This window comes from Spea bombifrons, chromosome 3 (genome assembly GCF_027358695.1).
Source record: "Spea bombifrons isolate aSpeBom1 chromosome 3, aSpeBom1.2.pri, whole genome shotgun sequence".
In the NCBI taxonomy this organism is placed as follows: Eukaryota; Metazoa; Chordata; class Amphibia; order Anura; family Pelobatidae; genus Spea; species Spea bombifrons.
In genome coordinates this window covers 11261586-11333674 of record NC_071089.1, presented here as the reverse complement: position 1 = coordinate 11333674, position 72089 = coordinate 11261586, and the positions used below count along the sequence as shown (strand labels likewise).

The following is a 72089-nucleotide window of genomic DNA, read 5'->3' as shown; positions in this document are numbered from 1 at the left end:
GGTGTTGGCATTCATGTGCGTGTGTGTATGTGTTACTGTAAGGTGTTAGTGTTTGTGAGCATATGATGTTAGCACATGTGTACCTGGTACTGTATGATGTTTTGATGAATGTGTGTCGCCATATGGTATTGGACTGTCAAGAGTGAATCTAGGTTTGGTTGCACATGAGAGATGAAGAGGAGGAGCACGAGAAAGAATCTGTGTGTGTAAGTGTGTGGTTTTAGAGTAAGTCTGTGTTTATTTTTTCTTTAAAATATGGAGGATGCGCTGAAGAAATGTTGCACCCATGCCGCACTCACCTTAAGCTCATCATTGCTCTCATAAGGTGTGCTTATGGGAAGTTCATAAGGTTGTCGATGGGTGGAACAGGATGAAGAAATGGACATGTGGTGGGCTGATGTCATATCGAAGATTTCTGATGGCTGAACTGATCTGGGGTTGTGGGTCCCCTAATGCATAGGAAGCTTGTTTCACATTTTGGCTCTCGAATTCCCTTGTGGAAGGGATTACTCTGATTTAGCTCGGTGAGATAACATTTCAGACTTTTCAAACTTTTTAGTATTGTCCTTTCTCAGGGGAGCTTTCTCAGATATACTCATTAAGGGGGCTAACCATTTTCATCAATTTCCTCCCTGGAACCAATTCCTAAAAAATCAAATGTTACAAATTAGACTAGCATGAATATGTGATCAGAGGAAATGTATAGGAAAACAAATTATTATAGATCTTTGCTGCAAAGGTCATGCAGCGTTTCACAAGGTTCTGACACAAGTTGTGTGAATAAATATACAATTCTCCATTGAAGAGATAGGTACTTTATGCTGATGTAGAATCCCATTTTGAATATTATCTAAATCTAATTTTCTAATAAAATGCAGATTTGTAAAATATGATCCAAACCAGGAACAGCTGTTTTAACACATATGCCTTAAAATTAGGGTTTCGTACCTGTGTTAGTATATGGTGTTAGCAAGTGTGTGAGAGTATAGTGTTAGTGTTTGTAAGCGTATGGTGGTTACATGTGTGTGAGGATATTATATTAGCATCATAATGTATGCTGTTATGCATGAGTGCATGTGCACATGTTACTCTATAGTGTTAAAGTGTGCTTTAGAGTATAGTGTTAGTGTGAGTGTGTGTCAGCAATGGTGTCAGGGTATGTGTGTGTATATTAGTGTATGAAGTGAGTGTGTGGTGGGTGTTAGTATTTTAGTTACCTGAAGGGGCACCTAAGAAATATTGCTCCCAGGCACCACTAACCCTAGTCTCAACACAATCACTAACTAAAACAGAACCAGCTGTCCAGGAGGAATAAAACTGGGTGAAAAACAGCCAAAGGTGAGGTTGCTGAAGACAGTTTGCTTGTCAAAAGTCATACACCATGGCAAGACTGAGCACAGCATCAAGACAAAAGGTAGTTGTACTGCACCAGCAATGTCTCTCCCAGGCTGAAATTCCAAGGCAGGCAGGGGTTTCCAGATGTTCTGGCCAAGCTCTTTTGTGTTTGTCTTTTGTTGAGGACTGTAGAAGCAGTGGTCGGCCAAGGAAACTTAGTGCAGAAGATGAAAGGCATATTTTGCTTACTTTCCTACGCAATCATAATTTGTCGAGCAGTGCCATCCTCATAGGCAGGAAACAGTGGGACCTGGTACACCAATTTACTATCCGGTGAAGTCTGGAAGTCATGAAAGGCTTGTGGCCAAAAAGACCTACCTCCACCGTGGAAACAAGACCAAGCAACTCAACAATTCATGAAAAACACAGGAACCGAAGTGCAGAAAAATGGCAGCGGGTGCTCTAAACTGATGAGTCAAAAATTTAAATATTTAGCTGTAGCAGAAGGCAGTTGGTTCACTGAAGTGCTGGAGAGCGGTACAAGAATGAGTGTTTGGAGACAATAGTGAAGCATGGAGAAGGTGCCTTGCAAGTTTGGAGCTGGATTTCTGCAAAGCTGCCTAAACATTGAGATTCCCATGGCTGCTGTTAGAATAATAATGACCAATAAGTGTTTTATTTTGCATACTTATTGGTGATTATTATTCTAGCAGCAACATGGGAATCTTAACATTTATGTCTCTTGTGCTTTTAAGGTTGCGCGCTCCCCAATTTTTGTATATTTTTGTGCTGTGCCTATTTGCAAGTTCTGACCAAACCTAAGGCACACGGGTGCCTTATTAATGGTGTCCAGATAAGTCTTTATATAGCTTTAGAGTCTCTCTTGGGTTATAATGCAAAGCAGTCCCACTAATTCCGCTTCTTGGTTCAGCTCCAATATAGCCATGAAAAAATAGATATGACTTATCAGACTTGTGGGTACTTTGACATAGTGGCGGGCTAAGTATGGCCATATAGTGTGACGGAATCCCCAATATTTATGCTTTAGGCGTTTTGTGAATTGTATTTGCTGGCTATGCGCTGAATTCTTGCTTTGATTTCTGCAAATATAGTTGGGGATTTGGTCAGAATGAATGATCTCCTCAGTGCTGAGAAGTACAGGCAGATACCTATCCATCATGCAATATTATTAGGGAGGCACCTGATTGGCCCCAAATTTATTCTATAACAAATAGCCAAAGTCATTAACTTTAATGTAAAGAAGAACAATGAGTCCTGGGAGTGTTGGTATGCCCCCTACAGAGTACATGAAGAGAAGCAACTGAGGCTGCCTAAGTCCAGAAAAACTTTGCTTAGTTCTCCAAGATGTTCGAAACAACTGTTAGATAGCGTACCTAGAAGAATTAAGAATTTTGAAAACAAAGGGTGGTCATAACAAATATGGATTTGATTTAGAGTTTTCTTCTGTTCACTTGCTACATGATAAAAATAAACCATTAACTTGTCGAGCTATGGGTGGGACGCACATGGAATGGGCTGATGGGAGGGATATGGGGACACATTGATTAAGCCTGTACTGGCCCCAAGATTTCTGATGGTGGCTCTGATAATCTGCAGATCTAAATTCCTAATTTCTATTCAATGTTGTATTTGTATAACTTGTAATTAGACCCTCACCCCAAAAACATATTTTTCATCAACAATAAGTAATGTAACTATAAGCAATTTAGAGGTTGACGAGTTAGTCGATGTTCATTTTCACGAAATTATGATCTGGCTTACTCACTAACATACAAGTATTTACACAAAACGAGGTACTCAGGAATACAATAATGTGCAGTTTTTCTTTTACACCAAATATCAATATTACATTAAATTTACGTTTTGGGCCTAGAAAGTTATACTTAATTCTAAATGGACATATAGAACTTAATACAGACTTTTTTCTAAACTTGATCTGCTGGCAAATGGTCCAAGGACAGTCAGAAAAAGAAAAACGAAATTAGAAAAACTCAACTTTCTTTTAATAGGTTTCCTTTCCTTTGATAAATAACATGCTGTTTGTTTGCACTGTATATGCCCCTGTTCTGTTGCTTTAGTAAATAGATCCCTCAGTGGGAAAGCCAGCTGAATGGGTTTAGACATGACAGAACTTTATGTTTATTTGACTTACAAGTAAAATTGGTAGAACACTTTAATTTCAAAGGAGAACTACTTTCTAACCAATATTTATTTTCTTTTTCGGTGTCCGTTTTTGCTAAAGTAAAACTGATCCGGAAACGGGAACTCAATGTAATTCACAGATGCTCTTAACCCCCCCTATCTAAAACATTTCTACCTTACCAGTGTCATTTTTGGAAGTTAGAATATAGTATCGATTTCCTGATTCCAGACGTCGTGATTTGCATGGAATAGAGTAGAACCTGAAATGCTGAGCCTGTAAAAGAATCTAATTACATTTACATTCTAATGCAATCCTTCAACGCAACTTTTATAGGTAACTAAGTAATATTGTAGTTTTTTTTTTAAAGTTTCGCTATGTATCAGTATTCTTATAACACATTGATACTTTTAGCAATATCATTTTGAAACCACAAATTTTGACACTACTATTTGTTTATCATTTTATTTCTACAACTATATGTGATCCAATCACAGCGGGTTTTTTGGTTGCTTGTACTCTTATGGTGGGTTGCACGCTTAAAAAAATTCTATTGAAGGACGTTATATTTCTGACCAGTGGATCCTTGGTCAGGACTTTGTTGGCCTTTCATTTCTGTCACATTCATATACATTGTTTCTAGCAAATTGTAAATTCATCTTTCAGTTTATTTTAACACTTCATACAAATATCATACGTCACCAATCATAGCGCTCAAGGAAGATTTATATGAGTGATTTTTAGCATTTGGAAAATCCCATTTATTGAAATCGCCCTTCTACCTGCTAGGAAAACATGACATTTAATGCATATATTAATCTTTTTCTGTTACTATTCCAACTGCGTGATCTGATAAAATGATTTAAGCTAATACTCTACTAGATTACTAGACAAAATAATAAGTGTATTTGCAGTTAGAGTTACTGTAGGTTTAATGTTAATTACATTTTTACAATGTACCTTGACAAAACGTTTGTTGCTTTATTTAACTTTAGATTCCAGCTTTAATATGTTTTATCAGGAATCAAGCATTACCTACCTCTAACATACTAACGTAAGGCTGCAAGAAACTGAAGAAAAAAGAGGAAACCACTTCCCAAGCGACATTTTGGTACCCAAAGGTACAAAATCTCTGATGAGAACAAATGGTCACTGTGAGACACAAACTGTGTGAGACACTTTAAATAGGGGAAAATGGCTATTGAGAAAGGACATATGATTTGTGGGTTTTTTTAAACACACTTTTCCAAGCACAAAACACTGAAACACAAAAGTTTCTGACCATGCATGATATATCTTGCCCTTCTAAGAAAACAAAGTTATCTATTTTAATACACAAAGATGTAGCATTACAATTGCCTTCCAAATACAGCGATTCTCAAGGCTGATACCTCATTCTGTGCGGCACAATTACACAAAAACAATTGTTTGGCCATTAGATTGCAAAATAAATCAAAGCTTCATCACTCTTATTCACTGCGAGATTAGATGTTGTTTGTTCAAATCCGGTATAAGCTGTATGCTCAAGCATTAAATGTATTCTTTTGGATAAAAACTCTTGAGTTATGGCGTGCTATTTGCTGTGCCTACATGTCCATGGACTGACCAATATTATACTCGGGTTCATATTAATGTGCAAAACTATGGTTCTGTAGTAAAGAGGTCCGGACAGGCCATTGTGCAACCCAGCCATACGTTTATTGCTCCATTTGTGTACTGCCCTGGCTGGATACACACATTTGCACACCATAAAAGTATAATCATGTCTATCCAGCAGGTGGTCGCACACACTGGCCTTGATGTCTCTGCGGTGATGTTAATCCCCAGTCTGGCCTTGGTAGTAAAACAATATTCCCCAACGGGGAATATGTACATATTTATTTCAGAAGTTCTATAGTGTCACAACCATATATGAAATGGTCACCAGACTGGCCAAGTTGCTTGACCTCTTAACATATGATCTGTGTCTTGGGGCCAGCTTAGTTGATATAATGTCCAGGATTGTTGATGAATAAAGAAAGGTAGAGTCACCTTATCTTAAAATAAAACTTTAAAAACTACAAGTTTTTACCCAGTATTCCTTATTAGAACCCCAGCAGTTATGAGAGACTCTATGATGGAATAGCTACAATAAACAATAGATTTGTCAGAGCATTTCTAAAGTACGTACCCCAAAATATATAGTGATCTATACCCAATCTGTATTATACAATACTTCCAATGTACTGTTTTTAAAGTTTTCACTAAAAAAAATTATAATAGTAATAATAACAATAAATTAAGTAGACATAGTTTAAAAAACTAAACAGCAGCTACAGTGCCTTAAAATAATTTGAGTAACTCTTTGATGAATAAAAGTTTAATTTAGTACTAAGTAGACACTTAAAAAGTTATAATAACTTCGTATAACAGGCATTATTCACAGGTTGTGACTACGATGTAGGCTTTCCACCGTAATAATGACATACTGATCAGTGTTTCTGGTAGAATGGCTTTTTGACAGGTTCTTACCAAAGAAGAATAATCTAAATAATAAAGCACAAGAACTTGCTAATGTGACATTTGATTTAGCAGACTACTTAGTGACCTACTTTGATCATCCATGGAAACGATGTGCAGCAAGCCAAGTCAATCAATAATAATTAAACTGATGCAAATGGTAAGATTTGCCTTGACTAGCAATGGGCGGCAAGCAGAAGACAGTATTTAGCCATTAAAAAAAAGGCTTCATATATGTAGCTTAAATTATGTACATTTTAGAAATAGAATTTATCCCTTGAACAGTACTACCAACCAGGGCAGGCCCAAGACAAAATGCCGCCGGGGGCGACTTTTAAAATGCCGCCCCCCCCTTATCTACCCTTCCTCTCCCTCCGTCCCTGCCGCCCCCCCCATTATCTACCCTTCCTCCCTGCCTATTATCTACCCTTGCCCCCCCCTCCTTGTACTTACCTTTCAGCAGTCCTGCGGCAAGTCTCCCTGTTCGGTCTCGGTGCCGGCTTGTAATGCTGAGCGCCGGAAATGAGGTAATCTTCCGGCGCTCAGCATTACAAGCCGGCACCGAGACCGAACAGGGAGACTCACCGCAGAGGAGAGAGAGGGGCGCCGAAAACCACTCGGCGTCCCTTTCTCTCTCTCTCGCTTTAAAAAAAAAAAAAAAGGGCTTGAGCGGTTGCCCCACTCGGCTCCATTGTCGGGCCGTCCCTGCTACCAACATCAGGCAATAAAAAAAGCTTCTACCAATAGCAACTCATTCCATTGTGATCAATGTTTATTGTTGTAATTATCCCAATATTACTCCAAATTTGCCTTGATAAATTAACATTTTGAGTTTTATTCACTATGCCAAACGAGTTGTTGTGAAACGAAACAGCTCCTCAATGTAACTGTCCGTTGTGATTGAAGGTGCCTGCAGTGCCCGGAACAGAATTGTGACACGAAAGGTAGTTACTGTATTAGAATCACTAAGAAGGCCTTGAATGTTGCATATTTGTAATTTTGTAAATTTGGGTCATTGATTTTGGGCCACTAACAGAACTTGTTTTAGGGTGAATAGGAGAAGCAAGGGTGGGCTCCTCAGCGCTGCGAAAGGTTGATTGTACTTTGTAGGATATGTGAGACAGTGAATTGGGTTGTATGTGGGCATACGGAATGGCATGGTGTTGGCTCTTAAATTACTCCCACCCAGTCTTACTTGGCATCCTCATTCTTTAACAGGGGGTCCAGTCCTTTATATTATGATTTTTTTTTTCTTTATTTTCATTTTAATTTATGAAGTTTTTTGTTAGGTTAAGACATTTTTCAAGTTGCAGGCAAGGACATACGAGTTGAATTTCAGTTTATATGACCTCATCTGTAAAGTGCAACATTTCAACAGTGCAACATTATTAATAAATATATGTGTTGTTCTGCAGGTGTTAAGATGCTAGGGCATTAGTTGAGTCTGGATAGTTGTGTTATTCAAACTAACTTGACTTTTTAGTGTATGGACCCATTTTTAGTCAGATGCATTTGCACACAAAACAACTTGTATATCCAATACCGCAGTAGTCGTGGCTACCTACAAATTAGCGGGTGAGGACTTCAAATCGAAGTGAGCAGGAAGAGGGTGCAGGTAAAGGCTTCCCGAGGTCCCAACAATCAACGATGTATCTGAATTCTCCCAGCCATGCTTTATATATGACAATATACAGTAAAAAAAAAGCTTAATTATTAGCCTTGATTGTGTGTATTCATGAGCAATAAAAATACGTTTTTAAAAAATAAATATTAACTTAAATTAAGAGAAAAGGAAAGAAAATCATGAATTGGATTTCTATACTAATGTTAATTTTTAAATGCCTAGTTAAACAATAACATCCAGTCAATGTTATTACTTTGTGTGAGAGTGTGTTCTCCTCGCACATTGAGACGGCTTGATTTAAATATAGTGTACAGATAAGTAATTGGAAAATATATCATTAGCTCAGGGGAAATGATTTGTGTAATGTTAGAAGTGCAGTAGATCAAGCCAATTTTCCAGACAGTAGGATCTTACTGTTACACACCTGCCTCCGTATATCATGGAAATATACAGAATTTGTTTTGGTTCACCGCATGGATTAATTTAAATATGCAAGACTATAATTAGAGCTGACCTTTGCACTGAAATATAGAATATTTAACTTTACACAGTGGATAGAAATGGTACCAGACAAAATATATATATCTACAATAATCTCTGAGTCATTAATAATAATAATATTATTATTATTATTATTATTATTATTATTATTATTTAACTATAATAATACTAGAAATGATGTTTATTGTACTCAACTCACTATGGTCATTGTCATTTCAAGTCCCTGCTATGGAAAGTCCTGGCAGTAATAGATAATAGTACATTATAGATCTCGGGCTCTACACAAAGGTTCCTTTGACAACTGATGTCAAGAATAGTGCAGAACTTATTGACCAATTAGGCAAAGCACTTCTTAAGAAATACAAAATACAAGCACATTCTTAAATGTTTCAAAAAGTAAATCCATGAAAACAATAGAAAATGATTAACAGACAAACGTTTAGCCATATATTTACCCACAAATCAGTTTAAAGCTCCTTTCTTTGTTCCTGGTAAAATATAATAATCCTCTTTTATTTGCACATTTTCATTTTGGCATTTCTTGCTGTAAATACTAAATATGGCTTTGATGTCAAGAAATGTGATAAGACTAGTTTGGAAGGAGATACATTCATATGATAAATTATTATTTGAGATACAGGTAAAGATATGTGAATTTCATGCATTTTTTCCAAAAACACAAACGAAATATTCCGCAAGTATCGGATTATGTTATAAATGGGATACCATTACATAAGTTATGGTGGGTAAAAGGTGATAGAAACCCTTCTACTTAAATTTAATGGGTAGTAGAAGTATTATTAAAAACTCATCTACAGACACCAGACAAGCCAGAAGGCTTGTTTTTCCCTCAGAAATCTCATGGTGCTTCCACAACCACAAAGGATTCTGGATAGGCACATGCAAATAAGGTTAACAATTATCACATTTGCCTCTATATCCACTTTATACATGGATCCCTTGAAAGTAATTGCCCGCTGTACAAATATAAATATAAATGGGGAAATGGTGCTTTTATTTTGATGCTATTGTGATTGTTTGACGTACCAAGAAGCTTGATCAGACTGAGGCCAACCCAAGCTAACAGACTATGCTGACAGCATTCACTTACAGAAAAATGCTTATTTAATTGCGAGATATTAAGTATCATATACTTAGGGTAAATTCCAGCTCTAAAATCACTGTATAAAGTTTACTAAGCCCTGCTTGTCTATTTCCTTGCAAAAACAAGGGATTTATGGAGAATCCTTCATTGTTCGTAGCTTCACTTTATGGTCTTAGGTTATTATAGTGAAACTAAAAATGTAATATTATATGTTTATACTGGTGTCTTAGGCGTCTTTGATTTTTTTTTCCTTCTGCTTTAGAAAGTATTTGCTGGATAAAACCACATCCTGGGAAGGTTGGCTTGGTTTCTAAAACATCAATGGCCTATAATAATCACCCGTGGAGAGGGGTTTGGGACAAAGAGAAGTGTCCCAGAGATGGATTATAATTATACACAAAAAGCATACTAAGCAAAGAAATCGCATGCATGAGGAATTAATGGAGATACATGCCTGTAATACTGTTTGTATTTGCAGGTGGGAAAGAACAAATCTACCAATGTACCCAGGTTATTCTTGGCCCTGTCCATCTGTTTGCTGTCCCCATTTGCTAAAGCACATTCAAACAATTAAACATTAAGAGTTAATATACTCTTTGTGTTTACGTTGGATATATATATATATATATATATATATATATATATTTATACTAACAAATTAATATATATAAATATATATTACCAAATTAATTAAAAACCCTCCCTAACTCCAACTATCCTTTTGTATTACGTGAGTGCGTAATGATGACATCGCCGCATAACATCATTGGTACCAGGCATCCTATATGAGTTAAAAAAAAAAAAAAAAAATATATATATATATATATATATATATATATATATATATATATATATATATATCTTCTTTGAAATATAAGTTAAGTCCAAAAACGAATCAGCTTTGTAGATATTTGCTAATCTATAAAACAATGGTTTATAATATTTATGTGTCACAAATTGCCTTATATAAACAAGATCAGAATTAGCCCACAATATATATTCCAAACAATAGCATTATTTATGCATTTATTAAAACAAGTATCGCTAATCAAGATAGTCAGGTCTGCAGGTCTTCAAAATGGGGAAAAGGTTGGTTTTTTATAAGTATCAAAGATAACAAATAACTTTATTGGTCTTTGTTGAAAAGCAAGGTGAAGGTTTCTCCATAAAAAAAAAATTTCTAATTTTCTACTCGTGTATTAATTTAGGACATGTACATGTAAAAAACTTTAGAAGAAAGATGGGTGCACAAAAAAGAATTATAGGTCCACGATGGATTCAATGGGATAGTTTGCTCATATGACTACTCCACGGATAATATTTCTTTATTTTTGGCATTATATTTCTCTGTACCCAATGAGTTTTCTTGAGATACTCTGCATGAACTGTATTGTTTTTTTTATTCCTTTGCTAGATATTTTTTTTATTTAGTCTTGTACTCTAATTTGTTATAAACTCTTAATGCACTCCATCTCTGGAAATGTCTAAGGAATTTCTTTCAAGCATTTCAGCGTTGCCAAGACAAATAGAGAGCGTGTTAGTGGTATAACTCCAGTGCCCTCTGCTGTATAAAAATATTCCTAATGGAAATCTACAAAACCAATAACTTGGTATTGAACTCATTCTACTAACCAGTTGGTTTACAAAAAAATCACCTCAATAGCTTATTCTGTGCAAACCCATATGTTTAATGTACAGAGCGAGTCAGGAAGTTTAGGCAGCAAGATTCCAGAACAGCCGTGTATTCTCCATACATATTAAACATCTATATGATGCACTTTGATGGTGTTTTGTCTTAAATGGACACAATATTATTATCGTTTTTATTAACATCTACTCTGATCAGATTATGTCACAGTTTGGCGGATTAATTTACTATTAATTTCTTTTGGCATACTTAATCCGGAGGAGCCAAACCTAAATGGACCTGTTAACTTTTGCAAAGTTTTGCTGTATATCTATTATTGTGGAAATGTCTATCAATTTCAGGTTAAATATATGAAATTACTTAGCCTATTCTTAACCCCTTAAGGACAATGGGCGGTCCCTAAACCCATTGAAAACAATGCATTTTTAGCCCGTACATGTACAGGCTTTGTCATTAAGGGGTTAATCCTAAACCTGGCATTCACCTGTGAATGCAGAATATCCATAATGAGGTACACAGAAAACCCAGTGGTGGATCCAGAGCCTGATCTCGGGAGGGACACTCACACTAACACACACACTAGCAAGACCAAGCACTCACACTAACTCATCCGGACACTTACACAACCAGACACACTAACTTAAACGCACACAGGCACTGACACTAACAGTACTGGACACTCAACATTAACCCACATGTACACACACACTCATACTAACACAGACACCACAGACGAAAGGAGTGGCAGAATAGGCAGTGTTCGGTTTGCCAGATGGTCAGTCTGAGCCTGGGCCTGGGCCTTTCTATAACTCAAAACAGATTGCATGTCAAATTTGATTAGATGAGCAGGAAACTAAGGTAAGAGGAACCAAAGGAGAACTTAGACTCAATCATTCATATATAGTAATCCTTGAACAGTGGACTCCTCACTGGTTGGAGAGCTACCAGCCGTTGGCTACCCTTGCCAGGTAGAACACAGATGTTATAACATTGCTTAAAGTTTTTGTTTAATATTTAAATATGAATTGTGTCTACTTTTAATAATGTTGAAACACAGATGTTTTATAGCTACGGCTATGAACTGTATTGAATTTCCTTGTGCCTACGTGCAAGACGTAAAGTGAAAGTGAAGCATTTCATTAAATGAGAAGCATCTGTGATTTATTAGTCCAGGATGTTGTGCATAGCTCTTGTTACAACCCTCTCATTTTATTTAAAAAAAAAAATCCCTGCAAAGGTTTGAATTTTAAAGCATGAAGAAAATGTGGAATGTGTTCTCTTGGCTTCAAAAAGGGTTTCTGCTCTTTATTAAGTTTCATTTTGACTTCTCACCATCATCAATTCTCTGTCACACAAGGGTAAATGCATTTATTCAAATGGAATACAGCCTGCATTATAACATATCCATCAAACATGGCAATTCATTTTGAAAAGATGTTTTATATTGAAAAGATTATTATGTAAATCATAAGGTTTTCAGGAGTGGCTGCCAGCTGCTAACAAAATAGCCTTGGTTTTTTCCAAATTTGCAAGCATATCAAATGCACTCTGCTTTGCCAAAATGAACTGGATTCCATCAGGGTTCTGTGTTTCTAGCTAATGAATTCGTGTCTCTTAGAAAAGTTTCATGATGACAGAGATCTTGCATAAATATGGTTAGTCACACCAGCAGATACTACAATTCTAACGTTATTTTTGGAATATACACAGCAGGGGTTTTAAAGCAGGCCTTCACAAAACACAGATTCCTATAAGATCCACAGCCAAAGATGAGCCGAAATGCAACTCATCGAGATCCAAAATGCGTGGAAACCGGTAATAACGCCAATAAAATGTGAGGTGTACTGATGTACCTAACAAAGAGGAAATACGGAAAAAGTCGATTTCAAATGCTAAAATTCCATAAAACATTCTTACACATTCTTATTAAAGATCTCTCCAGTGGGATGGCTGACACTGATCAGTTTGGACCCATGATCCATGTAAACCATCAGTCAAGAGTGTAAATGTAACCGATTATCTGGGGTTCTCAAGCCTTGGTTTAAATGCATGCTACCCAAGGGTGCAAAATTAGAAGTTAGACCTTGCAGGATCTTCTAAATAACCTTCTCAGCATAAGTGAAATCAGATGACACATATTCTACCTGATGACACTATGTGTCCAACCAAAATGAAAGCCTTTTCAAGAAGACAAAGTAAGGAATAGTTTGATTCTGAGAATCTAAATGGACCCATTTGTAGTTTAGAATTTATTCTCATATTTAGGATTATTTTTTATTATATTTAATAATATAGTGCTGTATTCTAAATTAATGAATATAAAATCAATAAGATATATATATATATATATATATATATATATATATATATATATAAATATATATATATATATATATAAAAATAATAAATAAATAAATATGGCGACTCCTGTCCTACGCATTTCGTTGGCTCCCAACTCAGACACTTCACGGAGTGTAGCAGCTAACCTTGTTAAATTGATTTTATTTGATGCAATATCTAGAACTCCATATTGTTACACCAAGTGGACGGGAGATCCAGATCGAGTCCGTTATTGATGTGTTACCTGTAACTTTGATCTAAATGCTTGATTTGCACTATAGATTCTCTGTGCCCCCTATTTTCATGTTAATAAAAATATTTTTTTTACATTTTTAACTAAATTACACTGTGAATACTGTTTTTTTCCCCACATGTAAACCTATATCTCTGACAGATATCCAGTGCACAATTATATTTTATGGTATGAATGACATCTGAAGGTGCTCTACATATTATTTCAGCTATGCCTTTTGGCCACGTGTAACATTTTGGAAGACTGAGGCATGTGTATCACATCAGGCACTCAGTAGGTAAAAGGGATACAGGTCAAGAATAAAACACGTGGTTAAATTAAAGCATATGTGAGAATACCCTTTATGTGCATGCTGGGCAAAGGCAGGAGTCTGACCCTTTGACATACTCTGTACAATATTTCTGGACTGGTGGCCAAGGTTGGATAGAAGTTCTGAATCATTTGAAACCTAAACTTGAGAAACTTGAGAGTGAGATGTTTTACTGTAACTCAAGAGCTAATCCAAGGCATATTATTTGTAAAAAAAAAAAAAAAAAAAAAAAAAAAAACCCAAGAGATTTCTCAAATTTTTATAAATTAGGCAAATCTGACAAAATACTGAAACACATTCAAAAAGATAAGTTACTAGTTTTTTCTATTTAGAAGTGGCTAATCTGGCTAAATTGTGGCAAGATCTTGGGCAGAGACAAGTCAGACCTTTACCTGCCTCTTGTAATGCTTCTTAATGCTTCAGCATACCAAGACATTTTGGGCAATGCTATGATTCCAACTTTGTGGGAATAGATTAGGGAAGGCCCTTTTGTATTCCAGCATGACTGTGCCCCAGTGCATAAAGCAAGCTCCATAAAGACATGGTTGGATGAGTTTGATGTGGAAGAACCTGACCGGCCGCACAGAGCCCTGACCTCAACCCCATCAGACACCTTTGGGATGAACTGGAGATTGCGTTCCAGACCTTCTCGTCAGTTCCTGACCTCACAAACGCTCTACTGGATGAATGGCCAAAAATTTCTACCGAAACACTCCGAAATCTTGTGGAAAGACTTCAAGTTAGTTGGCGTAATGGTCAGGTGTCTGGTTTCTTTTGTCCATATAGCATATTTAGCTACTTTTGCAGATTACAGGTTGGTCAATGGTCTGTGTTACCTTAGTGCCCGAGGAGGCACTATGTGTAGCATATTTGATAAGATGGAAACATTTGCAAAAAAGTATATTATAATGAGGGGTAATAAAACTGTCTACTTTCAGATAAGCAAAATGATAGCTTTTTCAAAGATTCCATAAGTGGACTGTCTTTTACTTGCCTCTCATAACATTGTTAATATAGACATTTACTATACACTATGTGAAAACGTACATGGTACAAAAACATAAAGAGGACCAAATTAATAGGATTTACTCAAATAAAGGCCAGCAGAAATGTTAATCTATGTATTGTTTCTGTTTACACATATTTCCATACAGTTTTTCTATCCATATGGCCAAGTGCCTATTATATAATATAAATCACCATGGAAATTAAAGCTCTAGAAAGATCACCCTAGATTAGTAATTATTGCTACAAACTGGCAGCGTAGCGCAAGTACATTGTTAAACAGGGAGCAGACGGATACTGCATGTTTTTGAAATGTTAATCTCCATAGTGAATGTCAATGTTGTTTGAAGACGGTCCATTAATATTAAACACTAATTTCCTGTGCAGCATGACCTTGTCTTGCACGATACATTATTTTAGAGAAACATTGAAGGCGATTTAATGATACTGAGCAACAATGTTGTTTATAACAGTAGTTTACATATAAAATAGGCATAAAGGGTTCTACAGTTCTGTGTTTTTTGAGCAAAACACTGCTAAGAATAAAAATAAACAGTGTACATGTTCCAAATGTATGGATCAAGAAGCAAGTCTGAGTAGACCTTATTTCGTAAGTCTTCATACTTAAGTACTCTTGGAAATGTAGTTGATGCCTATAAGTCTAGAGAGGAGGCAAATACCCGGCCACATGCTATGCAAGCATAACAATGTAGCATGTAACAGCACACATGCAGCTGTTGGCTACACTTACGTCATCAGACGGCCACTGGCCTTAAAGTGCCAGGGCCACCCTGTCCTTTCCAGTCTGGCCCTACTAGAGAGGTCCCTCTTTGGATTACAGGGATGACTTTGTTCTGAGTGTCACTGATGCTGAGCTGCAATTCATCTGCTATACTTTTCCTCCAGCAGAGGTCCATAGAATTCAGGAAAAAGAAACATACTACATCAGGACATTGTTCCCATCTTGCCCTCTGAAGCTCTGAGGAAATATTAAAGCGGGACTAAAAGGATAAGGGCAGAAATGGGTTTATGCACAAAGGTATTGGCTGCAAAGTGTGGTAGAGGAAGGGTTTCTATAACTTGTAACTTTACAAATGATGTACTCCATGACATTATTTGTGACATCACACCAGATTTTACATCTTACATTGCTCAATGCGTTTAAATATATATATATGTGATATACCTTTATTTTGTCAAAAGAAAAAAATATGTATAAATGTGTATTTTTATTTTCAAACTATTTTCTTTTATGGTAAAAGATAAATTGTGTACACAGAAACACAGACTTTTTCCATATCTTGCCCTTTCCACTGCAGATTTGTTGTGCTCACTGTATGTGCTGCAGCCACATAAAGACATTGGTGTCTTCTATCCAAAGGTCATACCTAAGGATCAAATTAAATGCGTACAATTTTGAATTACCATTTTTTATATTATTTACTCTATTTGTAACCTCTTCCCTTAGCTTCTGGGGGTATTTTTTTAAACCATTGCAGTTTACTGTGTGTGCATAATGTTTTGATGATGTAATTATTCACTTTAAAGCCCATATACCGTACATTGATGGATAAACTGCCTTCAGGACAAATAGTTCAGGAAACTATTTTTGCTTCATGACGTTTTAGAACAGGCAAAACAAATTCCCCTAAAGGAATATTTAAACAGATTATAGAAATATCATGTCTAATCTATTCCAGCTTTCTGCATTAGTGCAAAGTAAAATAGTATGGTGTGTGCTTTGGCCAGGTGCCATGTATTGTAGATATTGTAAGTTATAAAGGTGGTGATAGTAAGAGTTATCTACCAAAAAAATCTGCAACATTGACAACAATACATATAAACTACAAATATAAAAGCATTATACCAACTTAAAAAAGAATCCACGTCCTTACACCAAACTAGGTTTCAGGAAATTGTTAGATACATTGGAAAAATATAAGTTGAGTTTAATTGTATAATAAGATTATTAATTAACAAAAAAAAAAAAAGAAAATCCACAGAACAGCTGATAAAGTGTTAGAACATTTCGGACATCATACTAACTCTCTGGGTTTATACTAGGATCTAAAGGGAATTAGTTCACCTGAACGGTCAGGGGGTATATAAACTTTATGATGTGATATTAGTTTAAGAGGAAGAAGAAAGAAAAAAAAACAATAGAAGGGAAAAAAGACAAAACATTTATAAAACAAACAGGAAAACCTGAAAGGGAACAAACCGTGTGGATGGGTAAGTGAACGGTGAATTAGATTGAATTAAAATTATTATTATCTTTTATTAACGTAATCCCAATCCATAATCTTATAGTAGACTAAGATGAACTGTTACATTGGGTAAAGAGGGTCCTGCTCACAAGTTTACAATATAGAGATTCACCTCTTCCTTTGAATTTAAGAGAAATTTAACAAGTTGTTACACACAAATCTATATCTGGTCTACACAAGTTAAGTTCATCTTGGAGAATAAGCACCGGTCAGGCCATTATAGTCCAGTGGCTGTATTATCTCTCAAATGTGCTTTGGGCTTCCTAAGTATTGGGCCACTTAGTGGGACTTGACCCCCAAACAGAATGCTGCCAACTCTCCTTTGGATTCAAATGACATGAAACTAGAAATTGAGCTTGTAGAAAACACCATTCACACAGTGTTCTACCAACTGTACTTTGGTGATTTGCTTACATGAAACAGTTACACTTTTATAACTTATTTAGTACATGCAAAAAAAAGTATTGCAGTTGTTTTTGATTTTCCATATGAGTTGGAGAACATTGCATTTAGTGTATTTGCTTGATTATAAGATTACCCTGATTATAAGATGACCTCCCAAATTTTTAATATAAATTTAAGGGGAAAAAAAGAAAAAGCCTGAATATAAGACTACGCTATAGGAAAAAACTTTTACTAGTAAATATTAATTCACATGTAAACTAAAACATTCACCGGCTACCAGAGAGGAGGATCCAGGTCTCCTGCAGCGCTGCGGAGGATCTGGATCTTAGTCTTATAGTCAGACCTCTATTTGAGGTTGGATTATGAAACGACCTTGAATATAAGACAAGGGGTATTTTTGCTCTGAAAAAAACTTGTCTTATATTCGAGCAAATACAATATATATGGCAGGTCTGGTACAACCACATACTTAGTGATTTTGTATTTGTTTAAAGTCAGAGCGGTCCTATTTTTGATGGTTCTGGTAAACAGCTCCTATTTCAGTTGCTCTTGAAATGGGATCTAGTAAGTCCTATGCGTGGAGGCTAATGCAAGCACCCCCCTACTAACAGCAAAACCAAGCTTTGTTTCTCTAGCCTTTCCATAATACTTTGGAAGCTGAAGTCTTCAATCATTATTCTTTGTTACTTGCAATGCCATTGTGTTGCTCCGTTTACATAAATATTCAAATAAGGTAAAATAAATAGTTATTTTCTGCCAAGGTCACAAAAACTGCAAATCAAGTAACTTTCCAAGACAAGAAAAGAACAATGACCTTCCCATTTCTTGAGAAAAAAGGTGTGGCTGTCATTGTAATTCTTCACGCCTTAACATAATAAATGTATCTGTTATTTCTAGAGATCTTTCACTTTTCAAGTATTGTTTTTTTCTTGATTCTGCTTTTATTGTTACCAGCGATGGGACCACGCAAAACATAGGCAGGCTGTTTTGAAAGGGCAATAAAATAAGCATCAAAATGCCATTATACTAACCTAACAACCGATTGATTCCAAAAAAATCAGTTCTTTATTTGTATAACTTAATCTTGCAGTAAATCCTGCACTTCAGGCATTTTTAACTATACACGGCGGACCATTGCGTTGAATGAAGTCTTTCAGCAAAACAAAGTATCTGCACCTGAACAAACATAGGTGCACAAATACAGAACACAGATAACATGCAAGAAACAGAACTGTGCTTAACTAAATATGTAAAAGGCTAGTATTTAAAACAAAGCATGGGGCGCAGCGCTCTACCAACAAAGCCGTCTAGTGAAATGTGACTATTTGCCCCAAGTTAATTTCTCAGCTCACGACAACTTTAATAAAACGAGTAGCGCGCGATACAAAAGTCGTTCGCACGTGACATATCATGCTTGCGCGTTAATACTAGCCTTGAGGACGGGTGACTATAGGCCGGATTTCAGCATCTGAGGTTGTGACAGATCTTATTAAAATGCCTGCTGGTATCTGCAGTGAGCGAATTTCCTTTTAAAACTGGCGAGTGGTTATTAAGGCAAGTCTGGGCTGATACTGCTCATGTTTATTTAGTTCTAGTTTTTATTTATTTATGGATTGGAAACTTCAGAATTCTATACTTGTCTCTGGAGATCTTTGCACGTTTCGTAGGAAATGTCTTACAGATAAGTCATAAATCATGTTCTTACAAATTGCTTAAATCGATACAGATTTTTTAGGATCACTTTTTCTCACTTTAAGACTCTAGATAGATGCAATGTAAGATGCGTAGTAATGTATCCAATTCATTTAGTGAGTCTAGTACTGTTCAAGGCAGCTCAAGCGGAGAACATTCTGTTGAAACTCTTGTGGTGATTTCAGTTAAGTTGTAGAATTAGGTTCCAATTAAAGTCAATGCATACTCCAACAGAGAGAAGTTACTTCACATTTGTGGATGACAATATCACAATAAGTGGTGCCTCAATTTGTAGTGTCTTTTAAAATATATTAAAGGGATTGTTTGTACTCGTTCTGGTGGCCCATACTTGAGTGGTTCTAGACATTTTTTCATCTTGATCTAACTTAAGTCCAACCTTTAATATTTCACCTGTGAATGTATGTGTTGTTCCAGTGGTACAAGTACTATAAGTATGTAAGATTTCCCTATTATGTAGAAGATGTGGCCTCCTGGACGTGCATTGTTTTGTTTGGAAAGAAGAGAATAAGCTTTATAAGTAGAGTCATGTCAATTTGTTGATAATTGTTCCTTTATGATAAATCTGTTGGACCCCAGACTTCCCTATCCTCTGCAGATTGTTTATTTGGTAAAATGTTAGATGTACCTGTACCTTAATTGCAGAGGAGCTTCTTCCCATACAATGTCTCCTAGTGGGAAGTCAAGGTGATCATAACCAGGTATCAGGTAGGACATGGGTGAAGCAAACCAGAGATAAGCACTGAGGTTAGAAGTAGAGTCAGAGATGAAGCCAGGATCAGAAACCTCAAAGCAGCAGCCAGGCAGTCCTAGGTAGGTACCAGGTGATAAGACAAAGTCAGAAGCCAGAGTAACAGTCTTCCAATCAGAACTACCAGAGGACGACACGGGAATCTGTGTCAGAAACGGGACAATGCCAGGGACAAATCAAGAAGCACATGAAGAATAAGAGCAGAATCAAATAGGCTGGGCAGAACATGTGTCAGGTACAGGGCTAGTTGTTTTTCTGTATGTGGCATTTGTGACCTAATTAACCTGTATCAGTTGTAAGCAAATTACTATCCTTGGCAAATTTTTAGAAAAAAAAAGAAACATTGATCTGCAGACTGAATTGTTTTATGCTTGTTTTATGCTTGTTTTATGCTTACACTCAGTTTGCTGTTTGCAGATGATTTAACTCTATGCATTTGCTTTTTCTTGGGAACCGTTGAGACACAGTTACAAATGTTCCTTCGCTGTAAAACGAGACCCTGGCTTTGGCTCCGCAAGTTATCAAATGTATTCTTAAAATCCATATGATTTATGGTTTCACTTTGTATCGTGGAATAAGATTAAGAGCATTTTTTTTTCAAGAGACCAGGCTTTCAATCTGGAAACGCATTTGTAAAAATGTGCATGAAACCATATAGTGTCTTTCTCACGTAAAGTGGTATGTAAAATTACCGCACAAAGAAAAATTGATATTAAGGATCACACAAACATTTGGAATTTCATTTAAGGGTTTTGATGGCTCTAACTTCTTGTCTCAGAAGTACTTGTGGCTGAGGCTTTTAGTTCCAGCAGACACCAATTAGTCTGGATCAGGATACAGGCGAGGGTTGAGCATAACCACGTAGAAACAAATGTTTTACATTTTAAAAGTACTGTAACAAAAACTGAAATATATGATACCAGAGCAGCAAAATGCTGAACCAAGATCCTTTGCTAGTAGAAAAAAGTAACATAATGTTGTATTGTTTATTTGAAATATTATTTTCTTGATAGATTACTGTAAGGCTCACAATCTGCACTAGATCAGCATCACCAGCCTGTACTTGCACGTCCAAGACAACACTGGTTTTAAGGTTTTATTTCAATATCTAGGATTCTTTTTTTAAATTATGCAATGCCAGTCTCCTCAACTGGCCGCAATCCATACGGACATATACCAGAGGCGCCTCATGCTGCTTCAAACCTAGGATGCCAAAAACCCTAGGGCTGGCCCTGGTCAAGAAGATATGCATCTTGGTCAAGAAGATACTTCATCTGCCAAATTCCAATCTGTTCAATTTATCTTTAAAAGGAGGAAACCATTATGCTTAAACACTTAGAACGGAAAGTGATTGACAAATGAAAAGGTTCCAGACTGGCAAAATCAAGAGTACAAGGTCCTTTGCACCATAAAACAATCACAAAATGAACCCATACCAATGGTGGTTAAAGCGACACAACTGGTGAAATGACCATAGCAACCAATATGGTAAGCGACATATTTCCTATCCCTCATTGAATGTGTTAAAACTAAATCTATACATTACATGGAAAAAACACATCACAAAAGTATGACTCCTCGAAGTGTATTTATGGAACAGTATGAGACCAATTTACTCTTTAAGAGTTGTACAGCTAACACGGGTATTGCTACATTATTGACTTAACAAACATTGTATGATTACAGAAAACATTGTAGAGAACCTCAGAATACATCTCCATTGAAATGGTATGGTGCTTGTTATATTTGTGTCAATAAAGGATGCCTTAATGTAAAAGTACATATATTCATATGGATTGTTTTTCAAGATTATATCACGTTAGGGGCATATTTTTTTTTTTCATTTCAATTTAACGTCAGAGAGCTGTTTTGCTTGCATAATCCGTGCTGACTTTCTTGATGAACTGGTTGTCATTATGAGTGGCTTGCATACATCCAAATATTAAACACAAACGTTCCAGAAAAGCTATTCAAATTTACAGATAGTTAATATATAATGTAGATTAATGCAGCATTCCTAATGCAAATATAACCCTCATATTATCCCCTTTTTAACACTGTATATTGAAATAACAGCAATATAATAGAATTTGGTGCAGAGGCAATCGGTGTAAAATTTTCCCTGAGCAAGGTAACATTGATTCCATTTTGTTTTCATTCTATTTGGTCGTTTTGCACTTTACTATGTTTTTTTCATCGTTTGTATGTATATATACATTGGTAACAAATGCAGCCCCAGACTTGCAAGGAACCTTCCCCATGCTTCATTGCTGCCCGCAAACAGTCATTGTTGTACCGCTCACTAGCCTTTCGGTGAACAAACTGCCTTCTGATTTAAAATTTTGACTTATCATTCCAGAACACCTGCTGCCATTTTTCTGCACCCTAGTTTATGTGTTCATGTTGGAGCACGTCCGATCAGACTTTTCCAGAGGGTGTACTAGAGTCCCACTGTTTTCTGCTGGACATCTTCTGATTGTGAAGTAAAATAAGCATGATGTGCCTTTCATTACCCTGGCTGACCACTGTGGTCTTTAAATTACCTGTTTCTTCAAATGAACTTGGACAGAACATTTGGAAACCCCTGTCTGTCTTGAAATGTATGCCTGGGAGAGTCGTTGCTGATGCAGTATAACTACTTGTACCTTGTTGCTGTGCTCAGTCTTGCCATGGTAACTTCAGTAACCTCACCTTGTTAGTGAGTTTGGCTTTAGTGAGTTTTATTTCTCATACATAGCTGTTTCTGTTAACGATTGGGTTTCAAGCTACATATTAACCCCTTACGGACAATGGGCGGTCCCTAAACCCATTGAAAACAATGCATTTTTGTCATTAAGGGGTTAAATTGATCATTAGCACCTGCTTGGTGTCATTGTTTACTCATCCACCTAACTATATGCCTACAAAATCCCTGACTTTGAGGAATGCATGCTGTTTTGAAAGCAAAACCTGGTAACACCAAATATTTGATTTCGATTTTTCTTCTGTTTAATCGCTTTGCATTTTGTTAAACGATAAAGCCAAACTATTAACATGTCTGTTTTTCAAAGCATTCCTACTTCACAGCATGACCGGAGATGACGAGGCCACCGGCCATCTGATGACATTAAGTGCGGCTGACGGCTGGACATGCTTGATAAAAACCTATACAAGGAAAAATGAAAATGAGTCTTTTCTTAAAGAGTTAAAGAGTTTCACCGTCAGTGGATGTGATTCATTACTGGTTCATAGAAGAAAGCCTACACTAGGTTTGCAATAACAACTTCAGGTCTTACTGTTAGCGTACGAGTCACAGAAGATCGGAATGCATACCGAGTTCTGTGGCCCTCGAAACACCACTTTAACTGTAAGCTAATGCAATAAACTGTTTTTGTTAGATGGAAATAGCATTGGACGCATCCAAAAGAAATAGAAAATAACAAGCCAACCTTCAGAAAACACTCGGAATATGTTAGAACTGTTTAATGCCTGGGGAAAATTAGGTTTCAGAACATCTAATCTTTCCATTAAGTGTTCCTTCCTTCCTGGAAATCGTGGTATTTATAGCACAGGCCTCAAACATGTAGAGATAATGTTTAAGGTAATATTTATTACTTTACCACACAGTGATCCTCAGAGGACTCAATTAAACTATGTCTTTAATTACCTTCAATTAATGAAAGTGAATTGAAGTGGGTTGAGTGAGTAGGAGAATCAAATAAAAATACTGTATCGGGAAATGATTCGGCTAAGCCATGAGTGATACATAATGCTTTAACCCCTTAATGACAAAGCCCGTACATGTACAGGCTCAAAATGCATTGTTTTCAACTGGTTTAGGGACCGCCCATTGTCCTTAAGGGGTTAAATGCAATCTTCCGCTGAGAGAGATACTAATTCAGTGTAATTGGGTTAGGCTTCATTGGAGATGTAGAGATATTTTCTAAATGTTATAACGAAAGATTGGAGCTTTCACCTCCGTATATGTAATAAAGCTATATTACCAATGTGTAAATAATTAGTCGTATAACAAAATGATGGAAAAACAATAATCTAACTATTCATTTACACAGCAGAAAACACAATATCAAGGTATTCGTTATTTTTCGTTAACACACATGGTGGCGGCAGGGAAATATTTAGTCATACTACATGCTAAGGTTATGAATTAAAGGATTGTCATTTTTTTCCTGTGGCTAAGGAACACGCGTAGAATATATTAGTGATGTTTACTGCAAAAAATAAATTTAAACATTTGTTTTATCCGCGCTACAATTTCCGTTATAACATTCATTATTTTAGCTGTTGCAATATTGTCATAAATATGAAGCATAATTTATTCCTAAAGATATTCATAATGAAACTCATAAGAAACCTTTTACCAAACTGATGATAAATCATTGTTCATTCCCAAATATATTCAAATGTATCAATATACCTTATTTTCGGGCCGTTACAGAATTTCCAAAAGAGTTAGAGTTTATGCATAAAGTAAAAAAATAAAATGATTATGGTGCAAAGTCTAAAAAGTTTCGCTATTGCTGTGATGAATTCCAGAATTCCAGATTTCAGAAACCTTTTTGGGTAAAAATAAGAAGGAACCTAAAGTTTTTGGGGTTATAAGTAACCATGATTGCCATGATATATATTAATTGGAAGCAGCAGAGCACAAAATACAGGTTTGATTGTGCCGTTTAAACCTTCTGATGGAACTTGTGCCCCAGGGCTAGTAAGATAATGGAAAAAACTGCATGTAGTAGCATGGGCCAAATGTGTTATACATCAGCTTGTTTGAGAGAAGATTCAGAACAGGAACTTCCTAAATGCAACTTATTAACTATTCCTCATACATACTGTAGTATATATATCAAAATGGTATAGCAATAAATGGGATTTCGAATATGATTCTAAACCGACATACAGCTTAACTAAATATAACATCCAATTAACTATATTTAAAGTAAATTCCATCAAGTTCAACTCTTCTACCTATCACTCCTGCTTTTGATCCAAAAGAAGGCAAAAAAAAAACCCAATTAAGTAATTTTTGGGGATTTTGCCACTTAGGGAGAAAAGATTCCTTCTAGACGCCAAAAGGCAATCCGATTTCTCCTTGGATCAAAGAGGCCTGTCACATCTTAAAATGTTTATGTTACATTAACACATCTGTTTCTAGGATGCGTAAACTATTTATTTCAAATGTTTCAGCAAAAAAATATTTTAATTATAGATTGCGTATTAGCTATTGGCAAACATTAAATGGTGCAAAGATGAAAACAAGTCATCAATCATATAGAGGTGATAAGGGGCATCGTCAGAGATATTTTGTTTACAGCTAAAGAGGTGGGTTGAAACGCTGCCTTATCTTCTAATTGTCTCTGCATAAGACCAAAATGTATTTGTCTCTTTTTTGCTCTCTTGCAGTGATATATTCTGGACTAGTCCCACTAGGCCAAATGTGACAGTTCCAGGGGGGGCAGCAGCCCCGTTGCTGCCAAACTGGGGGGGGGGGTAGCCCCCCGCTATCACGCTATTCAATGGGCCGGTTACTTTCTCTCTCCCCTCTCTTTAGTTATATATGATTACTGATAAACTGTTGGTGGTGGGTTTTCCATTTCACATAGAGAATTTATATTTTATAAGTTCTCTGTTCTTGCTGAATACATATTTATGTTATTACAATCTAAAATATCAAATTTCACATAAATCAGAAGAATTAAGCTACCGAATACAATATTAAATGGAACCATAAATGATAAAATATTTATCATTAAAATAAAATAGTCTTTTCTATTTTTGAAATCCTCCAATGGCTATCTATTACCTATTACCTTAACAATTAAATCTAAAATCCTTGTGCTAACATATAAGGCCCTCTATATCACTGATCCGCCCTCATAATAAATACTCCCCTACTCAATGTTTATGTTCTTCCCATGGACTTATGTTGTCCTCCTCACTTTTCACCTCTTCCTTCTGCCCCATACCTCTGGAACCTACCTCCACTGAACCATCAGCTTTCACCCTCCCAACATTAAAGAAACATCTCAAAACCCACTTCTTCATAGAAGCGGTACTTTCTTAGTTAGCAGGGCTCTCTCCACCTAATGTGTCAGTTTGTCTTAGTCTGTCAATTATAGTCTCGTCAGACCCCTTGAGTTTATGTATTGTATAAAGTGCTATATAAATAAAAGATAATAATATTCATTTTTTTAATGTTCAAATTGTTTAAATATACAGCAAACACCCATTTTAGGAAATTGGTTACAAATTTAATTGTATTGTTTGTAGAAGGTGAATAACAAACTGAATTACAAAGTTGAAGTTGGGTGAGCTACATGTGACACATGATTCTTAACACTATCCCTGAGCTGCATTTTAACTTTTTTCTCAGTATTATACAGTTTTCCTTCTCCTGTGATAAACATTCTTATTCCCACTCCTTTTTTTTCAAATCTGAGAATTTGTTTGCTAACGGCTGACTTTCTAGGCCAGATAAACTTGGAACGTTATGGAATTTGCAGGTTCTTGCCAGCCCTGCAATTCTCTCTGCTGAGCAAAGTTTTTTCGAGCTGAAACCCACTGACTTTAAACCCGATAAACCTTGCATTGTGGTTTGTAACAGAATTGATCTTAAATGATTTGAATATTTTAAACGTAAATTAAACCCTCAGTGTTATTCTATGGAGATTATTTTAAAGTTGGCTAACAGGCATTATTGAATGACACAGGAGTTTGCCAGTGGATTTTAACTAAACTTCAGTTGTTAACATATTTCTTTGTGCATTGGACTCTACACAACTACACAACACTGCACAAAAACATTACAAAGCCACAACGTGTGAAATATCCAATGTAGCCATATATTCCTTATGGACCATGCAATATGTTTGAATATAGTTGACCCACCTATTCAGAAAAGTATTCAACCTTCTCCTCCTAATAGTCTCACCAGTATCCTAAAGGAGCCATCTGACATGCCCATCTGCAAGATCAACACAGAGTCCTCCATACAGACTTTACTACAAGCAACTCGCTCAAGTCTTCTACTCCTTGCCTACTGTAACAGCGCAAAACTTTATATATAAATGTAATTAATTAAATGTACAAAGCCAGATTAACAGAAGAGCACACGGAGCAATAGCTCCAGGACCTCGGCATTCTGAGAGAGCAGGCAGGATTAACAGGGGTCACATCACTTTGTGTGACCTTGCGGTAGTAGCGCAGTTGCTCATCCCAGGCTGAGGGAGGAAAGAATAGAAGAGAAGAAGAAGAAAAAAAGAGGAAGAAAGAAGAGAAAAAGAGAGAAAAGAGCTTGCTAAGGCAGGAAATGGAGAAGAGACTCTGTATAATTGGCCCAGTGCCCAAAACTCGTTAATCTCGCCTTGGTCCTGTATTACACTTTTATAAAGACCATAATAAAAAAAGGAAAGTTTGTTTTATCATTGACCAAGATTTGTATTGACCAATTTTATTAAAGTTTCATATCTTTTGGGCTTACATGCAAATAAGCAGAAACAGTGTCATGATTTTATATATTGCTGATTTAATCTTCAGCAAACAGCACAGATGAATTGAAATAAACCAGAATGCTGATAAATTAGTCCTGTTTTCTCTTTGAACAAATGTATTTAATGATACTACAAAGATCTTAGAGCTATACACTGGAAAGATTTGTGTTAGATTTTTTGGCAGAACATTAGTTGTACAATAAAACTTAACTTTTATTAATGTGTTGTGTCTGGAGAGAGCAATGCTGCCATCACATGGCCAGCTTAAGTAAATATTATTTAAGTGAATAAAAGGAAAGTTTCATAGAGCACTAGAAATACTGCAGCAATTTTTTCATACTATTGACTTGATAATAGTATAACTCCATTTTATGACATATAAATAGATGTAAGAGTTCTTAGAGTCAGTGATGTATTTACCTTCGGTGCTGCCCTAGGCCTAACCCCTGGGCAGCGCCACCTGTCGACCCCTCCTCACCACAATCCTTACTTCTGGGCATCATTTGCTACTGCAGAGTGCCAGGAAAACGGATGAACAAACACACACAGCAGGACAGGCTCTGCCACACCGACACCCAAACACACACACACACATACCAGCACAGGCTCTGCCACAATGACACCCAAGCACACACACACCAGGACAGGCTCTGCCACACCGACACACAAACACACACACACCAGGACAGGCTCTGCCACACCTGCTCTGTCGTTGACCCCCCCCTTTTGTGTTTTTGCCCCCTTGTGTATCGCCCCCAGCAAGTACTGTGTGTATTTATGCCCTCAGACTGCCCCTTGCTTTAGTATTGATTTATGTAATGACCCCAGCTGCCCCCTTGTGTATTGATGCCGCCAACCCAGATTGGTTCCCTTCCATCAGTCTATTCATCCCCCATATTGCAGGGATGGTGAGCAATATGTAAATATTTTATGAGTCCTGGAAAACATGGCCGCCCTAATGCCCCCACACGCTTGTGTATTGCCACCAGTCAGCCCCACATTGTATATTTATCCCACCATCCAGCCCCACATTGTATATTTATCCCACCATCCAGCCCCTCCTTTAGTATTGATTTATGTGATGCCCACAGCCAGAACCCCCTTGTGAATTAATGCCCCCAGATTACATCCACACCCAGATAGGAAGCATAGGATTTGCCATCTTTGCCCCCAAACAGCCTGCTGTGGCATCCTAGCCTCAAACAGCCCCCCCCTGTGCAATGCTTCTTCCTCACTTAGACATCCATGCTATCACACATATTCATTAGTTCCCTTATTTACAGACTCATTCATTCCCTCATTCACAGATACTCAGTCACAAATATTCATTCCCTCAATCACACATACTAATTCATACAGCCTCAACCACCCCCACCCCCTTCCCCTTTCCCCTTCCTCCTTCCTGAACTGCAGATCTCTTGGTGCCACTCGCAGACTTCAGCAGGGGCCACTGCTTCGCTCTGTGTTGCTTGAACTCTGTGTAAACAATATCTGTTGTACCGCCATGTGGAAGCAGGAACAGAGATGCACTGCCGCTTGCACAATAGGTAAACACAGGTGAGCAGCAGGGCCCCTGCAGAAGTGATCGCGGGGGTTGGGATCCCTTCAGGCTTTTGCCCTGCATTAAAAACAGCCCTGTGTATATAGTAATTTACACTTCATGACCAAAAGTATATGGATACCCCTCTTAATTATTGAGTTTGGGTTTTCAGACACACTGATTCCAATAGGTGGTGCTGCCACAACCACAAGGGATTCTGGGTAGGCGCATGCAAATAAGGTTAACAATTATCACCTTTTGCCTCTATATCCACTTTATACACGGATCCCTTGAAAGGACAGCCTTTAGACAAAACTCGGTAAGAGGTGCAATAGCCAGATCACCACTGTAAAGTGGATTTAGAGTTTTGTCTAAAGGCTGTCTTGTACAGCGGGCAATTACTTTCAAGGGATTCATTTATAAAGTGGATATAGAGGCAAAAGGTGATAATTGTTAACCTTGTGGTTGTGGCAGTACTATGAGATTTCTGAGGGAACAACAAGCCTTCTGGCTTGTCTGGTGTCTGTAGATGAGTGTTTAATAATGCTTCTACATACCCCTAATTTTTAGTGGAAGGGTTTTCCATCACCTTTACCCACCATAACTTATGTAATTAAAATAAAATGTGCACTAACAGCGAGACTTGTGCACTTGTTTTCGGATGATTTTTATTTATATGAAAGTTTTGTATGTTTGTATGTATAAACAGAAATAAGGGCGATATCCAATGAAACTGACGAAAGCGAACTGCAAAAGTACAGAAAATTTGTCATGATTTGTTCATTTGTCACCACGTGTATCCCCCACAAGTGGGAGGGTCTGTGTGTGGGAGGGTACATATCAATGCTTGAATATGTAGAGTAGCCAAGAAAAGAGGGTGGTCTCATTGATGATGATGGCTGTGATTGATGGGTCCAGCAACCTGTGGGAGTTTGTCCTTCATTTTTTCAGTCTGGCCAATCAGCATTTACAAGGGGAGGGACAAGCATTAGATATATAAGTGAGCTGACGCCATTTTAACTTGTTGGTAGCAGCAGTTACAGACTGACGGGAGTTGGCGTGTGACACAGTGACAGCTTAGCAGAGGCTGAGATTGATGCTCATTACTCATATACAATGCTGCAAGTTAATGAATGGTTTATTTTAGTGCAAATGTACTGATGTGGGGTGGATTGGAGAAACTGTAGTGATTGCAGGGACTGCAGCAGAAATTTTTCTCCTGTTCCTGAGTAGTTGAGACTGCCAAGGTCTGTGATGGCAGCTAGTGTAGTAGATAGAATTATTTTAGCTTTTAGTATTGAACCTTCAATATAAACTTTAAGGTCTAAGAAGTGTACTTCTGACTTACTGAAAGTAGAACTAAGTTTAATGATTGTTGTTTAAAAATTGAAATTATTTCTTAAGACACAGATCGGTACCTTGCCAAATAAACAACATATCATCGATGTACCGCCAACATGACACCAGATGTGCACTCTTTACAACTGCGTGTTTGTCTACTCTACACATGTGTTTTATGTTTTAGAGAGTATTTTTTAATTCATGTATGTTTTTAGCCTTAGCCTTAGCCTTATATATATATATATATATATATATATATATATATATATATATATATACATACATATATATATATATTTTTAATCTTAGCCAGTTAAGGATTTCAGAAGATATTTTTGGACTTCAGATCTGGTTTTTAATGTAAGTGTGGATATTTGCTTAAATGTTACATCTTAGCATTTTAATTGGCAACAATTTACTTGAATTCCATTTAGATAATATAAATGTCATGATTAATTGGAATGCTATATTTTCATTTTTATGTAAAAAACCTGACTAATTACTTTTCGGTAATTGGAACCCCAAGACAACTTCCGTGCACAAGTATGCAAAAATCTTTGTTAGAATAAATAAATATGCTTAATGTCAAGTACACATTGAACTTAAAAACATATAATGAACACTTACTGCAATTCTACAACTAATTAACTTTAAATGTATTTTTTTTCGATGTTTAAAAACTTTTTCAATGTTTATAAACCAAATGTCACTTTCCTGCAAGGAGATTTGATCAAATTGAAGCACTGGGTGAGTTTTAATGCTGACAAATGCAAAGCTATGCACTTTGGAAACAGATATTGTGATGCTGTAAACCCCAGGGAGATGATTTGTTTGGCATTTGGGTGCAGGTGCTATACAAGTCGTGCATATGGGTCCCTGGGGTGGAGCAATTGGAGGGCAGGGTGGGGCAATGCTCCGTTCCGCCTTCCAGTGTAAAATCCGTGCCGGCTTTCACAAGAAGCTGGAGGTCTGCAGGATCCAGACCAGGATTCCTATGTGAGAAGACTTTAGGTGACACCTACCAAGTGTCCCTCTTGGGACAGTCCATCTTATGTCCTCAAATCAGCCCATTCCTCTTTCCTCTCCTGATGTTATCTGTTATCTGTGTTCTACAGTCCTAAAAGTCATAATAATCTGTATAGAAACGGTGGAAAATATTAAATAAATTACATTTTCTTGGTTTCAATGCCTTACTTGGTTACATCCATAATTATCTAGAGGTCACAACTATTATTGAGTCCCTTATTAATTTACAGAGGCATATTCTAAGGATGCACACCCTAAAACAAAGGAGCCCCTCTTTGGCCATTTGGAATGTTGGGAGGTATGCTATTGGAGGGATCTATACCGGCAGCAACAGATACCTTCTCGTCCATCAAGCCGTGTTGTAAATCCTTGTGGAATATGAAGGTGCTATACAAATTAATAATAATATGACCTAGGACATATTTGGCCTTCTGCTCTTTTTATCTTATTTTTTTAAATGTCATATAGCTAAACAGATCCTGTCTAGAGGGATTCATTTTTTTTTAATTTTTTATTGTCATGGCTGGCTAATGTTTTTCCCTTTAGCATAGTAAATATATCAACAAAATAATAAAAAAAATCCAATTCCCATCATATACAAAAATGTTACTTTTTGTGATTTTTTTTTCCAATAATAGCAAAAGGAAAGGCCAATGTATTTTTAATGACAAGGTATTAATTAAACAGAAATAGTAAACTGACCTCAAGGGGCATTTATCATATTATTGCTAATGCAGGAGAGTCAGTTCAGGTTAATTTTATTTTCCAATTTAAACCCTAATGAAAAAAAGCCTTAAAACAGATTCACTGACACTCCACCCTCCGCTTTATATATTGTACAGTCAAAGTGTGAATGTATCAGCAGTTATAGCTCTGTCTACAAACTTTTATTAATCCCAAAAGAAAAATTAAAAGATTGTGCTCCAGGTGAGGCTCGAACTCACAACCTCGGCATTGCTCTGCATTGTACTGCTGTATAAGTACCGCGCGCTAACCGATTGCGCCACTGGAGCCCTGACATGTTTTCATGCAGAACGCTTTATCAGCCATATAAGACGGCGTCCGTTACGTCATCTAGAACGGCCCCTTTTTTTATGGATTTTCAAAATTTGCGTTCACCGGAGGTTATTACTGAGGATGTGAGAGGAACAAGGTAGGCGTAAACGATTTTTATTTACAGAATACACGGCAAGAGATGGCTACAAGAGCCGTAAGATTCTTTTTTTTTTGTTTCCTAATGTGATAAAGCGGTGTTTATGGTGGCTTTATGGTAAGGAGGCAGACGAATTGGTGGACATTTTTTAAAGCCGGGTGCTGGTGTACCGGAGTCTGGTAGCGTGAGCGACTGTGGACAGGCTTTACGTTGCAGTGGGAATTAAAGTCGCGGGAACTGGTTTCTAGTGGGACACCAAACCGCGGACACTGCTTTTTACAGGGAATGAAAAATAAAACACTGCCATCTAGTGGATCATGTGCCTAACAGCATACATTGTCTTTCAGTGGGAGATGTAACCACTGCCCTCTAGTGGTATGTGTGACTAACAGCAGGCGTTTTCCTTTAGTGGAGACCGTAACAAGCAGCAGACCCTCTAACAGTGAATGCCACCAGTATTACACAAAGGTCTTCTAGTGTAGGGAGACACAAGCAGTCACTTCCACAAAGTAGGAGTTTACATGTGTAATATGTACACATGCACGGGCCTCTCCACCCTGTTCAGAGGAAAAAGACAGAATGATACAAGCTGTGTTGAGGGCCCCATCTCTATGAATGGTGGTAGATGTAGGTATTAGCATTGACACTGCATAAGGCAATCTGCTTCTGTGACCCTAATAGCAAGACACCAACATTTCCTGTAATTCTGCATACGGTATTTATAAAAAAAAAAAAAACATTACATGATGCCTTTCTACAAATCTTGTTGTAGTAACTTTAAGCTGCTCCTCCTTCAAAAAATAATGGAGGTCAGTAATTATTGTTCTTCTTTGCAGGCCTGGCAGCTGTTTCCATTGGGATAATTTCCTGTACAGTATGCATGACACTTCGTAAAAAAAACCCACTTATTTACTTTCAGTTCATGTTATTTGCATTTATAAATGCTGCTTTGAAAAGCAGAGCAGAGCTTTTGACATAAGCTTGTTGATATGACATTTAAGCAGAAGAGGGCGCCAAACATGTTAAGCGCTACATGAATATTTTGGAAAAACTTCACAATTGGGTGAGATGTTAAAATATTGTATTGTAAAGTAAATATTTGTTGCAACAATTAAAAAATTTTTTTTTCATTTAATAACTACATAAATAAAATTGCCCACAAATATTTATGTTGTGATCAGTATCTATAACTTTTTCTTATACTTGTTTGTCGAATACATGCAGTAACCTTCTAATTTCTTTAGAAATCCCCCTCTCTTTTTTTTTATATCCTATCCCCCACCCTCCTATAATTTCAAGAAATATTACTGAATTGTACACTGCTACGGAATATAATGACGCTATATAAAACAATAAATAATAAGAAGAAGAAGAACCTGATTCTAGAAATGGCGTTTCCTATATAATCACTAAACATCAATAAATCACACCCACACAAATACATATGTGTACGTACAAACACACAAACACACACGTGCGCATCCTAATGTCTCAGCTAATTTGGACGTGACAGCTATTTAACACTATTTATTTACACTTTTTAATGAAGGTGAAACACAACCAAGTTTATTATTAATTTGTTTTATTGTTGAAAAAAACAGAAAAAAACCAAAATATATATATATTCATTAGTAGAACACAATTCTACTCCTGGGACATGTCCACGTAAAAAGAAATTTACACCATTAAGTCGCACTCGTATGAAGACAGCTCTTTATGGACACAGCCGGTTCCTGTACTGTTGGGGTTTGGCTAGGTAGCAGATAAGAGTATGTACTTGCAGGTAAGTTAAATACATGGGGGGGGGGGGGGGTCTGTCCTTGAAGGTACAGGAGAGCCTTCAAGGACCCATGCATTGTTTATTTTTTTGCTAGTGGATGTACAGTTTTTTGGTTTTTTTTTAGCAAAGCAGGGTCTGAAAATGAAAACATGTATTGGCATATATACATTTCAGAGTGCTATTGGGACTGCAGCTCTGGCTAAGGAAAATAGCTGGCAGGTGGGGAAACAGAGCATATCCATAGAAAGGATTCTAGTGAAATGAACCCCTTAATGACAAAGCCCGTACGTGTACGGGCTCAAAATGCATTGTTTTCAATGGGTTTAGGGACCGCCCATTGTCCTTAAAGGGGTTAATTCTGGTTAAATATAATGTGACACCCCGCTTACTATCATACGCGTTGAAGCGTACACGACGGCAAAAGTGTGCCTTTCATGAGTAACCCAGTCCGACTATACAGTACAGAAATCACTCCTATTGATTCCAGTGTACAGTGCATTAAAGGATCAATGTTAGTATCTATGACATTTGCACTTCTGTCCTGTAACATGTGGATTATTAACTCTGCTTGATCAGATCTCCGTGTGCACACGTTTGTGTTTTTGAAATTGTAATACATTTACCAATGTTGATTAATAGTCTGCAACCTTTGGCCAGTAAACACACAGAGTGGTCTTTAATGTTCCTCTTCTGGAACTGGTTAAGGGATACCGTGCTCTCTGCATGCCATCCACAGCTTTATATTTTATTTAATAAGACACCGTTTGCGTTAGAATCTCATGGCATTGCCAGTAAATGTAAAGAAATGGATACAGCAGAACAAAACTTGCTTTTTACCACCGGTCTGCAATAAGCTAATGTAAGTAACAATTTTAACCAACATCTATCCCATATAGTCTTAATTTGGAAAATATTTTGCATATTTTATATTTAGCATTGCTTTGAGTTGTCGCAATGTACTGGTTTTTTTTACTGTTGATTGAATTATTTTTATATGTTCAAAGCTAGAATGTTATAGAAATGCTTACAATGTGTCAGCATAGGAGTTTTCAATGACTCTACAGAAATTGTTAACCTTGATAAAGCTATAATATGGTGGAACGCTGCTGATGGCGCTGAGAATACCATCCGTGGGGTGATTAATGAGAATGCTTTTTCTTGGCAAGGATACTGGGTAAGCTTGAGAACAAGAAGATATTCTGCAGGGAAATAATAGAAAACTTTTATCCGGATCATGGGAGTTGGTTGGAGGTTCATGTTCCAGCAGTACAACTACTGCATGTACTGTATTCTTGCCTAGGGGAGCAGATCTGAGGGCCCAATGCCTGATGGGCAAACCTGGGAACTTCTAAGCTCCAGCTACCCAGAGCTCTCCCTCTTCAGGTAGACTGATGACATCAGTGGGTGGGGCTGATGACATTGATGGGCTATGATGTTACAGGCAGGGCTAGCCTTAACATCTTTACACTTGAATGGGGTGGGTAGGGTAAATGGCCACGGGCAGGGATGGGGGCATTTCTAAACGCCACAACCCAGAGATTTCGGACCGTTATGCAAAGACTTGAGTCTCTAGGCAAAATCCGGCGAGTTTAAAGGTATGCTAATGGGGGCTCCCCAATGCACCACCGCTCAATGAGCCAACTATAAGAGATGTCTCTGATCCTCCCCCGACTGGCATGTACACAATATGGAGGACTCTTCCCAGGCTCCAGTCATCCTTAAGACATAGAGCGTCAAGATATGATATCCTATCCCTTCACTCATCTGTAAGGATGAGGCGGCAGAGGGGGTGTTTGGGGATGCTCCCCTGAATCAGGCCCAGGAATAAGGATAAATATGTTGCTGACCGTACCTGTGTACACCAATTGGTTTTCTATCATCAAAATATAGTTATGTACAGGGGGGCTTTACAATATATGCAAATTAATAATATGGTCTATTGACGGGGAAAGATCTATACCAGTGTGGCACAGCTTCCATATCTCATAACGACATATGTATCTTCCATTAAAACAAATGTGTGATCATAAATATTGCATTCCTTAGTAAAACTAAAATATTAGGGCGGTCTAAAGATAATTTGACAATTCAGCAGCATCCCTCCGCCAGTGCTACTAGTTTACTGTATACTGACATCTACTGAGACATGGAAGTCACAAACTCAACAACACAGCTGGACTGGCCATCTGATAAGTCAGTGGGCTGGTGCCAGATGGTGGTCTCTTATTGTTGTAGCCACTCATCCAGTACATACACTGCTTTAGTGTGAGACCATAGGCTGGAAACATACAATCGCACATTGCACAAGAGTAAGAGCATACCATGCATCTGTGTGTATTCAGCCAACAGCCAAATGTATGTCTTATAATTACCAGGCCTTAAACTGTCAGGGTTGTCTGTTTTTTTACTGATACACATCCCTGTTCAAAAGTTTGGGGTCACTTAGCTGTTTTCATGGAAAACAAGAAACCTTCTAGCTGTAACATAATTGCAAAATGGTTTTCTTACCATCAATTAGCCTTTTAAACATAAACTTGGATTAGCGAACACAACGTGCCATGGGAACACAGGAGTGATAAGGGGCCTCCGTGCAAGCCTATGAAGATATTCCCTTAAAAATCAGCCGTTTCCAGCTGCAATAGTCATTTACAGCATTAACCCCGTCTGCGCTGGATTTCTGATCCACTTTTTTAATAGACAAAATTTGCTTTTCTTTCAACAAACAAGGACTTTTCTAATTGACCTCAAATGGTAGGGAATATTGAAAAAGCTTCATATTTTGGGAAGAAAAGAAAAAAAAAAAGAGAAAAGAAAAGTTTAGTGTGTAAGATCCAGAGCTAGTCAAATGGAATCTCTAACGATGTTTTATCTTGACATACAAAGTACAAAGTTCTCTTGTATTTACTCTGAAAACATTCTACTTATGTTTTCATTGCCGTCTCTGCTGTCTGTCGATAACATGCAAAGACAGGAGAACTTCAACTTAATTCAGCTCAAATAAAGATGTTTAAAACAAGTATACACATTTTTAGGGGCATTTATATCAATATTGCTCTGGTTTTTTTTTGTAGAGATGAAGCTGTCATCGGTATATTTTAATTTGTGCCTCGGAAATATAGCGTAACCTGATAGGAACTGAGATAATAAATATGACTTTTGGTCAATGGACCGTTTCTTCATTATTTGTGTGGTTGTACCAGAGCCGAGGGCAAAGGGTCATGCAAATCTGGTTAACCTTGTCCTTATACGACAATGAGGAGGTATTACTGCTTCAAGGGAACTTACAATGAGGTGTAATGTGTACTTTTATGTATATTTTTTGTAGAACAAGCATATCTGAACATAATATAATGCCACATTTTCCTGCATGATATATGTTAATATCATCAAAAAGTATATATAATAGCATTTTACAAATCCTAGTAATATAAATTCAAAAAATAACCTATAATCTTCCTTGATAATGCTTCTAGAAAAAAAGTTAAGTAACACAACAAGGTGGAGGGGCTTATAGAAATTTAAATACCTTTTCTGTCTGTCGTTTGCATTTATCTGTATAGAAGGAGTTGTGAAAAGTGTCCCAGACATACATTTCTTATGAGTGGATTATAACCAGTGAACTTCTCTTTGTTTATATGAAAGGATCTGTATAGAGTCAGTAAGGTTATCTAAAACAGAAAGGCAGTCTGGAGATAAGAAACTTTCCTTCCCTTGTCAGATAACAACTACCTAGAGATAAGATTTTATCATTTATTTTTTCCAGTATTATTGTTTTATGTTCTATAAAATATCTCTATTCCACCACCCCGTAGAATGCGGGGTACAGTTGTTATAAACAAGTTCCAAGGGAAGGTTTAGGTGAGTTGCGGTTTTAACATGCCGACTGCGTTATGCATCATGAAGGGGCAACCTCACCATGATCTCCTGTAAGAAAGGCAGGGCTGGACCTGGAAATGTAACTATGCACTGTACGGGGTCGTTCAAGCTGTTCTTGCAAATGCTCACTGGGCCTGGCTCTTCATAATCATACCTGGGAACTTTGTAAATGAGCAGACCATGAGAGTCTCCGAATATAAACCCTTACATAGCCCATTGTGAAGCTTTTATATAGTGACTTGCCAAATGAGTTAACCAAATTTCTCTACTACTGGTCCTTATGGAAACCTTGACTTGTCATTATTCAAAAAATACATCTAAATGAGTCACCTGCATTTAAGCAGGGCTATCAAAGCATAACATGCTGGTAGCAAAAGCAAGGGGTAGCTGGGGGCGCTCCCCTCGGCCAGGCCTAGCGTAGCATCAAGGTAAATATATCACTGGATGTAGTTAGGTGCACTTGGACTTGTATTGGATGTTAATGCTGTATTCCATTTTTAAATCCACAGGCATAATGGTCAGCTGACAGTAATGTTTGTGGGTGGCCCAAACCAAAGAAAAGATTATCACATCCAAGAAGGAGAGGAGGTAATATCGGCAGTTACAATTATGTCAAATTTTTTTTTTTTTTATTTTTTTTTTTGTGGAAGCCCGAGGTGCGTGCTCCTTTGGTGCCGCATTCTGTGCACAAGGCAGCAGAAGCCAGACTGCGATCAAATCCTTCGTTAAAACTAGACTTGCGCATTCGTCTTCGGGCGAACATGAAAATGAACACGAAGAGTCTTCGCCTTATCTTCACAGCATCGCGGGAGTTGACTGAAGTGGAAATCCGCAGGTTCGTCGTCAGGGGTTACAGGGCAGTGTGAGTGAGCCTATTGGTCACCTGCAGGGTCTTCCTCTTTTTTTCTATTTATTTTGGGTTTTTTTTTTTGTATTAAACTGTTAGACGAAAGGATCATGGGAATGTATTTTATTTGAATAAATGCAAATGAGCACACTAGCATATATGGCTAATATATGTTCGGACAGAATGCTGCCCTCTGTTGGTTTTACAAAGAGTAGCATAATAACTTTGGATTTCAAGCATATGCTACTTAATGTAAAACCAACAGAGGGCAGCATTCTGTCCGATGATATATTAGCCATATGTGGCAGTGTGCTCATTTGCATTTATTCAAATAAAATACATTCCCATGATCATTTCGTCTAACAGTTTAATACAAAAAACCCCCAAAATAAATAGAAAAAAGAAGTTTGCAAGTTCGACAGAATTAATGTCTGCGAGTGCGGACATTTAACTGCAGTGGGGAGACCAGCGGATCATGGGGATATATTTTATTTAAATAATTAATAAATGAAAATGAACACACTGCCACATATGGCTAATATATCTTCGGACAGAATGCTGCCCTCTGTTGGTTTTACATTGAGTAGCAGAATATTCTGCCCGAGAATATATTAGCTATATGTGGTAGTGTGCTCATTGGTCGCCAGCAGGAGGCCCCCTGCTGGCGACCAATGGAGTTGCTGATACACACATTTAAAGTACTGGCGCCAGAGCTGCTGCGGTACGCGTTAACCCCGTATTAACCCCTTAACCGGAAAAAACGAAGAAAAAACGAATATTCGCCCGAAGAGAAGACAGGAACGTGCGAATATTCGCGGAATACGAAGATTTTTTTCCCCCCGAAGACGAACACGAAGAGCCCCCTGGTGCCCAAGTCTAGTTAAAACACCTTTGATATTGTGCTTGTCATAGAGATGTGGACAATATCCTAACAAAAGTGAACTGGGAGCAACCTCCAATCTCCTAGCTCCTTTGAGTGTGTTGCTCAATAAAGAAGGTTTATGAGTGATCTAAACATTATCCAGAGAGCTTCGCCTACAAGATAGACTGGGTTAGCCATGCATAATGCATAGTTAATGTGGGGAGGTGATGTCACAGATTTATCAATGCATCATGCAGGGCCAGAGGATCCTGTCTCTCAGGAAAAAGCTCATCTGGTTTGCAAACCAGTGCAGGGATTCTTCAGTTACTGAAGTTAGAAAATGAAGCAGTTTTTTCTTATTTAACTCCTCCCCACCTGCCTCTGCACAAAGCAGAGCGCATACCACAGTAGGCTTCCTGCACGTGCTCAGTAGATCTCACATTCTGCTTAGTGGGAACTGAGCTACTACTCAAATAAATAAGCGTAGCAGCAGCCAATCACATGTATTCTATCTGATCACTGTTGTTTTGCTAGAATACAGGTAATAGGCTGCTGCTTCAGTGACTTTAATGCGGGTACCACTGAGCATGCGCAAAAATGCTGTGATTACAACCCCATACCTCCCATGGACGTAACCATCCATTAATGTCTATTTTGATGTAACACTTTCACAATACTACCCTAGAATATGAATTTTACTTTCATTATATAACATGTAATATCAGACAAAAGAAAATAGTGGAAGTGCAAAGTGCATTTTCATAATTGAGAACAGGATACGTCTTTTATTAAATATTTAATATCACATAACAATTATTTATATTTTCCATCAATACATTCCTAGGAAATTGGATTCCAGAATAAAAGGTGTGATTAAAATTAGCTGTCAAATCGTTGATTGGATGTAAAATGTGCTTTATGACTAATATAGCTATTCCTGTTTTTAGAAAAGCATGTTAACCTGCACTTAATAGTGACATTTTTAGGTAGGTGTAGGTGAATAAATAGGTGTAGAAAATCAAGCACATAGGCGTCCATCTCCATAGACTAACGTTGGCAGTAGTGAAGAGCTCAGTGACTCTAACCGTGTCATAGGATGCCACCTTTGCCACAACTCAGCCACAAAGTGGTAGACCACACTTATAGAGCAGGACCACCTTGTGCTGAAGCGCGTCCCGTGTAAAAGCCACCTGTCCTCTGTAGCAAACTGTCTCTCGAAGCAACATCAGCACCAGCTGTCAGGAGCTTCACGAAATGGACTTCTATGACCAAGCAGCTGAACACAAGCCGAAGATCACTATGCATAATGCCAATCTTGTAGAAAGCCTTCCCAGAAGAGTGGAGGCTGTTAGAGCCACAAAGGGGAGACAATTTCATGTTAATGCCCATGGATTTGGAATGGGATGACCAACAAACACATAGGTGTGATGGTCAAGTCAGTCCCCTTGTTACCCCGGTCAGACCCGTAATGCTTAGTGGTTTTTGATAAAAATCTCCTTTCCCCCCATAGATCCAATATTATTACTATAATCTCTGTAGAGGTTCTAAACTATACCATGAAGTATATCGGAAAGCAATCTGTATCAGGTTCCATAAAGAAATGTCTAGAGTGTTAATATAAATTCCCCATATGTGTAGTATTCTTATTTTGATGAAAAATTAAAGTTGCTTGACATATATGTGCTGTTTTTTTGTAAACAGTTCTAGTGTTTGTATAATATAATATTTTCAGGCAGATGAGTATTGCCCATTTATATGTGTTGTAACTGTGTTATCTTAGCCCAATCTACTAGACAAACACTCGGAGTCCTTATCTGCCCACTGCCTGTGGGAAACAGAGTGGCTCCTTCTCAATTACCCAGCCTGACAATGGGGTTTTCAATGGACCTACACTTTAAGATAAATATATATATATATATATATATATATTATTTCTTTCTTCAAAAGCTGTTTATTCATTGTGTTCCTCATAATTCTCTTTTAAACTATATAAATTATTTTGCAATGTAGTTAGATAAATTGTTTGGACACAATTGTAGTTTCTTTGAAATAAAGGAAGTCTATTGGAGTTCATTTCTGCTGAAGCCAGGAGGCTGGTTTCCTCTTTGAGTGCGCTTTAGGTTGTGGATATTTATCTTGCTTTTGAGACATTTTCTCTGTCTGAACAATTTGATGTGATACTTTTGTACAGACAGTGTTTTCTGACTCAACATCTTAAGATGAAAAGCTGGTGACACATACGGTTCACATACCGTGATAAGGATTCTGACCAAAATGTATCTTTTGTAGTTATTTTACCAACTGGAAGGAGACATGTGTCTGAAGATAATTGAAGATGGAAAACCTAAAGATATCCATATCAAACAAGGAGAGGTAAAAGAATCATCAATGAAAGGTTTTTATGGAAACATGAGAAACCCAATATGGTATTATTCCTAATTATTTCCCTAATGAGGTTCATGAAATAACTAAAGCTTCTTATCTATATTTGCTAAGCCAGGAGTGTTTCAGAAGGCACTATGATTTCTTATTAAAAGGGACAGTTTTACTACCATGCAGCCCCACCACCAAATAATGCATATTAATATATATATAAAGAGAGAGAGAGAGAGAGATTTTTTTAAGTATGTTCTTTCATGTAGAAAAAAAGAAGCTACTTACCTATAGGAGAAGCTGCAGCTTCAGAGTGGCAGCCTACTGCCCCCTCTGCAGTTTCACTACACTTGTGGCTGCTTGAATCTTCTGCACATGCATGTGTGGAGTCTTGTAAGACCCTTAGAGACTTGCATTCATTGTGTACAGACTTTACCCTTTCCTATATCATTCAATTAGATGAATCCAATAAATACTCATCTAGATTCATGTAAAAAGATTAACAATCCAGTACAGAACCCTGGGCTCTCCTCTTTACAGTCACTCAGTAGATATTTAATAGGATTTACGAGACCTGCCCAAGAGGTCTTCTCCAAGGTGGTGATTCCATCGTGGAACTTGTGTGAAGTGCCGAAATATAACATCAAATGCCAGCATAATGCAGCGGTACAAAAAGATTTTACATATGAGTTGCTAAGACCACAGATATCTGTTTCCTTGCAACGAGAGACAACCTTCTGCCTCATTTTGCCTTGACTTAAGTTTATAGCAAATATAGTAAATATATAGCACCCTTTATTATTTTAAATATCCATTTCTTTTTATTCAGTTGGATAAAATAACCATTTTTTCATCCAATCGATATAAGTGGAGCGGATGCTATCTCTGTTTCCTTGATCATGATTGAAAAGCCTAACAATTTACACCACAGCGATCGTTTATGGGGAGTAGAAAAAACATTGCCAGCTAAGGCAAATGTGAAGGCAAATGATTTCATGATAAAAGACATCTGCAAGCAATTTTTTGTAGTCCGTTGCACTGGGTGATGGAACTAATTAGGATGCATGGTGTATAACCAGGATTCAGTGCAGCAAGATCACTTATAATCTCATTAATTGTTTCCTTTTAGAATAACATACATTTTCTCTGGACAGATGTTTCTGTTGCCAGCCCGAATACCTCATTCCCCTCAAAGATTTGAAAACACCGTTGGACTTGTCATCGAGAGGAGACGGTTAGAAATGGAAAGAGATGGCCTTAGGTAATATATTTATTTTAATACCTGAGTACATGCTTATGAATGGTACTAAATAACTAGGAATTCTTCCTTACCGAATTGCTGCGTTAAATTATTCTGCAGTCAATGTATAAACCTTCAAATCACGTTTACTTTTTTCTTCGCATTAAATCACAGCGGCTCATCCGACACTGCTGGTGATTAATTACAGCCCTGGTTCCTGTTTTCCCAGTGTGATTTACATGCAGTAAATTAAATGTTTGCTGCAGAAAAGTATCGCCTTTCCTAGCCAGACTTCAGACACTAAGAAGTGGCAGCAGCCTAAGCTAGGGTTGCCACCTGAGTCCCGGATTTACCTCTTTATGTCCTGGAACCTGCTGGGCTAGTGGCGATTTACACACAGAGGTGGAGGAGATGTTAAGCAGGGTCACGTAATGGCACACTAATTGTCCCTCTCTCTGTGTGTTATTGTGCGGCTATGTGAGTGTGAGTATCTGTGTGTTAATGTCTGCGTGTGTCTAGGTTAGTGTGCATTAGTGTGAGTGAGGGCATGTGTTAGCGTGAGTGTGTGTTAATGTGAGCGTCGGCGTGTGTTTGTGTTTTTTCTTTCCTTTTTTCTCTCATTCCAACCTCTCCTCTTCTTTTTTCTTCTCTTCCCTTCTCTTCTTTCCTCTTTCCATACTGTTATCTCTTCCATCTCCTTTCATTCCTCCTTTCCTTTATCTCCCTCTTTTTTTGTCCCTCTCCTCTTTCCTCTGCTCTCCATTCTCCTTTTTATCTTTTCTTTTCTCTTATCTCCCTCTCACCTCTCACTTGTCTTTCATTTCCCCTTTTCTGTCTCCTTTTTCTCTAATAAACAAAATTCCAAAATCCTTTGTGGTCACTTATAAAACTACTCCCCTGGTCACACCCTTTAGCAACCCTTCAGATATTATCTACCAAATGCTTTGGCAAAAGATGGCAACCTTTGCCTGAGCGGATGTTAGATGCACTGTGTGTGACTATTGTTGCAAATAAAAATGTATTTTGCTATTTTTGTGCAAATAAATGGTTTGCATAATGACATTCGATGGCAGTTGCAGTATAAATATTTATGCAATTACATTGCATGATGCGTCACGTGGGAAGCAATCGGTGTATAAAACTTTTGCCTCTGAACCAAGTGCCATTCCTGTTGTATATTATGTTGTATATTATGATAACAATGGTATGACCCAGAAAGATTTGTGACATTCATTTCAGAAATATATTTATAGCAGTTCTAGAATACTGACGGGTGTTCACCCCTAGAGGGCATCAAATTCCTTCAACGTCTCTAACATACATCATTGAAATGTTAAATTCCGCGTGGTGTAGTAGATCGATGGACTGGATTACATATCTTTTCCCGGGCATGGCACTATCTTTTTAGACTTAAAAAACAATAGATTGAAACATATTAAATAAAACCAATACGTTTCATTTGTTGACTAGAAAGTCATGGTTTGTTGGACTCTGGGAAATGTGTTAAGGGCAACATGGTGGTAACATGTATTTAATGTCTCAAATATGTACTAAAATCATTAACATGCTTAAATATAACAGGAATGGGGCTAAAAGACACTCTTTCACCAAAGTACCATGCACTTGTTAAGTAACTTGGATCTAGAACTTAGCATAGGTTCATTGATGAATGTGAGTTAGTTCTGATCACCCTTTTTTGGCTAATGCTGAGTTTAGATGCCCTTCTTTGCCTTGTAATCCCTTCTCTGCCTCATCCTTGTTTATCATCTCAATTTTTAAATAGTTTTGATTTTTTAGGGTAAATCAAAATTTATTGTAATTTTCAGGTAATGTAGGGAAGGGGTACAAAAAGGAAAAAAGGGAGGGGAAGGGAAGGGGTAGAAGAATCCACACAGGCGATACATAATGCGCCAACACGTTACAAAAGAAGAGCCATAACAGAGTACATAGACCGAGTACACTCAAGGACACACGAAGTGACCGCACAGCGAAGAAACCACAGTCTGTGCACCTGGCCGGGTACAGCAAATATGCGAAGATCGTTAACAGTCGCGTAGGACAATTGAAAAATCAGGGTGGACAGGCCGGCATGTAAACAAAATATTCGGCGATGCACCAATTACAGGATACCAGAAAATCCCTCTACCATAGGCAGGCGCACGCATGAGTTCAACAAGCAAAGCACTAGTGATGCAGAACTCATACCAAAGAAAAGTTAGCTAAAATAGAACACCAACTGAAGTAATTGGAAAGTTCCCGATCCAAGGCCGGGAACGCCAAGGCACCCACAAGAGGAGCAACTTCAAGAAAAGTAGTATTCAGGGTACCAGCCAGGAGCTGCAGACGGAGTGTTCCCGCGACTGTGTGCGGAGCAGGACCGTGTACACAAATGAAAATTTCCGGGCACCCGGGAAAGCCCATAATTAAAGGGCCCGCAGGCCGCATAAATGCGCCGAGCAGACCAGAAGGAAGGGGTGTGGAAGGGAAAAGAAAAAGATAAAGGAGAACAAGGAGGGGGGAGCAAGGGAAGAGAATCAGAAAGAGCCAAGAAAAAAAAAAAAAAAAAAAAAAAAAAAAAGAGGGGGGGGAGGGACACAAAACCACAACACAAGTACATAGGGAGTCAAAAAGCTATAGAGAAGACAGGAAGACCACAAAAACTCACACGGCTCACACAGATTACTCCAGTAAGGAACGAATAGTAGGGTCACACACGAAAGACAGCCAGTAGAACCACAAGGCCTGATACCGCTCCATACTCCCAGAAGCTATATGATGCAGTTCATCCAGAACCCTAAGCCGCTCCACTCGGAGCACCCATTCAGCGAACGTGGGGGGGGGGCAGGGCAGCCCCAGTGTAAAGGAATTAGAGCCTTAGCAGCCACCAGCAAGTGGCAGAGTACCGATTTCCGGAAGTGCTTGACGGATTGGGGCACATGGAAAAGAAGGAAACACTCCGGGGTGAGAGGGGGAACCGAGTCCGTGAAGCGATGAAGTGTGGAATGGATGGCAGTCCAGAAAGGGACAATACCCGGACACTCCCACCAGATGTGAAGGAGGGAACCCGGAGTGGCGTCACACCGCCAACAACGGTTGGGAACATCAGGACGATAGGCAGAAAGCAGCGCAGGAGGGCGATACCAGAGGGCCAGCAACTTATACGACATTTCCTGATCTCTGGCACTCCTGGAACAACGGAAATTAAGAACACAGATCTTCTCCCACTGGGGCTGCGTGAAGGTGAGTCGCAGCTCAGACTCCCAGCGACCCATAAACGCTGGAGGCAAGGGATTAAAGGCATCGAGGAGAAGGCCGTATAAGCGGGAGATGCCATGAGCCAACAAGGAGGGCGCCACACAAAGATCCTCAAATACAGTAAGGGGACGAGAGAGATTGTGCTGCCGAGGCAGAGAGCAACAGAAACTGCGGAGCTGCGCGTACTTGAAAACATCAGAGAAGGGGGGAGGCGAAGAAGGGGACAACTGAGTCAAGGGCTTAAGACCCGACGGCGACCAGTAGGAACGAATACTACCCGTCCGATCAGAGGGGGGGACAGGGAAGAGAAACCTTCCCTGGCCGGGCGGGAAGTCGGGATTATCCCTGACAGCAGTCAGAGGGGAAGGAATGGTGGAAAGTCGGGTGTGTCGGAGCACAGAATGCCAGACGTCCAACGTAGCCCGGATGAATGGGTGAGGCGCAGCAAGAGACCTAGCCGTCGGGATCGATAGCCATGGCAGCACGCCAGCAGGAGACCCCAAGAGAGTAGACTCAACAGCCACCCACTGCTTATGGCTAGGGCCATGGACCCATTCCACGACCCGCAGAAGATGACACGCTCTGTAGTACGAGCGCGGGCAAGGCAGCGCCAAACCCCCCCGAGACTTGGGCAGAATCAAAGTGGAGAACCGGACTCGCGGGGCCCGAGAACCCCAGACGAACCGCAAGAGAGTCTGCCGCAAGGAGACAAAGAATGACGGGGGGAGATAGACGGGGAGGGTCTGGAAAAGGTACAGCACACGAGGCATAATAGACATTTTAACGACATTAATCCGGCCCACCCAGGATAGCATCAGACCACGCCAACGCGACAGGTCCGCCTGGATCCCGGCAAGAAGAGGCGAAAAGTTGTAGCGAAAGAGGTGGGAGAAGTCAGGGGAGAGCCAGGTCCCCAGGTACTTAATTTTATCAGAACTCCAACGGAAGGAAAAGCACGGCTGCAAGGAGCGAATTTCAGCACAGGGCAAGGCGACGGTAAGGATTTCAGATTTGGAAGGGTTAATCTTAAAATTCGAGAGATCACCGTAAACCGATAGTTCGCGCAAAATAACAGGGAGAGACAGCCGAGGGTGAGAGACAGGGAAGAGAAGGTCATCCGCGTACGCCAGTACTTTGTGGCGCGTACCCCCAACAGCAAGACCGTTGATGTCAGGGTTGCACCTGATAGATTGCAACAGGGGTTCTAAAGACAAAACAAAGAGAAGGGGGGACAGCGGACAGCCCTGGCGCGTGCCATTTCTAATATGGAAAGGGGCAGAGGAGGTGCCATTGACGCGGACCCGTGCCGACGGAGTGGAGTAGAGAGCGCGGATCCAAGCGAGCAGCCCGGGACCGAAGCCCATATGTGTGAGAGAGGCAAAGAGGAAGGGCCAATCAACTCTGTCGAAGGCCTTCCCTGCGTCAGTAGACAGCAAGATCACCGGGAGTTGGGCATGCTTAGCAAAGTGCATCAGGGACAAGTTTTGATTTTTTAACTGTAGCTCTCCCAAGAACTTCATGCTCCAACCACCACCTCAAACCACAGAAGTAGCCTCGTAACCGGTCTCAATGTAAATGTTCTACATGTAAAAAAAGTAGAGACTCAGGGAAGTTAACTTTTTATTATAAGAAATATAGCATGGCTGCCTAAATACAGAATGTTCAGCCTAGTTTTCTCTGCCTCTTCTCTGGGTCAGATCTGCTCCTGTAGCCTTTACGTTGCTGGTAACTTCACTGTAGCATTGATTGTACTATCTGGGAATTAGAGACTGCATGGATTGGTTCCATACACATTGCTTCCCCTTTTTGGAACTTTATTGAAATTGTCTCATTAAACTGGAGACATTAGCTAGTTATAGTCTATTGAGCGTTCTAAATAATCACTTAGATGCTAGTTTCTTGACCCACTAGCCACTTCTGTATGTTTCTTGATAGTTGTGAATGCTCTGTTATGTTGTGTTTTCACTTGTTTGCCCCTATGTCAAGGCTGCATTTAAACAGGATTCTGTACATTGTATTCCTTCTGCCTTGGACGGTGAACTGTTGGATTTATTTTTTCTGTAGTCTGGTTTCTTGCTAGCTATTTGAGCTTTTTCAGTACTTGTGCTGAATCCATCACTACATCATATGATTGGAATCCTGCAGGTGCTTGTATGCTGGCTTTGTACCACTCCTTTCCATGACTGGTTAGGTGAACACTGGTTCACCTGCATTCAAGGGCCTTAAGTCTTTGGCTCCCTTATTAGATTGCAGTATTTTCTAATGCCTTTGAGCTGGGCTACAAACCAAACCTTATCTTCAGATATTCCAGTGGTACCGCGCTGCAAAGCTGTGTTGTTCAATAGAGCCCTCCTTCTTGTAAATAAACTCTACTAAGTGTATCTGCTACAGTTGGAGATTTCCCTGGGCAGTATTGAATATTGACATTATATCTCTGTAGTCTAAGCATCATACACTGAAGATTACTGGGAGCCTCAAGCAAGCCCTTTTCATGATGATTTCTAGACTGGACTGGTATTTTTTTTTCTATTCCAAAGAGGACTGCAAGCAACTCCTTCTCTATCTAGGCATGGCCTTCTCTATCTAAGTTAATGCTTGATTGGTAAAACCAGTAGGCAGTTTTCCTTGTATTAGTGCTGCTCCTAGACCTTTCTCTGACGCATCACATTGTAACATCAATGATTCTGCTGTATTGTAATATTTTAGTATAGGAGTGTTGCTTAATTTGCTCAAATGTTTCTTTATGAGTCTCAGTCAACTCCCATACAATGTCATTTCTACAACGCTTCTCCTACTTCTGAAAGCTTCTTACAAAACCTAGAGAGATAACTGACCCTCCCCAGAACTCGCTGGTCTCCTTTTATATAAGTTTGTCTAAGCAATTCCTTAACAGCCTTCACTTTACTTGGGTCCGCTTTGAGATTATAAGCGGACAATAACGGCCGATGAATGGTACTTCCTTCTTTGTTAGCTGTCATTTCTCTTGGTTCACTTTGATGTTTCTCTTCCTTTACCTTCTTTCTGATTAAATGATATCTCTCCACAGACTTATATTTTTCTAGTTTCACAATAATCATCCATCACTTTCATTAACTGGGCAAGTGAAGAAGATGCTACTCCTGGGAGGATTGTAGCTTTAATCTCCCTGCCTTTTTTTTTTCCAAGTAAATATAAGAACAGTTTTACCTTCATCTGTTTTCCTTTATAAGCCAGAGAAAGATTTGTATATCTCTTTTCATTTCTACATATCTACAGATATTTTTTTTTTCCTGGGAATCCAACTGTCCAGGTGGTTTTAAACCGTCCATTTTCTGCACAGCCCAGGCTTAGTTTCACAGATGTGCTTCTTTTGTCCGCTTTTGTCTTAGACCTCTGCTACCATGTTTCAATATGGATGCTCAACTTGTACAAACGTCAGTAACATTTTATTATCAGAAGTATAACATGGATGGCTAGAAACAGAATGTTCCAGTCAGCCTAGTCTTCTCTGCTTCCTGGGTCAGATCTGCTTCTGTAGCCTTTAACTTTTCTGCTTCGCGGGGTCAACACCCAAATCCTCCAGATCGCCAGAGCGGGGTCTTGACAGGCCCGGCTTCCTGCCTGACTTCCTGCCCATTTCCTGTTTAAATAGGGGTGTTTCCTGCAATGTCAGTGGGAACTCCTCTTGACATGAGCAGGAACGCCCCCGACGTCAGCAGGAATGCCCCCGATGCCAGCGTGCCCACCCACTGACGTCAATGAGACTGACCCCGACGGTGGGCAGTTGTAGCCGTGCCCCGCAATGGTATGCTCTGGGTACCCGGAGCCCAGAAGCTCCCAGGTATGCTTGTAGCCCTATTGTAGCCCTATTGTTACTCCCCCTGGAAACTAGATACTTTACTTATAGGTTTCATACATATTGCTACATTACCTATGCACGTATGGGTCCTCTGTGAATCTTGCTATTAACATGTCTTTAACCTCTTAGGATGTCTAGCAAAGCAAAATATGATTTTCTTTTTTTTTCTGTATAATTCTGTGTGAAGTAATAAAACTGACTACGGTAAATTCAATGCAGAACATTTGTTTTGAATCTTGTAGATTGTAGATCTTTATTATATTGGATCATCATTAATTTGTTGTTTTTATTTGTCAGGGAAAGTACAGCAAGATAGGTCATTTATTAAGACATTTTAATCAGAAATATGCATAAGTCTGTTACCTGCAACTTAGTTACACACGCACCCTGAATAATGACATCTAATTTGTATATAATTCACATTGACAGCCACTTAATTGTTGCTAGCGAGGAAAAACAAAATATAATTACAATGAATACGTGAATTAATCTGCTGGTTTACCAACTTCCGGACCAGTTATTTTGATGTCCAAGTATATTTTCTGTAATAGCTCTTGCTGATGACTTGTTAGCTTCAGTCCACCTACACAAGCAAGAATTATTTTCTCACTCCAGAGGATATTTGTAACACCTACTGCCTGGCCTGTCCAAACTACATTAAATTCCACTTGTTCGTTGTTTGATTTGAAGTGTTCCACATGTTATTTGTTTAGCACCATAATTACTATATTTATTTATACTATATTTGTTTAGTACTTTACCTGGGCTATTGCAACACCTTTATTCTTTTCTTTTTAGCCATTCTCTTGTAGATTTGCTGGTGTGCTTGGGATCATTGTCATGTTGCATGACCCCATTTTAGCCAAACAGATGGCCACATATTTGTCTCTAGAATACTTTGGTATACCGAGGAGCTCATGGTCAGCTCAATGACTGCAAGGTTCCCATGTCCTGTGGCTGCAAAACAAACCCAAATCATAACCCCTCCACCACTGTGATTGACAGTTGGTATGAGGTGTTTCTGCTGACATGCTGTGTTTGGTTTTCGCCAAATGTAGTGCTGTGCATTATGGCCAAACATCTCCACTTTGGTCTTGTCTGTCCAAAGGACATTGTTCCTGAAGTCTTGTGGTTTGTTCAGATGCAAATTTGCAACCATAAGCCTTTCTTTGTAGAGAGAAGTGCCTTTCCCCTGGCAACCCTTCCAAATAAAACCATACCTGAGGCCTGTAGAGTCTGAGATCTAACTCTTTTTGCAATTTCTCTGAGCATTGCGCGGTCTGACCTTGGGGTGAATTTGCTGGGAGGTCCACTCCTGGGAAGATTGGCAACTGTCTTGAATGTTTTCCACTTTTGAATAATCTTCCTCACTGTAGAATGATGGGCTTTAAATAGTTTGGAAATGGCCTTATAATCCTTCACATATTGATGGGCAACAACTATTGCTTCTGTAAGACTTCAGCTTTTATAGAGGTGCTCACACTTGCTGATGATTAATTAATCATGGGCATTTGATTAGAAGCACCTGTCTGTTACTTAGTATCTTAATTCCTATGGAAGCAGTATGGGTGTATTTAGTTTTTCACACATGGCTTTTCCATTTTGGCTTTATTTTTGTTGCATAAATCATGACACATAATGTGTTGTTATTCATCTGAGGTTGTATTTACATAATTTTTAGACCTGCTTGTCTAAAAATTGTTCTCAAAAATTTTCTTAAAAATGTCCTGATATATAAAACCATAGAATTCAAAGAGGGTGTACTCACAGGACTGTATATATATATATGGTATATATACCATATGTGTTTGATTATAACATGAGGCAACTGTAGTTTCTTTAAATTCCTTAAACACTAATAATAACATCATTGCAGTAAAAATGTAATGAAAGCGATCAGACTGATCCGACAGATCAGGGCGATATTAATAAAGAGTAATTCTTGTGCCAAGTGCTAAATGCAGAGCAGTCAGGAGAAATGTTCCACTGGTGTCTGGGGTGGTATCCCCACATTTGTTCCGGACAAATGCATAACCTTAAAATACAATATGGGAATTGTATAAAAATAAGCTACTTCTCAGTTAATGAATAAATAATTTCTTAATTTTTTTTAAAAGGTATTATGTTGAAAATTCCAGTGAAGTACTGTTTGAGAGGTGGTTTTACTGTGAAGATCTTGGAAAACAACTGATTCCAATAATTCATGAGTAAGTATTTCTTTTCAGATCACAGAATATGATATAGAAAAAGTTTGTTTGGGAATATTAATGCAGAATAACGTGAGAAAAACATGAGCTAGGGAGACGAAAAGCTCTCACCTACCGTTATTATGGAGCTATGATTGTTACATGTGTAATTACAAATCAGAACGAACTGACCAGATACAAAATGTTTTGACGGTACTCGCAAATGTATCCGTTACCTGCCACTTAAAAAGATGCCAAGAAAGCAGATCTCACAGAACAAAGTGTTAAAAGCCTACATAGTTTTAACAATTCATAGTTTTTAAAGCTGCCTTCCATTCTACAGCTCTGGGCAATACAATAGCAATAGATGGACTTTTTACGTGGGATAGTTACAAATGTTTTTAGGATGTAACCAAATTAAAATATCTTTTGCATGCAAAGGGCATTAATAAGAGTCTCTGCCAAAATGATAATACAGCCTAAATCATATCACTTTGATATATTGTACGACAGTGCAAGCATATGGCAGTTCGCTGGATGCATTACAGAATTATTTGGCAGATATGTCAGTCCGGTTTAGCCATAAAACTATAAAAAAAATGTTTTGACTTGACGTAACAACGTAGTTACAGTTGCCTAGTTTGCCGATGATGGAGCCGTAAAGCTGACTTTATACACCTGGATACGTCCATAACTATGTGCTGGTGGTGAGGCTTTTGGATGAAAACTATATTAATTCAAGTTGTTGGATGGGATGCAATCAGCGAAGGGGAACATAAGATTTCAGAATCTAAGCAAAAAGATTTTGGCCTCTTTAATGTGTGTATGAAAAATATATACCTTCTCGCACACACACATGCACACACACACGCACACACACACGCACACACACACGCACACACATGCACAGAAAAATGAATGACCATTGGGAGCGGGGATGTAGGGCTCAGGGTGATTTTTTATGGAGCTCCCAGGATTATGAATTCCCATCTGCGGCCATCAACAAATGCCTGGGTGACTGGGACTGCTGGTCAGTCGATCCCATGCACAAAGCTGTATGTTTATCACTTTTTGTGTTTCTTTCAAATTATACATATTCTTTTTTTTTCCAGATATTTCAACTCAAAACAATACAAAACAGGGAAGCCTGATCCAGGTAACCATGATATTCTGCAGAATTGGATTTGATAACTGTAACTGCTAAATAAATTGATTGCAGATCAAGTCTGTCCATTTTTCCTGAGGTAAAGACTCAGCCGTTAATCAGTCCTTGGTCTCATCTTAGATTCAGGATAGCGTTAGGCCTATGCACGTTTAAATTCCCTCACTGTTTTAGCCTGAACAACATCCACTGGGAGGCTGTTCCATTTATCTACTATCCTCTCAGTAAAGAAAAAAATCTTTACATTACATCAAAACCTCTGACCCTTGCTCCAATATTTCTCATTTGAAATAAACTTCCCTTCTGTACTTTGTTAAATCCTTTTATGTATTTAAATGTTTCTATCCCATCTCTCTTCTCTCCCCCAAGCTGTACATATTGATAATTTTTACCCATCAAACCAATTTTTGCAGCCCTCCTCTATGCATTGCCTGTTACTTTTAAGTCCTCAGAAATGAAATTATTCTCAGTTGTTTTGCCAGTGAATTGATTTGAAATATATGAATGCTTATTGAATTCTGTTTGTTAAATTCATAATTATTTTCATAATGTTTTTTATACCTTTTGAAAAATGTCTCTATCATCTTCAGTCTTATGCCAAAGGCAAAATGGATTGAATAATCTGTACTGATTTTAGCATTAATAAGATAAAAGTAGTTGTAACGCATTTAAAATAGCCGCCTGCTTGTTACATAAGCTTTTTTTTTTATTTAAGAACTTAAGTAGACATTGGGTCAATAAACCACCGTAATGACTTTTTCATTTCAGTATAAAATATCTTAAATTGTTTCTATTCCATAGAGACTCATTCTTTTTTGTTCAGCATATTGGTACATTTGGTTTTATATGAACATATCAGACAACATTTCTGTTAAGGATATCAGACACGATAAAAAATCTACCATAATTAAACATAAGCTAGTGAACATTCACCCGTACAAACTATTTTTTAACACAATAAAGTCAAAGAAGGTCAACTATAGAATGCAAAAAAGGTTGTAATAAAATGATGTATTTTTGTTGTTGTGTAGCTTGGAGTAATTTGTTGCGTCATCAAAAACAGGTCCTTTAGAGTTATATAAATTGTATATGGAATGTTATGGTTTTGTATACGCGTTAAAGGTTACTGGATCACAGCAAGACATCTACTTTCTAAGTCGAACAGTACATAATAAAAAAAAAAGCCATTAACCATTAAGTTATCATTTCAAGCAATGTTCACTAATAGTGTCTCCAAAATATGTTTAGAATTTGGTAGGGAATGGTATAAAAACAGAATGCAAATTCACAAAATATTTTCAAGGATGTGGAACTCCGTGTTTTTTTTTTTATCGCTGAGATGTAACTAGGGCACATGGTGCCTGATATACAGAGTCAGAGGCCCCTGACCATACTGACGTCACATCCACTTTCAGACGTGGAAGGAGGTAGAGGGGCATTACACCTGACTTTGCCCCATGGAAGTGATGGGTCTGGTTTATCCCTAGGAGTACCTGGAACTGCTGCTTGAAGGTAGCCGATTTATCAAGTACACTTCAAATGTATTATTTTTTGTTGTGTTTTGTTGAAGACCAGCAGTTGGAAGAAATGCCTTTCCCTCTCAACCCTGCCAAAGTAATGGAGCCCTTTTCTTTCGAGGACTGGATACATAAACATCGGGTGGAAATAAACGAAAAAAAAGACCTAAGTTTGTTTGAAGACCACCATGACATAAAGGTAGAATTTGGGGTTTGTTTTGGAGAAGAAACCTTTGTTTAAATTTGTTCCGTTCTTTGGTCCATTGACCAGCGGCACACTGAGGAACATAATTGCCCTTTTGGGCAACCTACTTACACTTTAAAGAAACCACAAAGGGAAACCACACGATTATACAACATGGCAATAAAACTACATTGGCCTAGAACCTCCTTTTAAACATAATTGCCTATGTATCTAACAGAAGATATAGTTTTCTCGCATTTCTCTTCTAGGCAGTCATCAGTGGATCTGGAGAAAGTAAAATAAGCACAACGACAGATAAATGGATTTGGCAACTGGTATGTCCAATGAGTCAATCATGATGTATAGGATTCATGTAAAGGCTTGATTTATGTAGAATAAACATTTGTCTCTTATAATACTCCTCTTCTAGTGTAAGATGACATACACTTTTAGATATGTATACTGAAAGATCTGGAAATTACTTTGGGAGGGAGACCTAGCTACATTCGTAACGCGTTGCATGCTGAGACATACCTAAAAGGCAGGGGGCCAATCCACCCATGGTACACGGCAAATGTTACTTCCAAAGTATATATGATTCCTTTTATTAACTTTCCAATCTAGTGTAATCAGTATGGTTCACGTGGAATAATAGTAGGCATGTGTTAAAATTCTATTTTGGCAATATAAACTATTTTTATGCTTTTGGGCTGTACTTCTTGTGTAGCGCTCACCCGCATCTGTGATACAGAGTCAGTTCCTTATCAAGAACAGGTCATCCTCCAACGATCTCCAACATTGAGCGCAATTTAAATATTCTTAACCTATTCTTTTTCCCTTATGGACTTATTTTAATTTTATATGTAAAGGTCACAGTTATGAAAACTTGTGCAGAAGCTTTTCATGGCTATGTACAATGACTATACTATATATTGATTACATATTGCTTTTATAAATGTTAATAATTACAGTTAAAACTGTTTGTAGGAAGGAACGTCGACTGTTACTTTGGGTGATACAACTATACAGTTGGAAGCTGGAGATAGCCTCCTCATCAAAGAACACACCCAGTAAGTGTTTTAAACAGGTTTCAGCATGGTATGGACGGCCGTACACAATCTGTCCTTCCAGGGTCCTTTTGCTTCCCTAGGCAAATAACACAGTACATCTAACCAACTATCAGATTGTAACAAGTGGTGCTGATGAATGCAGACACAGACATTTTCTGTTAATGAACTTGATAGCGACAGGCCCCCAAACAATGAGAAACCTTGTTATTAAATGCACTACCTTGTCAACAGAGAAATTAATTGGTTTAATTGCTAGTAGTTACATCTCCTTGGTTCTTCATCATAAATGACAAATTTTAAACTTGAAGACCAGATAGAGATTTGAGATGTTTCAGTTCTGTAATTCAGCCCCCTGTGTGTGCAAATATATATATATATAAATATATATATATACGTAGCCCTCTTTTGACTAACTGCACCATCAGGCCTCCTACCTTCCATGATGTCTCTCTGGAGCCTGAGCCGATGGACCCTGGGAGGTTGGGGTACAAAAGAAAATAGGGTTGGCAGTGCCTTCATTTTAGGGGTTAGATCCCTGTAAACAATAGTAATACCAGATAAGGGCGATAAGGGAATGATACCCAAATGTATTATTAGCATAACAGTAACACAATTAAATATAAACACAGTAATAGGAAACAATATGGAACAATCAGTATGCTGAGTCACAATGTCCCAGTCCCCCCAAACTGTGCACGTCCCACCTACAATTGCAGCATTGGTGCACGAGTTGGGTTATTCTGCCTCCGTGAAACACAACTGGGAGTCGCAATACCTATTTGTTGCTTCACATATACAATATATATACATATAATTAGATGACAGTATAGAAATAAGTGATATGGTATTTGTAATGTATGGCGATAAAAAAAAAAATATATGTGAATTTTGGACATACATGTAATCTCATATCTCTGCTATATGAAGAACACCTGATGCATATTTTTTTTACAAATACACTTATTAGTAATACTGGCTAATATGTATATATTTTACTAAAGGTAGCAAGGATTACACAGTGTGTAAAAACTGTAGAAAGAAACACAATCTTTTTCCCTTTTTAAAAATTTTTGATGACACAAAAATTCTGAAATATATATCCTATGTCTGCGCTGTTTGCATAGGTACTCTTGGAACAGACATCATGGGTGTTTGGCGTTGTGCCTTTGCCAGGAACCAGCACAAAGAAAATTCCTATAATTAAGCATCACAACACAATATAAATGGACGCATCTGCACATTCATCTTTACAATTCCAGCAGAACCAGAAAGCCTTTCATAAACCAAAGTAAAAATAACTATCTTACATGGCATCAGCTTGTGCATTTTATTTACAAATGTAAAAGTTTTTTGGGTTTTGTGCAACTTTAGGAAAATATAAAATGTCTTGATAAGCACAGACCAGTCTGTTAGTCTAATATAATGATCAAGAAATGTAGGCATAAAGTGAGTTTTTGGATATATATTAAGGTTACTTTTTATGCCTAAGTATAGCTTGCTTGATATATATATATGTATATATATATATATATATATATATATATATATATACTGAATGATTTGCAAAGTGCATAAGCATCAAATATTACATATCTTATCGAGATTATTTTGGGCTGAATTCAATGCCATAGATAATTCGATCACAAGTAACTGATTGGTAATCACTGGTCATCATAGATTGCAATAAAAAAAAAAGAGATAAAAAAAAGATCTATTGGTCCAGAATGATATTGAGATAAAACGTACCACTCATTTTATCTCATGCTTTTTTATTGAAATCTTTGTGAAAATTGTTATTCAGTTAGTTCTAAAAGATTTAAGTTTAACATTAAATCTATCCTTCTAATGTTTATTCCATTGTATTAAAAAGGAAAAAAATAAAATGCTCTTACATACTTGTTACAATATTTTGCAACATTAATTTTGAATGCATTTTTTTCTGTTAATTGATAGTCAAATAAATTTGTTATAGAAACGAATGCGTTAGCTCTTCATTTTAATGGATTGATTTCAAAATATTTGAAATTCATTAAATGTATTTTTTATTCAATAAAAATATATTTGGTATAAGATTGTTAATAGTTTTGAGATCTTCAGATCACTCTTGATTCCCATCAAGTACATAAAACCAAGACCAAAGAAAACCAGAGTGAGTCAAAGAATTAGAAAGGAACTGGGCATAGCGGTGGTAACAAAAGTAACAAAGGTTCATGCGCAACCGAGGAGTCATGTAATATGTCAATATTTCATATTGTTCATGCACACACATCTTTTGGTTAATCATATTCTTTTTATCCCATGAGTAGAGTCCCATTGAACAGATAAACTTGGACCGAATGCTCTATATAGGATCCTGGAGATGTGGGTCACATTACCCAGCAATCCTAACCATTCCAATGTTCGGAACTAAGATGTTTTTTTAGGTCTTAGATAGTAAGCTACCCTTCTCACTCATCCATTTCCACCTCGCCTTTACACCAAACAGTAAATTAAAAATGTAAAAAAAAAGAGGACAATTATAGACCTGGCTCCATTATATAATCATGCAGGAACAAAAAAGATGCAATCAAAGTTTAATTTGGGATACAAGGAACACTTAAAAAAATGAAGCAAAATCACTCAAGTGCTACAGAGATAAATTAGTAATACATATTTTCACAGCACTCATAGAAGTATGATAAAAGGGTTTGTACGGTGTTAGCCGTTAAGAAAACAGGAGAAAAGTATAGGTAAAATTATATCATTTATTGGCTGAGAGTTTAATTGCGAGCTTTCGAGACCAAGTTGTTAGGTCCCTTCCTCAGGCATTAATCCTAACAACTTGGTCTCGAAAGCTCGCAATTAAACTCTCAGCCAATAAATTGTATCATTTTAACTATACTTTCCTCATAGAGGTATGGAACTAAAAAGACATTCAGGGACTGAAGAGTGGAACAAATAATTCATGTAAATCATTGCATACTTGTGTCTAGAACAAGGTTAGTTTGGCCCTGGGGGTGGGGTAACTGCCCGCTAGGCAGATCCACATTGTTCAAACAGGGCTAGTCAACTTGGGCTGGCACACTTGTCCTGTGGTAGTCAGCTCGCTAGATTGAGTGTGTGGTAGAGTGAGTGTATATATTATAGTGTAGACTTGTGTATTCAAATTCATACAAATGCACTCACTCTTATTCACACTTTCTCTCGTGCTGTCTCACACTCTTTTTCCCTACCTTCTCCTCCGACCGCTTCTGTGCCCCTGTCTCCTTTCCTGGAGCCTCGCTTCTTGTCTTGCCTCTACTTGTTCTTCTTTTTTCTTTCTTCTGTCTTCTTTCTTCATTTACTTCTCCTCACTATCCATTCTGTTAGCCTGGCCTCATAGAGCTCTTCCGCAAAAAGTTGAAGGAACGGTGGCGAAGGTTGTCCCCTGTGGCTCTGCCCTTTTGCAGAAGTACCCGAGAGGCCAGAATAATGCACAGCTTCCCTGAGAAAGAGAGGTGCAGAAACACTTCTCTTTCTCCGTAAATCCGTCTTCATTATTCTTGGAGTACGCAAAAGGGCAAATGACAGCTCCTCCATTACTTTTGAAACATTTAAAGTGATCATGCACATTCCAAACGTTATTACACCATGTCTCATCAGTAAGAAACTTCAGAAGCATCAGATCTACATTTGATTTATATGAAATGTATATTTTAACTGGCCACCAGTTTTTTTTAGGACTGTAGGAGTCTCTGAGAGGTATTAACAGATTGCCTTACAGGGCAGCTATGCAGGACATCTAGCAACAAGACACTTTATATAGAAGCAGTGACTGCTCCCATGAAAGGGAGGAGTCCATTTTTTACCCAGGATATAATTTTCAAACATTAAGAGCGATTACGATCCGATTACACCAAGATGGTTCCTTAAAGGGGTAGTACCCCTATTTTTTGCGCGCTCAATACTTGGGTTGATCTTATTTATTTTTATACTCAATTGATTTGAGCACGACGTTCAAGTGATGACAGCATATTTTTTAGTTGGTTTAATACATCACTTTTGTTGTTAGTCACATACATATAAGTGCGCTTATATACACCAGTTTCCTTTTTTCTTATATGCAATTTAGTTACTGACATGAAACAAACCTTGTGCAGAACGCGCACACTTTGAATGCTCTTTAACTTTGGAAAATGGATCATTTGATCATAGCAGCTAAGATATAAACTGGTGAGTCAGCATCAGATATTTTGCTGCTGCCAATTTTTAAAGCACTTTCGCATTCATCTTCTTATACCCTGAGGTTCTGCGTAATTGATGTAAGATTAATTGGAAGCAATCTTAAAATTAAATAAATCATACATACGCATGGCATGAGTTGAGCATGTCAATTATTGAGAAAGTTTAATATATGTGTAATCATTTTAGGATGAGCAACGTGTCACCCATTCACACACCCAAAGAGTTAATAGTATTCTTATTCCGCTATTTAAAAAAATGGTATAATTATAGAGCAGAGCAAGATAAAATCTTTAATAAATAGAAAGTTATCTAGAAATATAACACTTTTTAATTTCTGCACATATGTTATTTGGTAAGTGAGGAAAATATGAGGTATTTAGAGCTAAAAAGAAAATCTTGTTGACGTTTATTGCTTCCATATAAATTATACACCTGTTCGTGGCAGACGCAAGGAGGAAGAGCTGTGTAAACATTCAGATGGTAGACTTTAAATTAGGGTGTTTATTTTATAAAAATCCCTTGTGTCGTTAAGAAGAAACGCTTGCCTTGAACCCCCACTGGTCCAAAGATCCTCCCAGAGAAGAAGGGAGAGATGAGACATAAAGCCGTAGTACTATAATGTATCTTTAACCCCTTGATGACAATTGACGTGCCAGGACCGTCACGTCTTTAAACGGGTGCAGAAAGCGAACTATTTTCGCTTTCTGCACCGAAACGGCGTTGCTGTAATGCCTCGACCTCGAGGCATTCAGCAACACCACAAAGGGGCCATCTCTGGCCCCTCCTCGGGGCGTCAACATCCGCCATACTTTGTATGGCGGCGGACGCCCGTTTTAAAAGCGTTTAGGAGGCGATCAACGATCGCCTCCTAAACTTAAATGGTGTCGCTGGAATGCCTCGATCAGGAGGCATCCAGTGACACCAAACACTTACCTTGGGATGGACTGTGACCGCTCCGGAGAGCGGTCACAGCCGCCGCTGCAGGTGATCTTCGCCATCAAGCAAGATGGCGGCCGCCCTGTAAAAAAAACAATAAAGACTAAAAAGTTCGCTAGACAGTCTCCAGACCCTCTAGAGAACTCTGGCTCCACTTGCAGGTTGAATACAGGTACTGCATTCAACCATGCAAGTCAATGGAGCTCAGCTTTCTAATCACAGTGTGATTAGTAAAAATAAATTAAAAATAAAATAAAATTAATAATAATTAGAAAAAAATAGTAAAAAACCAGTAAAATGTAAAAATAATTACCCACTGATGTCACTATCAGGGGAACCTTCAAGTTGAAAAAAAATGTAAAAAAAAGGCAAAATATATATATATATATATATATATATATATAAAATATATATTTTTGTGAGCAAGTCCTAAAATTAGCATATTAGCTTAAAACAATTCTCGCATGGAAAGAGTTAAAATACTGGCATATAAAATGCCCATGGGGTGTCTACTTTTAAAAAATGTATGATTTGTATAAATTGAATTGGCCGGGTTCAACAATGTCCCAATTAACACGGGGGGGAAGGATGGCCACACATCTAATTTCCAATTAAAAAAAATGCACACGTACCAAATGTGGCCTTTTAGTTCCCCCCAAAAAATGACAAACCCATGCATGTGGGGTATCACTGTACTCAGGAGATGTTGCTGAACACATATTGTGGTGTCGTGTGACAGTGGCATATACCAGGAGCTGTAAATTCATGCATAAAGTAGGTGTGTGTGGGAAAAATACACACACAAAAATACTACTGCAAACTTTGAAACAATGCTGGTGGTAAAATGTGTGCATGCAAAGAGTTAAAATACCAGCATTTAAAATACACTGTGGTGTGTAGTTTTCAAAAATATATGGTTTTGTTGGGCACACTGAAATGGCCCGGCTCAAAGATGTACCAAATAGGGCATGGGCAGTGGATCCCCAAATGCCAAAGTTCAACATTGAAAAATGTGCATGCCCCAAATGTGGCCCTTTTGCCCCCAAACAGCCAGGCAAAATCATTCATGTGGGGTATCACTGCGCTCAGGAGATGTTGCTGAACACATATTGGGGTGTTTTGTGATAGTGACATATACCAGAACCTGTTTATTCATACCTGAAGTAAAATGTGTGTGAAAAAACAAATGCAAAAAAATTACTACCATAAAGTTTGACAAAGGCTGATGGTAGAATAAGTGCTTGGAAAGAGTTAAAATACTAGCATTTGGAATACCCTGGGCTGTCTAGTTTTCAAAAATATATGACTTGATGGGGTAAATTGCATTGGCCGGCTTCAAAGATACCCGAAATGGCACATGGGGGGAAGAATTACCAGATTTGGAAAAAATGGCTTTGAAATAGCAAAACGCTACCTGTACTTATTGCCCCATATTGTGTAGAAAAAAGCAAAAAAACATAAAAACATTGGGTATTTCTAAACTCAGGACAAATAGTAGAATCTATTTAGCAGGTTTTTTTATTACCTTTTATAGATGAGAAAAAGATTTTTCAACTAAAAGTTAGAAACAGTCATTTTTTTCTAAATGTTTCACCATATTTTATACTTTTTTTAATAGTAAATAATACGATACAATCAAAACAATGTCTAAATCTAAAGAAAGCCCTTCTTGTCCTGAAAAAAACAATATATAATGTGTGTGGGTTCAGTAAACGGGAAAGAAGAAAATTACAGCTAAACACGAGCAGCGCAGAAATGTTAAAACGGCCATTGTCACGAAGGGGTTAAGCAAAAAAACGTTCTTAATCTGTATCATTTTTTTCCTTTTATCGTTTGCGTTATAGATTCCTCAATCAATTTGAATTAAAGTTCCATCCCTGCTTGCTTATAATCCAGTTATAATATTGAGATAATGTACACATATGCTTGTAATTAGTGACATATAAAATAAGAAACGTTTCCTATCTGACAGTGGATGATGCCGCATGTTTTGCATCTCTGGCCTGGACATCTGGCACACCGGGCAAAGGCCTGGCACCACGCTACGTGAGCATATAGATTAGATGCCAGTCACACTTACTTCAACAGGCGGCCGCTGGCCTTAAAGTGCCAGGCCTCCTCGTCATTGCCGACCTGGCTCTGTGGCTTCCCATATAGGCTTACTGCCTACTTTAGATGGGTAAATGGGTCCTGGACTCGAACACTTGGGTCACGCCATGCTCAGCCAGTATAGGGGAAAAATATGAGGATAGGTGGTAACTAAAAGTATTGATACTACAGATATTCAATAAAGTTCTGTTCTGATTAAACAAGAACATTTGCTTAAATACATTCAGACGCAAGCCAACTTTAATTGACAGACCTGGAGCCAGCCCTGAAGTTGGCAAGCTGATATGAAGAGTCACAGTGAAATATTCTCACAAATCCTCCATTAGACAACCCTACATATACGTGTAAAATGGACTTGTTAGCAACAGCACATGGATTTTAGCATTAGCAAATTAATATATTAAAATTACAAGCAGTTTCTCTTCTGGCCTTCAGTAATGAAAAGTGTCATTGTTTTGGAGATGTTTAGTTAAGTCAAGGAGTCTGTGTGTGTCAGAGCGAATGTATGTGCTATAGCGTAACATAGCATATTAACATATTTTATTTAAATTCAAGGGACTATTTTAACGCAGCAGAGATAGGTTTAGTTGCAGTTGATGGAAATATATCTGCTGAACTCACCGCACTTCGTTTCATGAACTAGATTCTATTATGGAATGGTGATCAATGGTACAAGGAATAGGGTATAGAGTGAAGGAGAGTGCAGTCACACTCATTCAGCTCCTTGATAAGCAATAAAGCCATGAATAATTAGATAGGACTCCTCCAAATTGGGGTATTCGAAGTAGTGGCGGGCTTATCAATATATGGCCGTATAATGTGACGGAATCCCCAATATTTATGCCTCGGGCAATTGACCAGCATCATCTGCCGTGTGCCAGTGTGGGCAGTAGGTGCCTGCTGTTTTGTTAAAGTGATGCCAAGGAAGCATGATGCTGACTTACTTGAAACCTTGGTAGCCATCACTGGTAGAGCTGGTAAATGAACAAACTTCAACAATCCTTATGCAGGTGCTGCTTGTTACTAAATAACTAATAGACAACGGGTTGTGTTATTTTGTGGGTTTTTTTTTCTTTCAAGCACTTTGCCCATTTTAAAAAGTTTTACAAAAACTTTTTCCAAGGAGGATTATGGTAGGACATTTGAAACATACATCTGTCCTCTCGTTTCCGGAGTCTTGTTAGACAAAGGGCTTTATAAAGCCAGGGCGCTGTGGGTAATATATTCCAATCAAACTACAAAAATATATAAAGAAAAGTGATAAAAATCTTTTAAATGTCAGTGAACCGCTATGGCGACATAAATGCAGCTTTACGCTCCATTAATGAATAAAATACTGAAGCTCTTCAGTTTATAGAAGTTAATGGCTGGAACAAAGTGTCGCTAGTGAAGGAAACCCTTGGAACTTGACTGCTGTCTTCTGCCAATCACTAGTAATGTTTCAGCTTCAAGGCTTGTTTAGGTTATTAAACTGAAATTTAATGTTTCTGCGTCAAGGTCTGTTTAGCTGATTAATTTAAAATTTACAACTTTGGATGCCAGACCAGAAATGACATGCCGTGAGACAGGCCGTAAAACAAATAAACAGCTTAATGTTAGAGAGCGGGATGCAGAATGAATAAACATACGAGTATCATTCGAAACACGCAGCCATTGTGTGGCAGCCATTTAAAGGGACCCTCCAGCGTTCCAGGGAGCCCCTCAAACAATCAATGCAAATGAAAGTTATTGGTCATGAGCATTGTTTAACGCAACCTGAGGTACAAGCCACAGCTCTATAGCTGCCCACCCCTCCACAGTCCCACATTTTGCACCACTGATTGACCTCTTCAAGCAACCAATTGGTAGGAAAGCCCCCAACTGAAATCGTTTGCATGCAGGGATCTTATTAGGCACCCATCTGCAGCATTCACTGGCGCTAACCGGCCGATCTGCAGAATCCCCCCCATGTATTTCCAAGGGGGTCACGAAAGAACTCTCAGCTATTACCGTATTGGCTCGAATATAGGCCGCACTTTTTTCCCCCACTTTAAGTCTTTAAAGTGGGGGTGCGGCCTATATTCGGGGTCTAGCGCAGGCAGCGGGGTTAGGATACAGATCCCCCGCAGCGGTGCAGGGGACCTGCATCCTACTCCCCGATGCGCTCAGACAGCCTCCCCTGCCAGCACTTCCCACGGGGGGGGTTCCAGCACGGGAGGTTGTCTAAGCGCATCGTGCGGACCTCCGCACGATGCGTTTTACCTCTGCCCCCCCCGGACTCACCGGAGCAGACTCCCGGGTGTCTGGCGGGGCCGGCGGCACATCTACGCAATATGCGTATACAACTTCCGGTGCCGGCACATCCAGCGCCGGCACCGGAAGTTGTATTGCGTAGATGTCCCCCGCCGGCCCCGCAAGACACCCGGGAGTCTGCTCCGGTAAGTCCGGGGGGGGGGGCAGAGGAGGACAGTGGTAGCATATCTCGGGGAGGGAGGACAGTGGCAGCATATCTCGGGGGGGGGCAGAGGAGGACAGTGGCAGCATATCTCGGGGGGGGCAGAGGAGGACAGTGGCATCGTATCTCGGGGAGGGAGGACAGTGGTAGCATATCTCGGGGAGGGAGGACAGTGGTAGCGTATCTCGGGGAGGGAGGACAGTGGTAGCATATCTCGGGGAGGGAGGACAGTGGCAGCATATCTCGGGGAGGGAGGACAGTGGTAGCATATCTCGGGGGGGGGGGAAGAGTGGCAGCATGTTTTTTTGGTGCTTTTTTAAAGAAAAAAACTTTTTCTTTAAAAAAGCACCAAACTTTTAGGGTGCGGCCTATATACGGGGGCGGCCTATATCCGAGCCAATACGGTATATGCATTAAGGTGCATACGATGACCGGATTGGCTTTTAAAAATGAAAACTATTGCATAGAATTAACAATACAATGTCTACATTATTCATTTTAACTAACACCATGACATTTCATTTGACATCTTAATATAAAATGTATAGTGTGTGTATATATATATATATATATATATATATGTGTGTAGTTATATCTGTCAACCTCGTTAAGTGCATAATATTAATATGCTGACTCTTATTAATAATTATTGGTGTTTAGGTAAAAAACACTTAGTATTTTATGTTATGTAGCATCATAGTATATACATATAGGTATCAGTAATTAGATACTGTGTTTTTTTGTTGGATTTTAATGTTGTTAGCATGCTTTGTGTTTTTTCTGAATTTCTTGCTTGGGAAATTGCAGACGTAGCGTGTTTTTGATTACTATCGCTTCTGCTATCATACAGGCAAAGAACCATGGTACTGCATATTCCAGAGTAATAAGGCCCATGATATTTCCGGGGAAATGGGAATAGTCCCAAGGGCAGGAATTAAAGCTTCTCAAAAAATACCCTGTCGAGAATTCCCATGCATATGTCCATAGAGTATATATTAAACATCTTAAGACTAGATTGCATCTTGTCCTGAGGAAAATGAACATTTTTTCCATGATGAAAATTGCTGTTCCGTATATGAAAAAAGCCCAAACGCTGCTGATGCCGATCAGTTTCCAGCTGTAAGTGTGATAGAAATCCCATGCAGCGGTGAACATGATTTCACATACATATCCATGCAAGGCATAAATGTACCACCTAAAAAAGCCATGGAGGTGTCTTTTTTTCTCCATCCTTTTAAGATTCTGGCCGGTAATATTCGCCCAGCTTTGAAAGACAGAAATCAATAAACAATCAATTAGTTAAAACGTAGAAACATTCAGCCACTTTGTCTCCTCTGATGTAAATATTTAAACCTCAATCAGTCTTTGCTCTCATCTTAACCCCTTAAGGACAATGGGTGGTCCCAAAACCCATTGCAAACAATGCATTTTGAGCTCATACATGTGTGGGCTTCGTCATTAAGGGGTTAAAGTCATATATATATATATATATATATATATATATATATATGCACATTCCGTGTACACATCACATACCGGTTATTATAATTTTTTTATCCAACTATTCCACATTTTCTAGTATATTTTTGTGAATATATCACAACTATATAAAATTTCAAATTAAATAATATTAATTATAATTCTTATTATTTTTATAATGCATAAATAAGTCAGTGGGGGGAAATATAAATAAACACTATTTCTAACACATAAATTTTTTCTTGAACCACTGAGAGGAGTATGCTTATCCCTAATAGAATAGAACTTTTTATTTGATAGGGGGCCTTACCCTTGCCCATCCTCAAATAATTCATACCGATAAATTAATCTAAAAAATGCTGAGTATTATATTTGCCTTGGTGATTTACTTAAGTGAAATCACTTAAATTTAGTTTTTAGGCCAGTCAGTTGCATAATTTAATTATGGCAATAATATTTTTTAGTTGTGGTCATTTAGAAGACTCAATTTGTCTTCAAATGTCCATAGAAATAAAACAAATGGCGTCAATAACACTTTCTCTATTTACTGACAGCATGTATAATGTTTTGATAAGTGCTATGACATCTCGGGATTATCTATGCATTTATATGCTTAAAATAATTTAATGATCATGGATAGTTTATGCAAGGCATGCCTTTATAAAAAAACTGAAATAAACATTTAAAAGGTTACTTTGTGCTTAAACTATTTCCTTAATTAAACAAAAAGGCCACCTCAAACACATTTGACAAAGTAAAACTAAAACATGGACGTGACTGAAAAATCGGTATATTTTTTAAGTGTTTTATTTCAGAGCTTTAGATATTTAGCACACAGTATCTACTTAATAACGTTAAAAATAATGTATATATTTTTGGTGTTAGCATGTGGAATAAAGTCAATAAAATCTGTCTTTTTTACTGATAATTTGTGATCATTTAAGTGTAAAACACTATGTTAGTAAATATACCAGAGTTAACAAAAAGTACAATATATAACAAAGACCTCTTTAATAAAATAATAAAAACAGCTTAAAAATCCAAAATTAATTTCTAAATTTTCTTTCGGAGAGTGGAGCTTCTCCCTGTGTATTATTCTCAAACATGACAGATGACATTCTGAACAATGTAAAGACGTCTAACACAATGGATAATGCCTCTATTGCCCCTATTGCCCAATAAACAGTTTTATAGAAAAGTTTTGTAGAAGAAAAAACTGTGCTTTTCTCATTCTGATATAAAAGACGTCTGTGCGGGGGGGGGAAAAAAAGCATTATTACCTATTTTTTTTATATTGTAAGTATCCGAGATGAAAAATCGTCCTCACCTGTGTCTACTCCAAAGTTTATTCCTGATATCTTAGTTTGCTTTTGCGGGTCTGGCAATTAGTTAATATTTTCTAAGCTTGTAGATCAATTAGGTTAAAATAAAATTGATCAATATCCTGCTGAGGTGTGTAAAGAATGGGCAAGATTGCTAAAGTCGAGTACAGATAAGGAAAAAAGAGATGACACGAACTGGTTCGGTCTCTTTGCTTTTACAAAGGTCACTAATAGCGTGCCGTAATAAAGGGTGAAAGAGCAGGTGTTTAATGTACATGTATAACTATGGGTGAAACGGAACTAATTCATACTAGGCTTCATGAAAATATGATATTTCAATGAAATGTATGGGTAGGCCGCTCTTATTTTTCCTTGAGGGAAAATGTGGCCTTTTAGCTGTCTAGTGCATGTAAATACAGGGTTTATTTGGCAATAATGCAAAAGAAGGTGAGAAAAGGGCCGGAGCACACTTGGGACACGCTGAGGTCGGGTGGGCTGTAAACTTGCCCAACCACCCTGTTTTGTTTATACAGGGGGCTGCAGACAAATGTAGTAAGAGGAAAAGGTAGGGAAACATTGAGAGAGAATGTGGGAGAGCATGAGAAAGCGTGAGTGCGAGTGTGGGAGAGGGTGAGAGAGTGCGTGTGAAAGAGCGGGAAAGAGGGAATGAGGGTGAGTGGCAACATATTTCATTTCAAAATGTAAAAAGCCATATGAACTTCATCCGAACCGAAATGGTAGGAATCAAAATTCGTTGTCCAAAAACCAATGGAGCAAAAACTTAAGAAGTTGCTTTCAAGAACTGATCATACTGATCTATTGGCCCAGTAAGCTAGTGATATGATAGTAAGGTGGTATTTAATTACTCAGGAATGCATTATTAAACACAGAGACAAATCAGTCTTTGTTACACCTTTGTGTGGCATTCACATTTATATGATCTCACACTTCACACGCCATTTGCTTAAAAATTTCAAAAACACCTGATATTCCATTAGTAAAGTCCTTCTACTAGTGCTCCTGCAAATGCTCTTGTTAGGGTCTTTGAAGAAGGGCATCAGTTTAAATAACTTTTGTTGTTATTCCAGCATGACTGTGCCCAGAGCACAAAGCAAGGTCCATAATGACTTGGTGGGGAAGAACTTGACCGGCCACACAGAGCCCAGACCTCAACCAATTGCGAGCCAGACCTTCTCCTCCAACATCAGTGCCTGACCTCACAAATGCTCTACTGGATGAATGGGCAAGAATTCCCACAGACACCGTCCAAACTCTTGCGGAAAGCCTTCCAATCAGAGTGGAAGCTGTTATAGCTGCAAAGCGAGGACCAACTACATATTAATCTCTATGTATTTAGAATGCAATGTCATCAAAGTCCTTGTTGGTGTAATGATCAGGTGTCCATATGGTGTATATTAATATCTAATATAAAAAAATAAGTTAAAGATGAATTACCTTTATATAGAAATATCAGGAAACATGAAATTCCTCCTGTTCGCTTAGTGGCCAATGTAAAAATCCTGAAACGTCTCAATGACATAAGATGTCAAAACCACTCCATTCCCTCCTTCTTTCATAATTCTATCTATACCTTAAAATGAAAGAGATCACAAAAATGATACTCCACGTGCTACAGGTCAGGAGAGTTTTTTCTTTTTGGTCCTCAATATCCAGGATACATTCATGCATTCTGTCCTCCATTGTCTTCAATCTGTCGCACATATTGTTCACCACTGGGCTTACAAGTGATCAAAGAAGTTAACAATAATTATATTTATAAACATGTTGCCATGATTAGGCTGAACCTTAAGTTACTCACTCCGCTTGTGTTTTGCTAGATAAGTAAATTAGCGAAAGGGAGGAGCTGTCATGTCAGTATAGATAATATGTTCTTAAACGTAAAGTCCCATGGAAGAAAAACATTTTCTCCTTGAGCATAAACCCCAGTGGCATATACAGTAATGTAGGCATTGACAAAAACCTGATTTTATCATATTTTCTTCCTATAAAATTCCATTATTTGCAGACCTGGAGGCTGCCATTGTTAGCAGCCATGCAATATTTTAGGAGGCTTTCCCTGATCAAACAACACGCTGAGCTTATTCTTTATGGTAATGCTAAGTAAGTCAGTTCCTCCAGAGACTTTAGACTTTAACTAGTCACAGTGTCCAAAGGAATGATCGAAACATTCTATTTTGTACCAGCGGCAGTATGATAAAGAGTCAGGGTGTTTGTCTAGTAGATTGGGCTAAGATAACAGAGAAAGAGCATATACAAATGGCTAAAACGCAGCTGCCTGAAAACACTATATTATGCAAAGACAAACTATTTTCAAAAAGAAACAGCACAGTATCTTTGAAAAACACACTTATAATCTGATACTAGTAATGAAAAAAAAATGATGGGCGTTCCCCTTTAATGGGTCTTAATTTCTGTACTACGATGGACATATTGGTATGTGAACTAAATGAAACTCCTTGTTGTTTAACTGACAAAATGTGTATAAAAAAGCTTTCTATGATACTCTGCTTTTTGATCCAACTACTCCTTGTGTCTAAGACTCTTATAATAAAGTGTTTTCAAGCTAAAGGATCGCTCTTGTGCGACTCTTCCTTGGTTCTTTTGACAAGCTGCAACATGATCATACGGATAGTGCTACAAATGATGTAGGGTTTTATGTTAAACATTTTCCTTATAAAGAAGAAAAAGTTTTATTAACCACAATGGTCACCACATCAAGGCACACCTGGACCTTCAAAAACTAACTTGGTGACAAGCCAATAAAGGAATGGGCTTTTCAGGAACTATACATAATTCCCTGTGAAATCACACCCCTATAGCAAAGATCCAAAAAAGAGCATTGCTAAGTGCTAATAATCCTACAAAATTGGGGATCTTCACTACTAAATCGACAAAATTCACAGTTGAGCCCAAACTCATTGTATGCTGAAG

The 72089-nt window shown here is 38.1% G+C and overlaps 2 protein-coding genes and 1 non-coding gene across 4 annotated transcripts; 1 reads left to right on the top strand and 2 right to left on the bottom strand.

Moving 5' to 3' along the window:
• Positions 1 to 32230: 32230 nt before the first annotated feature.
• On the bottom strand, positions 32231 to 32324 carry TRNAI-UAU (transfer RNA isoleucine (anticodon UAU)). Its single transcript has 2 exons — positions 32287 to 32324; positions 32231 to 32266 (listed from the first exon to the last, which is right to left on the bottom strand). It is a non-coding gene; the product is annotated as a tRNA-Ile (tRNA).
• A 2507-nt stretch (positions 32325 to 34831) lies between these two features.
• HAAO (3-hydroxyanthranilate 3,4-dioxygenase) lies at positions 34832 to 58633 on the top strand. Its single transcript, XM_053461135.1, has 10 exons — positions 34832 to 35103; positions 38630 to 38708; positions 42119 to 42202; positions 43357 to 43463; positions 52653 to 52742; positions 53834 to 53877; positions 55454 to 55599; positions 55854 to 55919; positions 56572 to 56654; positions 57779 to 58633. Exons 1-10 carry the CDS (start codon positions 35024 to 35026, stop codon positions 57852 to 57854), a joined length of 855 nt encoding a protein of 284 aa, XP_053317110.1. The 5' UTR covers positions 34832 to 35023; the 3' UTR covers positions 57855 to 58633.
• Positions 58634 to 67018: 8385 nt separating this feature from the next.
• Positions 67019 to 69267, bottom strand: LOC128484663 (transmembrane protein 229b-like). Of its 2 annotated transcripts, none has more exons than XM_053461137.1 (2): positions 69143 to 69267; positions 67019 to 67600 (listed from the first exon to the last, which is right to left on the bottom strand). In XM_053461137.1, exon 2 carries the CDS (start codon positions 67564 to 67566, stop codon positions 67096 to 67098), a length of 471 nt encoding a protein of 156 aa, XP_053317112.1. In that variant the 5' UTR covers positions 67567 to 67600; positions 69143 to 69267; the 3' UTR covers positions 67019 to 67095. The 2 variants fall into 2 exon arrangements, with proteins under 2 accessions (XP_053317112.1, XP_053317111.1); XM_053461136.1 differs by having other exon boundaries at positions 69096 to 69174.
• Positions 69268 to 72089: the final 2822 nt, after the last annotated feature.

Bases quoted from the DNA above. Each gene is read 5' to 3' on its own strand.
- LOC128484663 (XM_053461137.1), bottom strand. From the start codon at position 67,566: ATGGAGAAAAAAAGACACCTCCATGGCTTTTTTAGGTGGTACATTTAT.
- HAAO (XM_053461135.1), top strand. From the start codon at position 35,024: ATGGCATTGCCAGTAAATGTAAAGAAATGGATACAGCAGAACAAAACT. The intron at 43,464-52,652 runs GTAATATATTTA...TTTTTTTAAAAG, and splicing joins ATGGAAAGAGATGGCCTTAG to GTATTATGTTGAAAATTCCA. The intron at 55,920-56,571 runs GTATGTCCAATG...AACTGTTTGTAG, and splicing joins ATAAATGGATTTGGCAACTG to GAAGGAACGTCGACTGTTAC.